We start from the raw sequence: 72,089 nt of genomic DNA on the forward strand, positions 1-72,089 counted from the left end.
AGCCAGGGAATTTATTTTAAAATGTTTGTCCAGATGAAATCACATATGGCCTCCAGGGTGCTCTGGGCCTGAAGCCTAAGCCTGCTGGCTGTGTAGAACCATAGAGCTTATCCAGAAGAAAATTCAACTGTCTCCTAAAAGCCAATAAAGATAAAAGAAACCTGCACTGGTCCAAAACAGCACAGCTCATGTGTGGGAATTGCACAAGAGTAAGGTTTGTCCTCTGCATTGGCCTCAGAAAGGCCAGGGAAGAGAAAGATAAGTAGATAGTTGCTGAGTTCCTCAGTTTTGTTGTGTTGCTTGCTTAGAAAAAAACCTTGGATTGGATAGTTAACTTGGTCTTGGTTAACTCCATTGGTGATAGGGGGCCTTGAGTGCATAACAGCAAACTCTGGTTCCCATGTGTACTTAGGTGATACATTAGCCACACTGCTGGGACAGAATCCTATGAAAGGTAAGACTTAAAAGAAAGGTAATTCTTTTCTGGGCCTTGGAAAGATCCAATCCCTCTTAATAGTCATTGAATAGGGTGGTATGTAGATGAAAGTTTCTTGGGCAGTCTGGAAAGCTGTGGACCCTTGTTATTCTGTAGCAAAATAGTTGATAAAATTGTCACTTGTACTGTCACAAGAAGGGAACCACATACCTGTTGACACCCTCAGAGGGAACTTGGAAAAAGAATATTGTGGTGGGTTGGCTGCTCTTTGTTGCTTTTAGCAAGATGCTGTGAAAGAGAAGCCCTCGGGCAGGGGGTGTACAGTTTCCACAGAAAGATGGAAGTGAATAGAGTTGTGTTAAGGGAGGTTAAGGGAAGGGCAGTGGTGGAAGAATGAGAAAAGACCACCAAGAGCGAAGATATTAGAGACTAAGGCTAAGATCATCCACACCCTCTTAGTAGCAATTACTTTGTATGGATGCAAAAGTTGGATGGTGAAGAAGACTGGTAGGAAAATATTGATTCATTTGAAATACGGTGGTGGAGGAGAGCTTCACGGATATCCTGAACTGTCAGAAAAATAAGTGGGTTCTAGAACAAATTAAGTCTGCAATATTGCTGGAGGCAAAAATGACAAAACTGAAACTGTCCTACTTTGGGCACATCTTAAGAAGGCAGGGTTCTTTGGAAAGGACAATAATGCTGGGAAAAACAGAAGGCTGCTGGTAAAAAGAAAGACCAAATATGAGGTAAACTGGCTGCATAATACAAGCCACAGGCAAGTGTCCACAGGAGCTGAGCAGGGCTGTTGAGGACAGGACACTGTGGCCATCACTCATCCATAGGAACATTGCTCATTCAGAGCTGAGTCAATGGCACATAACACACGAGGGAGCTTCTCTGAATGTGGTCTGCACTCTAAAGTTAATAAATGTGTACCCTTCCAGTGTTGGAAAAGACAATCGAGAGAAACATAAACACAAGAAGCAGTTGACCCCCACCACCAGGAAGGCAGAAACAGATCTCAGACGGTTGCAATGAACCCAGTCTGGAAAAGTCAACATGGTGTGGCCAAGGACCGGGCAAGGTCCTGCATCCATGGCCTCTCTCTCATCCAGAATGAACACAGGCATAGTGAAAGTCAACAAAACTATTGCTTTCTTGATGGAATCCACAATGTTGATGGTATGTGGATGATAATGATGAGAAAGTAAAAAAGTTATTCTTCGTATGAATGCTTATATTGATCTGTGATGCCTCTTGGCAAGAGTCTTCTAATCCTCATAGACTGTAACAGAAGAAAACCATGTATCTGTCATTATTTTTATTATATATGCACATATGCATATTATATTATTTGAGAAGATACATAAGAAGCTAGTCGCAATGCTTACTTCTGGCAAGGGGGGTTCGGTGGCTGTAGGGAGGGGGCATGAGGGAGACTTACTGACCCCTACTCACCTTTGGGCACATCATGAATTTGAACCATGTTTATACATCACCTACACACATACACACAGAGAGTAAAATAGAACATAGTTTCTAATAAAACTATAGGCGTGTATATCTTTTGACCTAGTTATTGTTCTCCTGGGAATGATTTCCTACAAATATAACCAAATGTGTGAAGTGATGAATGTTCAGTCACTGCAGCATTGCTTTGAATAGCAAATATCGAAAACAACTTAAATAAAGTAACTTAAATGGGCATCAATAGGGCACTGGTGAAATATATGAACAATTTAATACTGTACACCCACAAAAAAGAATGAACATTATGTATTCATAAAAAATGAGCTCCACAAGATTATTAACTAAAAAATGCCAGTGGTATTGCATGTTGTCATTTGAGTTTTAAAAAAGTGAAATATATGTATATATAATTATGTATATTTTTGTGAGAACATATATATTCATCACTTTTATAAAACATTTCTGAAAGCTACATAAAAATTGGTAACATTGGCTGTCTCAGGAAAGGAGAACTTGGTGGCAGAGGTTCAGGGGTGGGGTGGATACTTTTATTCCAAAAGAATTCCACAGATGTTTTCCACATTAGCAACATCATTTACATAGTGTATATACTTGTTCCACAGACAACACTCATTTGTGCGCCTAAATTAAGGCAGTCAAAAATATATATCACCATCCAACCTTATTTCCTATAGAAGTAGCATCCTTTACAATAAAAAGTCTGCAACTAAAAGTCATATCTGCATGTGCAGTTTAAAATTTATATGTACATGGCCTTTTCCCACCAATCCTGTGAAATATTATCTTCAGTTTTCAGGGATAATTAGCATTAACTTAGTCTGTTGTTAATTTCAGTTCTTTCTCATCAAGCACATTATGTGTGAAGAAGAAAACGCTGCCACCCTGTCCTCATTCAGCAATGAATGGAACAATTTTTTTGTTATGAAGATAAGATTTATTTTTTAATCAGAGATATTTTCAAAGAGCATAGAGGCTAGAGCATGACCAGAGAGAATGTTCTTCTATGACTAGAGTCACTCTTTCCAGCTAAAAGATATCCATCTCTTTTAAAATTTTTCTCCTCCTGCCCCTCTCCCCATCTTTCTTCTCTCCTGCTCTCCCTTCCTTTTTTCTTCCAGCACTAGTTTCCTAAAGAGACCATCTATTTAAAATCCTGACAGCAAAGAACACCCTGTGGTCAAAAACTTCAAATGACTATAATTAAGAAAGTTTTCATCTAAAAAGATCTGAAAACTAGTGATGGTTTTTGCTCTACTTAACATTCTTTCCAATACGTCAAATGGTGGGTTGGGCTGATGAGGGTTGGTACAAATCTTTGGCTCTGGATCCTCTAGTCTAGCACTTATCTGCATTCTGATCCGTTGGGAGACCAAACTTTTGCTTGAAGTAAGCTGAAAATAGTCATTAGTTTTATAGTGATAGATCATTAGAACTGAAAGGAGGGTTGAACAAAATCTAGGTCAGTTTTTTTTAACAGATGAAACTAAGGTTGAAGGACACTAAGTGATTTCCTAAAGGTCACATACCTCACTGTCAGAGTCAAATCTCCTGATTTTTTTTACCATAGCACCTTTCAGCAGAAAGAAACGCCCTCCAGGAAAGTGAACTTATTCCTTTGTCCCTTATCTATGATTGTCTCCTATTTGTAGTAACCAGTGTTTATGAATAAATCACCTTCTGCTGGTTACTAAGAATTTGAAAATGAAATTAAATTGTCTGCTTAAGAGTTAATTGTGATATTAACCAGCATTGGCCTCCTTAACTGCTGAAAATTTTTCTTGAGCTGTTGAAAAGCTTCTTTCACTTTGGTGGTCAAATTGTGTTCATGTGGGTTGTATTAATAGGCACATAAAATCACATGCTCATGTTGTGACATTGGCCAGTGACATCAATGTATCGAGAGAGATAAAAAGAATTTCAACAGAAGAGTTTGGACTACAAATATAAACAGGAGCAGGGGAGTCAATATAGAAGTTGGTCTGTAGCCAGCTCAGAGCAGGGGAGAAGAAGGCTTAGTCAAGATGTTGAGAAGTTCATTCCAATTGTCAAGGTTCTACCTTAGGGAAAAGGTGCTGGTTTTCTTCTGACCTCTCAGGACACTTTCATCTACTTGCTCCTTCCTGCTCTACCATCTGACTTCTAAATGAAAGATTTGCTGAGGCCTCACTCATTGTCTTCTCACTCAATACATGTCCCAAGGTGATCTCATTCCGCTGTTGAAATCCCGGATTCATTGGCCTACTCCAGATCTCTTTTCTGACTGAAATATTTATCATCCACCTGCCTATCTACGTATCTATCTATCATCTATCATCACGTATCTATCTGGTCTAAATTTCCAATTAGATGCCACAAGATTGACATAAATACATGTCTAAAATTATGTTCTTGCTCTCTTCACGGTAACCTTTTCCAATCTGCTCCTCCTTTAAGTTTCTCCAACTCAGAAAATGGCACCTCCACTGCCGAGTTGCTCAAATCAAATTTGGTTGTCATCCTTGAAACCTCCCCCTTCTTTTCCTTTCAATCTATCACCAAATTACATTTTTACTTCCTAAATATTTCATGAAGCCAACAGCTACTCTTTGTCTTAATTACCACAGGCTTGGTCTATGCCAACCGCCTTTTTACCTGGGAGATTATGATAGTCTCCCCCATGCATTCATTCTTTCACTACAATCTATGTAGCAAGTGAGCATTTAAAAATATCAATTGCATCATGCCACTACCCTGCTTAAAACATGTCAGTGACCCCCTGCTTCCCTCTTTAGCTTCAGCTTGTAGCCTTGTCCCTTCTCTAAGCACAATCCGGCCCCAATGGCTGCCTTTCCCCTATGGATTGAGGGTTTCCAGCCTGAGACTCTTCAGATATTTTATTCTTTCTACTTAGAATTATTTTCCCTCCACAACCCTTATTTCCTCATCTCTCCCAAATTCTGCTAATTCTTTAGTCTGTTTTTAAATGTCAGATCTCAGAAAGGCATCCTCAGAAAAGCATCTCCTTAAGTATAAAATCTAATTTAATAATTCCTTGATCTTCTCTTATATAACTTTCTATTTTTCTTTCAAATCACTAATTTCAACTTATAATTATAAATGAATTTGTGTGATTATTTCTGTCTTCCAACATAGCTATTTCACTTTTCTGTCCAACAATCATGACAGTTCCTGGCAAGTAATAGACAGTATTTGTTGAATGACAGTGAATGAGCTCTGTTAGCTGAAGAAATTTTTACAAACTAAATTTCTTTTTTTTTTTTTGACTCTATTCCAGCTAAGACACCCTTTTGGTTATTCTTTGTCTTCCTTCATAACTTGATAGCTTGATAACTAGGAGAGAATGCGTTGATCATTCAGGTGAAAGATATTTTTTAGTTTAAAAATTGATGTTTACAGCACCTTTTATTATTAAAACACACACACACACAACTATGAGTAGAAAGAAATTATCTCAACATAATAAAATCCATATATTAAAACCCCATAGCAAACATTATACTAAATGGTGAAAGACTGACAGCTCTTTCTCTAAGATCAGGAACAAGACAAGAATGCCTGCTTTTACCACTTCTATTCAACATAGTTCTGGAAATTCTAGCCAGATCAATTAGTCAAGAAAAAGAAATAAAATGCATCCAAATAGAAAGGAAGATGTAAAATTAGCTGCCTGCAGATTGTATAACCTTATATGTAGAAACCTTAAAGATTCCACACATGGAAAATTATGTGTTAGAACTAATACATGAATTCAGCAAAATAGCAGGATACAAAGTCAACACACAAAAACCAGTTGCAATTCTTGTACACTAACAATGAACAATCTGAAAAGAAAAATCACAAAAACAATTCTACTTAGAATAGCATGAAATACACTTAGAAATTAACTTAACCAAGGAGGTGAAAGATCTGTACAATGAAAATTGTAAAACAGCGCTGAAAAAATTAAAGATGACAAAAATATATCCCATGTTCATAGATTGGAAGAATGAAAAAAAAAGTAACATCCTATTTTAGTGAAATACATATACCAGCAAAATTTTTTAAAGTTTGATGTCAGGAAAGAAGATATTCTCTTTAATGATGCATTTTATAAGTTGTTTCCTTGATTTTATGTTACCTTCTTAATAGTTCTTCCTCCAAATATAAGCCTTCCAGCATATATAACATTATGGATATTGAAAATATGTATAGTGGGGAACAGCTGCAAATGATAGAGCTACCAGAGAATATATGTTGTTAGGTTTGTGGGACTCTGAAACAATATGTTTCAGAAAACACTTTAGTGTAGTAAGGAAAGCATATGCCACTATTTTTATTCAAAATACTCAACAGTTTTTAATGTTGTGTTCCATGAATCATGGAGTATAGAAAAAAATGTGAATACTGAGTACTGACTTTAGTTTTCAGGGCTCAGAATTAATGTTTATGTGAAACAAGCACATAATAATACTACTTACACTATAGAACTGTAATAGATAACATCAATATTTAATTAGTTCATATGTGAAAAACAAATTAGTAAAAGAAAATTATCTTCTGTAAGGAAAAAATCCAATTATTCTTTAAACATAGCTTAAGCATTTGATAAAGACTATTTTTATTCTTTTCATAGTATTTTCCTCCTTGAAAGACTTAGTTTCATTTGTAGATTTTCCATGTTTTTTTCTAGATTAAAATTACTATACTTTAAAAATCCATCATTACTTATTGGCAATATAAATAATTTTGTGCTTTTCTATGACACCGATGTCATGTTCCAGTCGCTTCATTTTTTCTTCCAGCTTCTGCTTGCGGGTTTTCTTTGGCATGGAATCGAAGACTGAGAGGGACTGGAACTCTTTATGCACCTCTTCCCAGTTCTTTTTCAGCCCCTGCAAATGGTAAAGAAAACTAAATACTAAAGGAAACTTCAAAAGGAAAGTAAATTGTAAATAGTAAAGAAAACTGTACTAGTAAGAAAAATGTAAACAGGTTAAAAAACGGACAAAGATGACTTTTAAAATGATATGTATTTATCAAGTACTTGGCCACAGTAACAACGAAGGCTGTACAGAGACCAAACCCCATCCTGATTGTGTGCTCATTTCCCATTGGGAATATTTATTTGCTCTGTTTTTAATGTTACTGTACTTGTTTTTACCATCAAATAGGCATATGCTGAGTTATGAGTAGTATGAAACCAAGCTCACAGCAAATGTTTTGGTAAAAACAATAACTTAGAATTGAGGTGGTCAGGCAAAAAAACATTTTTGAACACAAAATTATTTCTTTAAAAAAAATTTGTTATTATTATTTTTTTATCTTCACCTGAGGACATGCTTATTGATTTTACAGAGAGGGGAATGGAGGGAGAAAGAGACGGAGAGAAACATCAATGTGAGAGAGAAACATCAATTGGTTGCCACTCATACATGCCCCAACCAGGGACTGAACCCTCAGCCTAGGCATGTGCCTGCCTGGGATCCGAACCCTCAACTTTTTGGTCTGCAGGATGATGTCCAACCAACTGAGCCACACCAATTATGGCCAGAAAATTCTTTCTTTCTTTTTTTTTTTCAGAAAATTATTTCTTATAAAAATTAAAAATTTTCTTTTTAGGATTTTCTTTTCAAACCATTATCCCATTCTTCAACAGAGAAATCACATCAAAGACGTGATTCTGACTTGTGTGGCCATATTTTCTTAGACCTGACTAAATGGAATTGTACAAAACGCCAAATTCAATTTCACAAGAGATTATCTTTTATGTCTTTTTCAATATATTGGAATTCTTCCTCCATAGAGTCAAGGGATCTCTACTTCCCAGTAATGTATTCTAGAAATGACTGAAATGTCATTAAATGTAACACACATGCTAGTTTAATAATGTAGTTATTTTTTTATATTCTCAGTAACCAACAAATTCAACATTAGGGATCTCTTAGGAGAAATATAAGTTATTTCCATCTCTGCATAGTTACAATTTCTTATCACAGTGCACTAGAAACCCCGTTGACAAAATGATATTAAACCACTAATTGAATTCATGCAATGAAAATTTGTAAATTAACACTTTCTTTTATTCACTATGGATACTCAAATCACTTTTTTTACAAAGAAAATGTAAAACTGAAAGTACAATGAAAATATCGCATGGCAATATGGTCCTTGAAAATCATGGCTAAACATTTAGTTTTAGAAAAAGGTTAAAAGTGTCTTATGTATGGTAATAATGCCTTCATAATAAAGCCTCATAGTAAAAATTGGATGTTGTAGAAACTTTCCAGGGACAATAAAATTTCAGTGACTTATACTATGCTTACATAAAAGTAATTACAGGATAGGACATACTATATAGAATAGGTTGGTTGAAAAAAGAATAACAAATTTTGAACCCTTGAGTGAGAGTATATTGAGGCTTTGGGAAAGGAGAAAGACAGAAGGAAAGGTAGACAGGTTAAGTTTTTAAGAGTGGGATGGTTTAACATAGTTCTTAATAGAAAACAAGATACATTCCAAAAAGAAATTCTCATAGAAATTCTATGATTCCATCATCCTTCATTGTTTAATGGGAAATATGTCTCCACAGGGGTGCCTATTGCAAAAGAAAATTTATATACTTCAAATATCAAAGCTTTTTTATTTCTTGTTGGGTGATATCTTTTTTAATTTTTATAGTTTATTAATTTTTTTAGTTGTGTGATATTTCCATATTACTTGTGGTCACAGCAGCTACATTTTTTCTCTGTATTTCCTTTTAAAACATAGTTTGCTTTACCTTCCAGTGTGTACAATAGTGTTTGGATCAAAGTCAATAGCCAGGAATGGGAATTAAATGCACGTAGTGTTTCATATTATATTAAAATAACCTCTTTGCTGTTTTTTAAGATTTTTGTTATCTCAACTGAAAAAATCCCTTATCCATTGCAGCAATAGTGATTTTCCCTTAGTTTTATTTCTGAATTTTTCTCTTCTATTTTTATGCCAAAACAAGATTGTTAATTTTGGAAAAACTTCAAATGAGAAAAAGCAGTCATAAAATAGTGCCTTCATTCAGCTTCATGCTTCTTTTGTATCTGCCCCACCTCATCCATTCTTCACCTTCTTGTCCTTCACTGTGACTAGGGGTGAGGGGGGGTGGGTTGATTTTTGTGGACTACACTCCACCCCCCAGCACTTTTGTCCTCCGGCTTCTGCCTGAGTTCAGCCAAAGGCCCCACTGATGGGACAGAGAGGTTGAGGCCTTTCTTTCCCTTCTCTCTTGACATTACCTGATCCTAGTTCTAGCCTATCCATCTGTGACAATGCCTGGCAGGTGGCTGGTCTTTTAGGCTCCAGTTCTCACTGGGCTCTGGTGCCATGGTTTCTTGCCCTGCTCTTCCAAGCCTCATGTAGCTGCGGCTTCCCACTGCCATTAGTCCTGGGTTCCTCGGTGTTCCTTGTTGGTTTCCTTAGCCCTGCTTCATATCTGCAAACAGTTCCTTCAAAACTCTCTTCAGAGTCCCAGCTGGGTGTGCCTACTATTTCCTGCTTCAGCCCTGACTGATAGATCTTCCTTTGGTTACTTCCTATGCATGTGTATATAATGCAGTGGAAAATACTGGCCTGGGAATCAGCTGATGTGGGTTTCAGTCTCTCTTCAGCTAAGGACTGCATTTGTTTTGCTCACTATAGTGTCCCCTCCAGGCTGGGTACTGTGGCTGGAATACAGTAGATGTTTAATAAATGAATCCATGGATGAATGAAGAAATGAGCCCACTTAACATATTTGCATTTTATCTGAAAATGAGTTTGGAATCATTAGATCAGATGATCCCTTCCAAGTTAAAAGATGCTTATTTTGTGAAGCGTGAGCAGAAGAATGTGGCCTGCTCGGAGATATACAACCATATTGTTTTAGAACTATAGGCAACACTTAACCAGGAAGGGAAGCAGGGTTCAGGGCTCGTCGGGAGCGTGGCTAGTGGTCTTGTCAGCACAGCGGCTGCACTACTACACCACCTGGCTAACCAGGCATCGATGGAGGGTCTGCCAGTGTCACATCGAAGGGCATGCGAAGAAACTGTAGCGTGTAGATTGGAAAGGAAGGGCAGTTTATCTATTACAGCCAAAAAGGTGCAGGAGGGAAGAGCCTTTTCCTTCTGGGGTAAGTTCTTTTTTCCTTATTTCTCAGCATCTTTTAGACATAAAATTCTGGCTTTTACAAAAGCACATACTTTCTAAAAATGGTAGAATCCAAATGAGAGAGAATGAGAGAGAATAAGAATGGGCCAAAGAGTAGGGGTCTTCCTGAAAACGACATGAAAGTATCAAGTCCAGGTCTGCCAGTCACCTGCCAGCATGTCATCCTTTCTTCTCTCCAGGGTGCCATTATTGAACACCTATGTTTCTACTGGGCAGGGGGTTAGGCACTGGGGAAACTGCTGTCAGCAAAGAGACAGGACAGCCTCTGCCCTTGGGCCACTCCTTGGATCCCCTCGCACTCTGCAGTTTAAGGCCCCGCTAATGACCTAACTATATCCTTCCGGGATACTTAGGCCTTGGAACCTTGTAAAACTTAGGGTCTGTACAGACATGCAATTTAATTCATCATGAATTAAATTATAACATTCCTACAGCAGAAATTTTCTTATGCCCTTCTTAATATCCTTGGGACTTAGCAATGTACTTTATGTGAAACAGGAATTTAAAAAATGTTTATTGATGAATATTCTGGCACTGATAAATGTTAAGAATTTACAACATATAAATCAATTTTTCAACAGAAACTGATACAGTAAGAAAACAAGATTTTCTGTTTTAAAAAGGTCACTAGAAATGGCTTTGTAGAAAGCTTTCAAAAATAACAAATACAACTTTTATTTCTATAAGACATGGTATGACAGTAAAAGAGTACAAGTAGGTACTTAATAAATACAACCCTGCTTATATCCCCAATATTTTAAATGCTTCAGATAAAATTTTGCAGTAAACACTCAGTGAAAATATTGTCTTTAAGTTTATTTTATTCAAAATAAAGAAAATACATGTAAAATCGGACACCTGGTTACTTTAAAATTTGAACATTGGCTTACAGGAAAGAAAAAACAATGTTGGTCCAGGGACAGTTTCAATTATTCTAGAGCTCCATCTAGTGAAAAATATCTATTTTATGGGTATTATTTTTTTTAATGCAGGGACATGAGAATGAAAATAAAAATGCTTCTTTGGCTTTATTTATGCATATTTGTGGAAGGAGAAGGTGGGCTTCCTTACAACACTACTTCAGGAAAAAATAGAAGCTCACCAAATTGGAAACAAATAATAATCCCCACATTACAACTTTTGTTTCCCCCAAAGAGTCATCTGTGCTGCATGCAGTTGTCACCATAACCAAAAGAAAGTCATCAGGTTGCAGAGTCGAAGTGCTAGCTTTACTAATCACGGATGTCAGACCTTTCTTTCAGAGGTGTTCTAAAGAGTTTCACAGGATTAGAAATTACAGAGCACTTACCTCCAGCACCGCTTCCCTTTCTTCATCAGAGAGCCTTTTCATAGCTGCTTTCCTGAGGTTTTCCTGGATGTAGTTATCATATTCTTCCTGGGCGTTCTTTATTTCCTCATTTCGCTTACATATATATTCAGGTGTGACTCCATAATCCTTACAAGAATTTTTCAGAAAAAAAAAATCAATAACCTGAATGCACTGTAATACACATGTATATACCAACCATGAACTGGGAGAAAAAGAAATGGTACAGACTTAAAGCCTTTACTTAAAACACTTCAACTGACAAAATTCAGTGACTTTTTCCCCAATTGGGAACCAGTTGACGCTGTTTTAAAACCATTTGAGCTGTTATTTGTGGCAGGTTGTTTTCCCCGTGCTGAATGTTTCCAGTGCCTGCTCTTGGCTGATGACTCAGCCCTTACTTTACCTCTAAGAGCTGGCTTCTCTTTATTTCTGCTTCAGCTTTTACTTTGAAATATCTTAAATATCTTGAGGTCTCTTTTGCAAGGTCTTGTTAAATAAAAGAAGACACATACTTCCAAGGAATTATAAAAACAAACTCTCAAAAGATAGAAAGCACATCTGCTTTAAGAGAAAGTTGACTTGGGACCCTAAGTGTTCGGGGAAATGCAGAAATGATGCTTACAAGGACTGACGGTGAAGTGATCAGCTGTGATTCTTTCAGTTTAGTGAATGTGTGCAATAGATATCACTGTATTGAGACACAACTACTTATTTATTCTTCAAAAAATTATTTGTAGTTGGTGCTAGATATATTAGTGAATAAGAAAGACAGTTTCTCTCCTCATGGAATGTGAGAGAAACTCAACCAAAATAGGGTATAAAATAATATATATATATAATATTTTATATATATTCCATATATATGTATATATATTCCAAGGTAAAATAAAAGTCAATAAAGAAAGAGAAAGTAATAGGAGCTGTTTTAGATAAATAACAAGGTCAGGGAAGACCTCTCTCAGGAAGCAACTGTGGAGAGAGATGGTGGTCATCCAAAATATTCACAAGTATTCTGGTTCTTGAGCACCTGGTAGGAGAATACTGTCCTCTTACCCTTTAAGTAAGATGTAGCTATGTTACCCGACTTGCCCAATGTAAGTGGAAGTGACCTCTGTACCTTTTGGGTAGAAGCCTTAAGAATTAATGGATGAATTGCCATATTCGTTTCCTGTCTGGTATAGTGATGGAAGATGTTTTGGTTTGCCTGGGTCATAAAATGAAGGCAGGAAGTAGAGCTTCCAACAATCCTCAGTGGGCACGTGGCACAGGTAAACAATAAGACTTAGTTGCTTTTAGTTACTGAAATGTGGGAATTACTTGTTACCACAACATAATCTAACCCATTCTGCCTGAACAAGGGATAGAAATCCCAGCTGTGAATGTGTCCTGGAAAGTCACAAAGCACTCTCCCAATGAACACTAAGAGCTCAGTGTTCCAGTTAGTCAGTGCACTGGCCAGCAGTCCAGTCCATCCTAGGAAGCACTGAGGGCAACACCTCACTGCAGCTCAGTACAATTAGTTATGTTCATCATAATGATTTAGTGTCATCACAAAGGATTCAATTATATTTGGCAAACCCTGTTTAATAAAAAGAATGACAAGATACATTTTAGGAAAAAGAACAATTTCACAAATGGGTAAAAGCTTCAGTGATCTGAAATATTTGCAGGTGTTGGATCATCGAAGGCTAATGCATACTATTGACAATAATAATTGTATCTATTATGATATCTATTCTTTGAATTTTTTTGAATTTTTATTAGGTGCCAGGTATTATGCCAAGTGATTAATATATTTTATATCAATTAATTCTCACTCCAACCCTGTGATAAATCTAATAACTAAAGATCACAGAGTTAAGTAAATGGCAGAGTAGAATTTTAAATGATGTCATTACTGTTGCTATACACCTCAGGCAATCATCCACGCTTCAGTCTGTTTTCACAAATTGTTTCTCATGGCAATGGGAAACAAATGGGCATATAATATTTTATTTGGAACTAAAACATGAGGCTTACTCATTTCTTAAAAATGACATTGCCCTTAAAAAACTTATTATCTCACTCATTAATAATAGATTTTTTTAAAAACGTAACTCTGACAAGTGGAAAGTTGAATAAAGTCTTTCATGAGCTCTGATTGCTTAGCCAGCAACACCAAAGGGACAGTAATATTGTAGTGTTTGTATGCCTTGATAGACAAGCACAGGTACACATACTTAATATTTTCCTGTCTCTGTAATATATTTTTAGTTCAATTTTCTGTTTAAGGCAGAAAATGCATTGAAGTGGATAGCTTAGGCAGAAGGCAGCCAGAAGGAGGGGCAGACTGTGTGGCTATTGGTAGTTTGACTATCGAAGAAGATATTTTACATGACGGTGGATAAATAATAGACTGAAAATAGCTTTCAAGACCCAGGAGAGTGAAATTTCAGCTTTTCTACACCTATGGGACAAGAGCTATGAGCAGTCTCCAGGGGCCACAGAAGGAGGAAGTACCCAGAGAAGCCTGAAAGAAATTAATCAGCATGTGCTGCCAACTCCTGGACTTCTCCTAAAGTCTTCCCAAGGTGTTTCAGCCCACGGAATAAGCAGTGTTCTCTGACAACAGCCTTGAGGTTCCTGTTTTGATTTCTTACAGTAGATCACTGAACTACCTCAATGCAAGCCATTAATTAATACAACATTAATACAATTTATACATCATTAATACAATTTTATTTCTTTTTTTCTTCCTTTCTTCCTTTCTAATTTTGCCACACCTTATTATTATGTATTATTATTCTTTAAGGTTTTGTACTCATGTTTTACTATATGTGTTTCAAGTACTTTTATGTTCTACAAGTATACAAAGTAAAATTTTTTTTTTTATGAAGTGTTTTTTGGTAAGTTTAAAAAAAATTTAAAGATCTTCTATATTTAAACAATTAGACCTAAGCTTCTATAATTTTCACCAATGAAATGATATGTTTATATGATTAGTGCCTTTTCAAATAGAAATGAAAATCCCAAAAGGACTAGATTGTTGTTCAGCACTTTCAAGGCCTGCTTTACTTCAAACTAACAGCAACTGAATATACTCAAGTTGAAACAGCAATGTGAATTAGTTCTAGTACTCTGACAGGATGGATGGCTCTAAATTTATTTCTCTTATTCTGCTACCAAGACACTGAAACCTAGTCACTAAATCTGAAGATCTTCTGAAAGGTTATTCCTTTTAGATTTATAGTAACCACTGTGCTTTTAATGATTTGTCCACCTCTCCTAAAATTAATAGCTTTTAGAGAATGTTTGTTATAATTATTAAATATATTCAAAATTTCATTACATTCAATTTGCAACAAACATAAATTTCAGCAGAACAAGAATTAGCAATCTAGATAATTTTTCTAGTGAGAACACTAATAATGATAACATAGACAATCATTATGAATTATTTGAATTTCAGTTCCCAAATTAATATATCACAATATTACCTTTTTATGGATGTACTTTGGAACTAGTCCAGAAGTTTCAAGATCATGCTTGTCTCCAGTTCTTTTATCAACATAAATCGGCTTAGGCTTTTTAGCCACTCCCATAATGACATCAGCTGCATTTGAACTGACAAAATTTTTTTCACTCTGTACTCCCATGACTGGGTGATCAGTCCTCAATGGCACAGGAGGCTTTTTGGGCTCAGTTCGATCAAACTTTTTTTCTGTTAGGCATAGCATTTCCTTGTTAATAGTAAACCATAAACATTGCTACCCACTGCTATCTATAACATCCAAATATTTTACCACTAGAATATTGAAGTTTTAATTAAAAATATAGTCAAATGTTTAAGGTAAAAATCAGTAATCATAAGTGCAAAAAAATCAAGTGCAATATAGTCAATTGAAGAACGGTATAAAAATCTAAGGGAAGAAGATAAACACTCCAAATCATATGCTTGCTAACTAATACATTTTGACTAGCTATTGTGAAAGTATTTTCTTACAAAGATTTCAACAATAAAAGTTTAACTTTCCCATTGAAAAAATTTTTTTAAAAATTAAAACTTTTTTGAGTACTGTTAATATTACTAACAATTGCTTCTTCAGAAGAAAGTTACTGTAAAACCACATGTAAATTTTTAAAAAACTTGATGTGTAGAAAGTCCAAGAATTTATGGATTTTTTTGTTGAACTACTATTATAAGCCATAAAAATCATGTAATAACTATGTACCCGATATGCAGCTTAACAAATAAAACATTACCAATATAATTGAAGTGTCCAATATCACTCCACCCTGATTACATCTTACCTCCTAAAAATACTGCTCTCCACAATTATTTTATTTCTCTATAGCAAATTCTCTTCATTAGCAGCAGGAGAAAGTGGTCATTTTTATGTAGTCTGTTTAACTTGACCATTCCAATTAATCTACTTTGATAGAGCCAAATTAAATGGTTTGTAAAAATATTAAAATGTAAAAAAATTACAGTTTATTTCCAAGAGCCAAAGGCCACAGCTGTCTTGAAAAACATTACTTGAATCTTAATCCCATCATACTAGGAACTTTGACTTTATTTCTGCATTGTTGGAGCTTTTTATGAATTTACGTAACTTTTATTATAAAAAAATACAGAATCGGGTAAAAGTAGGTTTACAGTTGTAATACAAATAAATAATACTATAATTAATAAATAACAATACAGAATAAAGAGTTTTGCATACTTGCAATTGTAAACCTACTGTTGCCCCACCCTGTACATATTATTGCAAGTCTGTGGACTAGATTAACCTCTTGTTATGGGCTGAATTGTCTTCCCCCAATATTCATATGTTGAAGACCTAACCCTTACTACCTTAGAATGTGACTGTATTTGGACACAGGATCTTTAAAGAGGTATTTTAATTAAAATGAGGTCATTAGGGTGAGCCCTAACCCAAGACACACACAAAGGGAAGACCATGTGAAGAGAGAGGAAAAAAGACTGCCGTCTACAAGGGAAAAGAGGCCTTAGAACAAACCAACCCTGAAAACACCTTGATCTTGGATCTAGCCCTCAGAATTATGACAAAATAAATTTCTGTTTAAGCGACCCTGTCTGTGATACTTTGTTGTAGGAGCCCCAGCAAACCAATATATATTGGTTTAGTTATTAGTTCTATCTATATGCCCAGGAACATTATAATGGAGTTTTGAACATTTATTTATTCATTAATTCATGAAATATACTTTTGTTGAACAATTACTGTGTCCCAAATAATGCTTTTACATAGGAACTGCATTTACAGCAGTGAAAAGAAACAAAGCTCCCATGCTCATGGAGTTTACATTATGGTGGGGGAAGGAAAAATAAAATTTAATATGTAGACTATAATGTATATGTTTGGTTGAACTATATGTGAAATTTGACCTACAAAAATCATATCTTCTTCCTGCTTAACGTATCACTGAGGTGTTATGAGCACTGTTAGAAACTGAATTACGGATTTTCTTTTTTTTTTATTGTTCAATTACAGTTGTCCCTATTTTCCCCCTATTACTCTTTCCTTGCTTATCCACTGCTACCTGCCACATTCAATCCTCCCCCCTCCACAGTTGTGTTTGTCCATGGGTCCTTTATAAATGTTTCTTGATGATGCTTTGCCTTCTTTCCCCTGTTATTCCCCCTCCCCCACCCCTCTGGCTAGTCAGTTTGTTCTTTATACCTTGTCTCTGATTCTATTTTGCTCACTTGTTTGTTTTATTGATTAGGTTCCACTTATAGGTGGATCATATGGTATTTGTCTTTCACCACCTGGCTTATTTCACTTATTACAATACTCTCCACTCCCATCCATGCTGTCACAAAAGGCAGGAGTTCCTTCTTTCTTTCTGCGGCGTAGTATTCCATTGTGTATATGTACAAAATTTTTTGATCCACTGATTTACTGATGGGTACTTAGGCTGTTTCCAGCATTTAGCTACTGTAAATGACACTGCTATGAACATTGGGGTGCATAGGTTCTTTTGAATTGATGTTTCAGGATTCCTAGGGTTTAATCCCAGCAGTGGTATTGCTGGGTCAAAAGGCAGTTCCATTTTTAATTTTTTGAGGAAATTCCATACTCTTTTCTGCAGTGGCTACACCAGTCTGCATTTCCACCAACAGTGTTCTAAGGTTCCCTTTCCTCCACACTCTTACCAGAACTTGTTGTTTATTGATTTGTTTATGATGGCCATTCTGATCAGTATGAAGTGGTTTCTCAATGTGGTTTTAATTTACATCTCTCTGATGGATAGTGATGCTGAGCTTCTTTTCATATGTCTCTGGGCTCTCTGTATGTCCTCCTTGGAGAAGTGTCTGTTCAGGTCCTTTGCCCACTTTTTAATTGGATTGTTTGTCTTCTTGATGTGGGGTTGTGTGAGTTCTTTATATGTTTTGGAGATCAAACCCTTGTCCTAGGTATCATTGGCAAATATATGTTCCCATACAGTTGGTTCCCTTTTCATTATGCTGATGTTTCCTTTAGCCGTAAAATAGCTTTTTAATTTGATGAAACCCCACTTGTTTATTCTTTCCTTTATGTTCCTTGCTCTAGGGGAAATATTGGTGAAAATATTGCTGCAGGGAATATCTGAGATTTTCCTGCCTATGTTCTCCTCTAGGACTTTTATGGTGTCATGACTTATACTTAAGTCTTTTATCCATCTTGAGTTTATTTTTGTGTATGGTGTAAGTTGGTTGTTGAATTTCATTTTTTGCATGTAGCTGTCCAGATCTCCCAACATCATTTGTTGAAGACACTATTTTTACTTCATTTTATGCTCCTGCCTCCTTTGTCAAATATTAATTGACCGTAAAGACTTGGGTTCATTTCTGGGCTCTCTGTTCTGTTCCATTGGTCTATGTGCCTGTTTTTATGGCAAGCCCAGGCTGTTTTGATTACAGTGACCTTGGAATACTCTTTCATATCAGGTATTGTGATCCCTCCTGTTTTGTTCTTCTTTCTCAAAATTGCTGCAGCTATTCGGGGTCATTTATGGTTCCATATGAATTTCTGAAATGTTTGTTCTATATTTGTGAAATGTGTTATGGGTACTTTAATAGGGATTGCATTGACTCTATAAATCGCTTTGGGTAGTATGACCATTTTGATGATGTTAATTCTTCCAATCTATGAGCATGGTACATGCTTCCATTTGTTTGTGTGTTCCTTAATTTCTTTCTTCAGTCTTGTGTAGTTTTCTGAGTACAGGTCTTTTATCTCCTTGGTTAGGTTTATCCCTAGGTACTTTATTTTACATAGTTCCTATAGGAAATGGGATCTTTTCCCCCTGACTTCTGTTTCTGATATTTCTTTGTTGGTGTACAAAAATGCCTTCAATTTCTAAATATTGACTTTGTATCCCACTGCTTTGCCAAATTCACTTATTAGGTTGAGTAGTTTTTTGGTGGAGCCTATAGGGTTTTCTTTTTTTTTTTTTTTTTAAATATATTTATTGATTATGCTATTACAGTTGTCCCATTTCCACCCCCACTCCACTCCATCCTGCCCACCCCCCTCCCTCCCACATTCCCCCCCCATAGTTCATGTCCATGGGTCATACTTATAAGTTCTTTGGCTTCTACATTTCCTACACTATTTTTACCCTCCCCCTGTCTATTTTCCACCTATCATCTATGCTACTTATTCTCTGTAGCTTTACCCCCCTCTCCCCCTCCCACTCCCTTATTGACAACCCTCATGTTCTAGTTGTTTGCCTAGTTTGCTCTTGTTTTTGTTTTATGTGTGGTCGTTAATAACTGTGAGTTTGCTGTCATTTTTACTGTTCCTATTTTTGATCTTTTTCTTAGGTAACTCCCTTTAACATTTCATATAATAAGGGCTTGGTGATGATGAGCCTCTTCAACTTGACCTTATCTGAGAAGCACTTTATCCTCCCTTCCATTCTAAATGATAGCTTTGCTGGATACAGTAATCTTGGACGTAGGTCCTTGCGTTTAATCTTGGGTAATGTAATTATGATGTGCCTTGGTGTGTTCCTCCTTGGGTCCAGCTTCTTTGGGACTCTCTGAGCTTCCTGGACTTCCCGGAAGTCTATTTCCTTTGCCAGATCGGGGAAGTTCTCCATTATTTGTTCAAATAAGTTTTCAATTTTTTGTTCTTCCTCTTCTCCTTCTGGCACCCCTATAATTCGGATGTTGGAACGTTTCAAGGTGTCCTGGAGGTTCCTAAGCCTCTCCTCATTTTTCCAAGTTCTTGTTTCTTCATTCTTTTCTGGTTGAATGTTTGTTTCTTCCTTCTGGTCCATACCATTGATTTGAGTCCCAGTTTCCTTCTCATCACTATTGGTTCCCTGAACATTTTCCTTTGTTTCTCTTAGCATAGGCTTCATTTTTTCATCTGTTTTTCGAATAGATTCAACCAAGTCTGTGAGCATATTGATAACCAGTGCTTTGAACTGTGCATCCGATAGGTTGGCTATCTCTTCATCGCTTAGTTGTATTTTTTCTGGAGCTTTGAAGTGTTCTGTCATTTGGGCCATTTTTTTTGTTTGTCTTGGCGCTTCTGTTACTTTAAGGGGCGGAGCCTTAGGTGTTCACCGGGGCTGGGTAATGCTGGTCGCTGCGCTGTGATGCTGTACGTGGGGGCGGGGCCGAGAGGGAGCAATGGCGCCCGCTTCACTCTCCTCCGGATTTCAGTCTTTCACTCCGCTACCCACAATCAAACTGGGCCCCTCTGGTGCTGGTTCCAAGGTAAGTGGGCCTGTGCACACTCTAGGCCCCTGTGGGTCTCTCCAACAACCTCTCCTGTGAGGCTGGGAGTCTCTCCTGCCGCCCCAACCCCCAGGGGCGCTTTCAATCAGAGGTTTGAGGCTTTATTTCCCCGAGCTGGAGCCCTGGGTTGCGCAGCGGTCTGCTTCTCTGCCCGCCGTTTGTCCGGTTTATCTGTGGGCGAATGTGGTGCCGCAATGTGCTATCCGCCACTCTGCCTGCCCCACTCTCCGCCACTCTGAGTCCGGCCCTCTGGGTTTATCTGTGCAAATGTGGGACCGCAGGGTCTGCTAGTGCTCGGACTGCCTGCGCCATTTGTCCCACACTCCGCCAGTCTCAGTCCCGCCACAGCCACGCGAGTCCTCTCCACCCCAGTGCCGTCTCCGCCCCTCCTACCAGTCTGGATGAATGATTATTTTCTGTTTCCTTGGTGTTGGTCCCCCTTGCTGTTCGATTCTCTGTCGGTTCTGGTTGTGCGAGGAGGCGCAGTGTGTCTACCTATGCCGCCATCTTGGTTCTCGCCTATAGGGTTTTCTATGTACACTATCATGTCATCTGCAAACAATGACAGCTTTACTTCCTCCTTTCCAATTTGGATGCCTTTTATTTCTTTTTCTTGTCTGATCACTGTGGCTAGAACTTCCAGGACTGTGTCAAATAAGAGTGGTGAAAGCACATACTCTTGTCTTGTTCCTGATCGTAGTGAGAAAGCTTTTAGTTTTTGCTCATTGAGGATGATATTGGCTGTAGGTCTCTCATGTATGGCCTTTATTATGTTGAGATATGCTTCCTCTACTCTCAATTTTCTGAGTGTTTTTATCATAAATGGGTGCTGTACCTTATCATATGCTGTTTTCACATCTATGGATATGATCATGTGATTTTTGTCTTTCCTATTGTTTATGTCATCTATTATGTTTATTGATTTGCAAATATTGTGCCATCCTTACAACCCTGGGAAGAATCCCACTTGATCATGGTGTGTGATCTTTTTAATGTATTACTGGATGCAGTTTGACAATATTTTGTTGAGTATTTTAGTATCTATGTCCATCAGCAATATTGTCCTATAGTTTTCTTTCTTTGTTGCGTCTTTATCTGGTTTTGGAATTAGGATGACACTGGCCTCATAAAAAGAGCTCGGGAGTCTTCCCTCTTCTTGGACTTTTTGGAATAGTTTGAGAAGGATAGGGGTTAGTTCTTCCATAAATGTTTTGTAAAATTCTGCTATGAAACTGTCCAGTCCAGGGCTTTTGTGTGCCAGGAGTTTATTGATTACTGCTTAAATTTCAGTATTTGTTATCAGTCTGTTCAGGTTTTCTGCCTCTTCTTGTTTCAGTTTTGGAAGCTTATATTTTTCTAGAAATTTGTCTGTTTCACCCAGGTTTTCAAATTTTTTGGCATGTAGTTGTTCATAGTAATTTCTTACAATCCTTTGTATTTCTGTGGTGTCAGTTATAATCTCTCCTCTTTCATTTCTGATTTTGTTTATTTGGGTTCTCTCTCTCTCTCTCTCTCTCTCTCTTTTATTGATGAGTCTGGTTAAAGGCTTGTCAATCCTGTTTATCTTTTCAAAGAACCAGCTCCTGGATTTATTGATCCTTTGAATTGTTCTGTTAGTCTCTACATCATTTAATTCTGCTCTGATCTTAGTTATTTCCTTCCTCCTACTTACTCTGGGATTTGCTTGCTGTTGTACCTCCAGTTCTTGTAAATGTAGATTTAGGCTGTTTATTTGAAATGTTTCTATCTTTTGTATGTTGGCTGTATTACTATGAACTTCCCTCTTAGGGGTGCCTTCACTGTGTCCCATAAGTTTGGACTGTTGTGTATTCATTTTCATTTGTTTCCAGAAACTTTTTGATATCTTCCTTGATCTCATTATTAATGCATTGTTTAATAGCATGCTATTCAATCTCCATGAATTGAATTTAATTGTTTTTTTATTTTTTTTCCTTGAAGTTTGTTTCTATTTTCAAGCCCTTGTATTCTGAGAAAATGGTTGATGTAATTTCAATTTTCTTGAATTTATTGAGGCTTGTTGTGTGCCCTATCATGGGGTCTATCTTTGAAAATATTCCATTTGCATTTGAAAATAACGTGTATTTTGCTTCTTTGGGATGAAAGGTTCTATATATATCAGTTAAGTCCATTTGATCTGGGCATTGTTCAATGCTGCAATATTCTTGCTGATATTTTATTTGGAAGATCCATCTATTGTTGACAGTGTGGTGTTAAAATCCCCTACTATAAGTGTGTTGCTGTCTATATCTTTCTTAAAGTCCTCCAAGATTTTTCTTATATATTTGGGTGCTCCTATATTGGGTGCATATATGTTTACAATGTTTGTGTCCTCTTAATGGATTCTTCCTTTGAGTATTATGAAGTGTCCTTCTGGGTGTCTTTTTATGGCTTTTGTTTTGAAGTCTATTTTGTTTGATTTAAGTATTGCTACCCCAGATTTTTTCCCTGTCCATTTGTTTGGAATATCTTTTTTCTAACCATTCACTTTCAGCCTGTGTAGGTCTTTTGTTCTGAGGTGGGTCTCTTGCAGGCAGCATATATGTGGGTCATGTTTTCTTATCCATTTAGCTACCCTATATCTTTTGATTGGAGTATTTAATCCATTTATATTTGTTTATTATTAATAGATACTTATTCATTGCTATTTTTCCCCTTTGTACCTGTGTTCCTCTCTCTCTCACTCTTTTTCTTCACCTTCTTAAAGCAGTCCCATTAGCATATCTTGCAAAGCTGGTTTGGAGGAGGTGCCTTCTTTTAGTCTCCTTTTGTCTGGGAAACTCCTTATTTCACCTTCCATTTTAATTGAGAGCCTTGCTGCATAGAGTAGTCTTGTTTGCAGGCCTTTGCTTTTCATTACTTGGAATATCTCTTACCATTCCCTTCTGGCTTGTAGTGTTTCTGTTGAGAAGTAAGCTACTAGCCTTATTGGAGCTCCCTTGTATGTTACTATCTGTTTCTCTCTTGCTTTTAAGATTCTGTCTTTCTCTTTGAATGTTGGCATTTTAATTATGATGTGTCTTGGAGTAGGTCTCTTTAGGTTCATCTTGATTGGAATCCTGTGTGCTTCCTGATCTTGCATGGATTTTCCCCTCTTCAGATCAGGGAAGTTTTCTGTCATTATTTTTTCAAACACGTTTTCTATCCCTTGCTCCTTTTCTTCTCCTTATGGTACTCCTATGATTCAAATGTTCTTTCATTTCACGTTGTCCTGAAGTTCCCTTAAGCTATCCTCATACTTCTTGAGTCTTTTTTCATGCCTCTGCTCTACCTGGGTATTTCTTTGTACCTTGTCTTCCAGCTCACTAATTCGGCCCTCTGATTCATCCAGCCTGCTTGTGATTCCTTCTAGTGTATTTTTTATTTCACATATTGTATTCTTCATTTCTTCCTTGTTATTGTTTATAGTTCCTATTTCTTTTTTCACGCTGTTGTAGTTCCCACTCAGTTCCTTATAGCTGTCACTGAGTTCCTTGAGCATCCTTATAACCGTTCTCTTGAATTATATGTCTGATAGTTTGCTTGCCTCCATTTCATTTAGCTCTTTTACTGGGGATTCTTCCATTCCTTTTGATTGCAGGTTCTTTGTTTGTCTCCCCATTTTAGGTGACTTATATTATGGAGATTTTATAAAGGTTGGAGCACAGAATAAGACCTTATTGTGGAACCCAAGTAGTTTTCTTCTACCACATACACCTAAACAAATAAGGTCTGAATGATTTGTTTGACTACAAAATCAGGGGTACTCATTTTTCAGATGTTCATATGGATAAATTTGCCTTTTAAATACTTAGTCAGAATACTTATTCAGAAACCAAATTTAACTATGAATTGAAAATACATGAAATGACTCCTATAAGAGAATCTATATCTTTATTAATATATTGTGTAAGAAGTAAAACTGAATTCTCAGAAAATGAGGAAACTGTGTATGAAGACTAATAATTCATTCTTGGGTGAGTAAGCAGAGTAAATTATAACTCATGGTTGTTTGTGGTTACCCATCTGATGGTGCCTTAATCCTACCCCCACCTTTCCCTTATGTTATACTTATCTAAATATCATCTTGTCTCTCTTCCCAGGAGTAGGGGTTGACTATGTGGTGAGGCTTGAAAAAGGGGGTGTTAACATTTCTTCACAAATTATTTGCTGGTGGTGATAATAAATCTGTAAGCCAAATGGTTTGGTTTTATCAGGCTATGTGAAAATGGCAATGCCAACATACCCTTGTTGTCATGCAGATGTTTTATTGGCTGAATTTAGAGAAATGTTCACGTATATATTTTTTCAGTGTATGTAGCAAATTACTGTCTTCAAGATTATGTTCAAAATGGCAGAATATTCAAAAAGAAATTGGCAGCAGCCTTGGGCTATATTATTTTTAACTTTGTCTCACTGTGTTTGTGTCACTGAATAATTGAACTTCTTAATTATTCTTAAGGACCATGAAATTTTATGTTGATTTACCTTATAATGTTTATAAGAAGATACATAGGATTCTTCCCTTTTTCTTTATTTTATACTTAGGATCTACACAGTTTTGTAGTTGTGTTATATAATATGCTTAACTCTAGAGAAAGATATATCAGGACCCAAGTAATATCATTGGCCCTAAGGCATTGAAAAAATCTAGTTCCATTTTAACGTTATCTTGTGTTCTCAAGTGGTTGTAGGTCACAAAACACCAAGACTCTATTTGAGGTAGATTCAAAATAAATTTTTGAATACACGAATTTAAGCATGAATGTTGTATTTTCAGGCTTGCTTCTTCCATCTTTCCTGATAATGCCTCTTATCTTTTGTTATGGCATATGGGTTATAAGAAAGGATTGTGGGACTTAAAATATGGACATAAGGAGAAGTAGTTTCACTTTTATCAAAAGGTACACCCTAGCTGGGCTTGAGATGTTGCATTATTTCCTTGATGCCATTAGGCACAAAAAGGTTAACTTTTGAAAAGAGATAGTCTCCTTTCCTTCTCATCTTTCTTGTCCTAAATCAGTAATGAAGACGTACCAAGGGTAGGAAGAAGTTGCCCTTTTCATTCACTCTCCATTTTTCTGATAGCTTTCTTTCCTGATATCTATATACTCTGTGGCCATGATGAATTACACAAATTGTGAGACTCAGTACAAAGTAAAAACGTGGTGTTCCTTCATTAAAAATTATCAAAAATTTCAAGATGGCAAAAGCAGAGCATTAAACCTAGCATGGGGTCTTCCTAAGCACAAGGCCCTGTGTGACTACACATGTAACATGTCCGAGAACTGACTCTGGCATCCAAATTATTGTCTTAATGGTCTTAGAGATCTTGGAGATTTAAACCCATATTCAAGCCTACAGTCATTGCTTTAACAACTGATAATAATGCTTGTAGTTTTCATCTCTTGGAGAAAAGACTCTTGCCCATTGGGGTTTAGAACTCTTCTTATAATTGTCAATGAAATCATATGGCTAGTGACTAGGACAGAGGGGCATGTGGTGCTGGAGGTGGGGCTTTATTGGATGGTCTAAGAGGTAGTTCAAGGTGCTTGACTACCAAAAAGAAAGTCTATTTTGGGAGCAAATTAACATTTCTCTTCTGTCTGTGTCTATACATTCTCTTCTTCTACTTTACTTTAGCCTCTGAAATTCTGTTTACTATGAGGTAATGTTGCTATTATTTGTGAATAATTTTTATAGACAATAAAATAATTTTAGTTAAATTACTTGTTAACATTATTAATATTACAAAGAGTAATAAAACCTACTGGGTGGTAGAGTTTTTTCCTTTGAATGTTTCTTCAAGAAATCCTTTGGAGAAGGTACTTCAACTTTTGGTGGTCCCATAGTTTTCATTGCAGTTTTAGATTTTTGCATGTCCTCCTTTATAGATGTCTTGAAAATTGATATATACCTAGAATTTTAAAAAGTTGCAGCATTTATATTTCTAGTAAAATTATTTAAAGTTCACATTAAGATATACATTTCTAATTTATGAAAATCTGAATTCATTTGGAGACAGCCATAAAGCATAATTATCTGAGCCCTGTCCTCAGATTTAGGCTAAATTTAGGATGTTTTGCCCTAAGAAAGAGGCGCCCAGGTAAAGATGTTCACAGTATTTCCTTATTATTCTTTCAATATCTGAAGCACCAACAGAGATTTCACCTATCTCTCTCTCTTTCTTCCTCCACCTGCCTTTTTCTCTAATCAGTCTGACTAGAGGTTTATTAAGCCATAGGGCTCTCCTGAAAGAACCAGCTTTCAATTGATTTTCTCCAATGTTCTCCATTTCAATTTCTGCACTAATTTTTACTATTTCTCCTCATTTTGGGTTTAGTTTGCTTTTCTTCTTTAAGTTCTTAAGATGCAAGTTTAGATATCTGGCTTTAAATATTTATACTTCCCTATTAGAAGTATTTAAAGCTATAAAATTTCCTCTATGCATTGTTTGATAGCTGCATCCCACAAATTTTGATACACAATGCTTTCATTTTTATTAAGTTCAAAATACCTTTTTAATTTCTTTCTGATATCGTCTTTGACTTAGTAGCTTATTTATATGTTTTGTTTGGTTCCCAAATATTCTGAGATTTTTCAGCTGTGTTTTTGATTTCTAATTATTTTCTATTGTGGTTAGAGAATACCCTTTGTATGATTTCAACCCTTTTAAATTTTTTCAAACTTTTTTAATGGCAAAAAGTATGGTCTGTCTTGGTAAATGTCCTATATACATTCAAAAAAAGATAGTGTACTTTGCTGTTGTTGGCTGGAGTGTTCTGTAAATGACAATTAAATCAAACTGGTCAGTAGTGCGGTTTTTTTTTCGTCAGTAGTGTTTTTAAGTGCGCTATTGACTACTGAAATCTCTGATTGCATTTGTAGATTTCTGTTTCTTCTTTTAGTTCTATCAGTTTTTGCTGTATATATTTTTGATATTGTTAGTAGTACATAGTATTTGGGATTACTATATCTTCTTAAAAGCCTGACTACTTCATCATTATCAGATAATGATTTTTAAACCTATAAAAGTTTTGTATTCGAAAATCTTCTCTGTCTGATATGAATACAACCACTCCAGCATTCCTTTGACTTTTGGTAACATAGTATTTTTTCATTCTTCAACATTTTACTTATTCGTGTCATTTTAAAAGGTTTTTCTTTTTTTGAGAGCAAAGAATTTTTATCCTTTCTGACAATCTCTTTTACTTGGCATGTGTAGAGCATTCACATTTAATGTGATTTTTTAAATGTTCACATTTAAATTTTCCACCTTGCCCTTTATTTTCTATATAAAATCCTGTCTTATTTTTAGTTTTGTTCTAAGTTTGTAAATTTTAATTTGTGTTATTTCTAAGGTTTACATGTTTAACTTATCAGCCTATATTCAAATAATATTATACCACTGTACATATAAGAAACTTACGAAGAATACTTGCATTTATTCCTCCCCCAATCTTTGTTCTAAAGTTGTAAGGTATCTTATTTCTATATGTGTTATAAAACTCATAATCATTGTGATTATTTTCCCTTTATAAAGCTGAGTAATCATATTTTAAATAAAATTTAAAAGAAAAATAATGTTGGCACATATATTTCCCATTTTCATTGTATTATTTCATTGTTTTCATTCTGTTATTTCATTGTGTAAATCCAAATTTCTAACTTACACTCTACCCTTTCTTGTGCATTAAGAACATTTCAGTCCATAAGTATGCCTTCCTTCCTCACACAAATATAGCAAAAAAGACAACTAGACCACAAAACAAATATCCACTAGAATTGTCAGAAAATCGAGCTATGTGGAAGTCCAGCAACCAAAGATTTAAAGAAGGCAGATTCATCCAGACAGGTAGGAGGGGTGGAGACATGGAGAGGCGTGGAGAGGAAAAGAGGCACAGAGAGGGCTGGAGATGCGGGTTGGCATGTAGAGGCATGGAGATGGGAAAGAGTGGCCCCACACCCAAGCATGGTGGATAAAAATCAGGAGGGATAACTAGGGACAACAGTAATAGCATAATCAATAAAATATATTTTAAAAAGTAAAATAAAAATAAAACAAAATAGCATCCCGCAACACCCCACCCAAAAAGAACATTTTAACTTCTGACTTCTGTTATTTCTGATGAAATAATACTATCCTTCTTTCTTCCTCAGTATGCAGTGGGTTTTCCTCCCCTTGGCTATGTTTAAGCATTTTTTGTTTGTTTGTTTATTACTGGTTTTAAGAAATTTGATTGTAATGTCCATTGGTATGGTAGTGTATTTCTTCATTTCCTTCTCTTCCTCCTTCTTCTTCACTGTGATTCTTGGATTTATGAATTTAAGGGTTTCATTAAATTTGTCAAAATTTTGGCCATTATTCAAATATTTCCTCTGTTACCCATCTCTCTCCTCTCCTTGGATTCTAATTACCCTTATGTTAGTCTGCCTTATGCTCTTTACTGCTCACTGATTCTGTTTTCCTTTTCTGTTTTTTCTTTGTTTCATTTTGTATTGTTCTATTACTATGTCTTCAAATTCAACAATATTTTCTTCTCTAATGTCTTGCTTGGATGATCTTAATCACATCCCTATTTTCATTTTAGACATGATATTCTTTATCTCTATAAATTAGATTTAGGTATCCCTGTTTAGGTGGCTCAGATGGTTAGAGCATCATCCTATGTGTCAAAAGCTTGCAGGTTCAATTCCCAGCCAGGGCACATACCTAGTGTGTGGGTTCAATCCCTGGTCAGGGTGCCTAAGGAAGGCAACCAATCAATGTTTCACTTTCACATTGAAGTCTCTCTTTCTCTGTCTCTCTGCTCTCTCTCTCTTCCCCTCTTCTTTCTCTCTAAAATCAATAATAAAAAAAATCCTAGGGGATCCAGATGGTGCTGGAGTAGGTGGAAGCTACACTAATGACTTAGCAAGATAAAACTGGAATAACTAAATTATAGAAAAAACTTAAGACTACCTGGAGAGAAGCCTTATAACCAAGGACTTATGGAAGAAACTACACCACCACCTCAAGATTGGCAGGAGGTATAGAGGTGCCAGAGCACTGGCTGGGCTTCCACTAATGGCAGCTGAAATTCTAGAGGGATATTTCAGCAATCAAGGAGGAGGTTTCCTCTGAGAAGTATGGGGTTCTAGACACCAAGCCAGGTACCCCAGCCTGGAGTACCAGAACCAGAAAAGGTGCCCACATAACATCTGGCTGTGAAAAGCAGCAGTGTGTTTTTCTACTCCAGGGAGAGATAGCTAGAGACACAGCCACCTTCTTAAAAGGCCAATGCAGAAAATTTTGCTTGTTGGCACTTACCCAGGGCTCCAGAAAAGTGAGGGCAGGGTAGACTAGAACCATGTGAGGAGAATCTGGGGTTGGTGGCTCTGGGGAGAGAGCTGAAGGGTCAGCCACCAGGATCCCTGTGCTCAGTCATTTCCCATACTGCAGATGCCATCTTTTTCAGGCAGACCACTCCCCTCCATGTGGCAATAGCCTAGGAAAAGCAGTAGCCCCACCCCTAGGAATCCCTCTTACCTCATCCTGTGGTGATAAAACCCTGTGGAAGAGCATAGCTAAAGCCTCTTTGAATGACTAAGCCTAACAGACATGCTACAGGCAAAGGTGGATATCTGGGTGCTTTGAGACTTTAGCTGACACTCCCAGGCCCAGTGATGATGAAGGCCAGCCTAGGTGTGCAGGTTTTAGCATGCACCCAGGCCTAGCAGAGGTAGCCACAAGCTACAAATAACTGACAGATCCAAATAGGTTGCCTAGGGTCAGTCACAAGCAGCGTTGGACAAACATCTGAACCATTGTCTTTGCAGGTCTACTTACTACATAGAAACAAACAAAAAGCAGTAGCCAAAATGGGAAGACAAAGAAACAGGTACCAAATGAAAGAACAAGAGAATTCTTCAGAAAAGTTAAATGAAATGAATACAAGTGATTTATCACATAGAGAGTTCAAAGTAATGATTATAAGGATGCTCAACAGCATGAAAAAACACATTGAAAGCATAAAAAAGTATAGTCAGAAATAAAGAGTGCAATATGTGAAATAAATAATACACTGGAAGGAATAAATCATAGGTTAGATGAAACAGAGAATTGAATCAGTGATTTGGAAGACAAGGTAGAACAAAAAACCCTACCCAGTCAGAGCAGCAAACAAAAAAATTTTTTAAATGAAGATAGTTTAAGGGACTTTTGGGACAACATGAAGTGTAATAACATCCACATTATATGGATACCAGAAGAAGGGAGAGAACAAGGGATAGAGAACCTATTTGAAGAAATAATGACTGAAAAATTCCATAACATTGTAAAAGAAAAAGACACACAAGTTCAGGAAGCACATTCCAAACAAGAAGGACCTGAAAAGGCCCACACCAAGACATAATTAAAATGGCAAAGCTTAAAGACAAGGAGAGAATTAAAAGCTGCAAGAGAAAAGCAGGTAGTTAGCTCCAAGGGACCTTCCATAAGAATGTCATCTGATTTCTCAACAGAAACATTTCAGGACAGAAGGGAATATTATGAAATGTTCAAAGTGATGAAAAGCAAGGACCTACAACTAAGGCTATTTTACCCAGCAAGGTTATCATTTAAAATTGAAGGAAAATTAAAGAGCTACCCAGATATGAAAAAGCTAAAGGAGTTTATTACCACCAAACCAGTATTGCAACAAATGTTAAAGGGCTTGCTTGAAGAAAGAGATGAAGGAGGAGGAGGAGGAAGAGGAAAAATAGTTTAAAAATAAAATAGCAATAAATATGAATCTATCAATAATCACTTTAAATGTAAATGGCTTAAATGTGCCAATCAAAACATATAGGGTAGCAGAATAGAATAGATAAGAAAATAAGACTTTGTCTTCAAGAGACCCACCTCAGAATAAATGATACATACAGACTAAAAGTAAAGGGATGAAAAAAGACATTTCATGCAAATGGAAAGAAAAATAAAGTTGGGGTAGCAGTACTCGTGATAAACAAAATAGACTTTAAAATCAATGGTACAGTAAAAGACAAAGAAGAACACTACATAATGACAAAGGGAAGGATCCAACAAGAGGATATAAACCTTATAAACATGAATAAAATCAACATAGAAGCACCTGCATTTTTATGGCAAATCTTGATAGACATAAAGGGAAAGATCATCGGTAATGGAGTCATAGTAGTAGTGTATATTAACACACCACTGACATCAATGGACTGATCTCTCAGACAAAAAAATCAACAAAGAACAGCAGCCTTAATGACACACTAGATCACATGGATTTAATTGATATTTTCAGAGCATTTCACCCCAAAGTAGCAGAATATACATACCTTTCAAGCACACATGGGGTGTTTTCTAGGATGGACCACATGTTAGGATATAAAAGAAGTCTCAAGAAATTTAAGAAGATTGAAATCATATCAAGCATCATTTCTGATCTAATGCTATAAAACTAGAAATCAATCACAAGAGGAAAAAGGAAAAATACAGAAAGACGTAGACAATCGCTAAATAACATGTTACTAAACAACTAATGGATGAACAATGAGATCAAGAAATCAAAAGATACCTTTAAACAAATGAAAATGAGACACAACAACTCAACATCTGCAGAACATAGGGAAAGTAGTCTTAAGAGGGAAATTCATAGCACTACAAGCCTATCTCAAGAAACAAGAAAAAGCTCAAATAAACAATCTAAATTTATGCTTAAAAGAACTAGAAGAAGAACAACAAAGCCCAAAGTAAGTAGAAGAGAGGAAATAATATAGATCAGAGTTGAAAAAAAATAAAATAGTGTAAAAAACAGTATAGAAGGTCAATGAGCCCCAAAGCTGATTATTTGGAAAGATAAACAAGATTGACAAATCTTTAACCAGACTCATCAAGAAAATAAGAGTGAGGACCCAAATAAATAGAACCAGAAATGAAAGAGAAGTAATAACTGACACCAAAGAAATATAAAAGATTGTAAGAAAATATTATGAACAATTATATGCTAACAAATGGGACAACCTGGACAAAAAAATGGATAAATTCCTGGAAACATAAAATCTACCAAAACTAAATCAGAAAGAATAAGATATTCTTAATAGAGAAATTACAACTAGTGAAATTGAAGCAGTAATCAAAAAACTCCCAACAAAATAAATGTCCCTTACAGAAAAGCTACACTGGTGAATTTTACCAAAAATTCCAAGACCACCTCTCCTTCTCAAACTATTCCAAAAATTTCAAGAAGTGGGAAGATGTCCAACCTATTTCACGAGGCAGGCATTATCCTAATTCCAAAACCAGATGAAGACTCTATAAAGAGAGAAAATTATAGGCCAAATTTCAGATGAACATAGATGTTAAAATCCTCAACAAAAGATTAACAAGCTGAATACATCAAAACATCAAAAATATAATATACCATGATCAAGTGGAATTTATTTTGGGAATGCAAGGTTGGTATAATATTTGCAAATCAATAAATGTGATATACTACATAAACAAAATGAAGGATGCAAACCACATAATCATATCTATAGATGCAGAGAAAACATGTGATAAAATCTAGCACCCATTTATGATAAAAACTGTCAGCAAATTGAGAATAAAGGGACCAGTCCTGGCTGGTGTGGCTCAGTGGATCGAGCACCAGCCTGCAAACCCAAGGGTTGCCAGTTTGACTCCCAGTCAGGGCACATGTCTGGGCCTCAGGGCACATGTCTGGGCTGCAAGCCAGGTCAGGTCCCCTGTGGGGGGTGCATGAGAGGCAACCACACATTGATGTTTCTCTTCCTCTCTTTCTCCCTCCCTTTCCCTCTGTCTAAAATAAATAAATTAAATCTAAAAAAAAAGAATAGAGGGAACATAACTCAACATAATAAAGGCCATATATGACAAACCCACTGCCAGCATTATAGTCAATAGGCAAAAACTACAAGCATTCCCCTTAAGATCATAAACTAGACAAGGATGTTCACTTTCACCTCTCTTATTCAACATAGTACTGGAAGTCCTAGACACAGCAATCAAACAAGAAGAAATAAAAGGCATCCAAATTGGAAAAGAAGATATAAAACTGTCTTTATTTGCAGATGACATGATACTGTACAGAGAGAACCCCAAAGATTACATTAAGAAACTACCAGAACTGGTAAGTGAATTCAGCAAACTAGGATAACACAAAATTAATATCCAGAAATCAGAGGCATTTTTATATGCCAGGGAAATTAAGAATACAATCCCATTCACAATTGCTTCAAAAATAATAAAATATCTAGGAATTAATTTAACTAGGGAGGTAAAAGACCAGTATTTGGACAAGTATCAGATACTGAAGAAAGAAATTGAAGAAGATACAAATAAGTGGAAGCACATACCATATTCATAGATAGGAAGAATTAACATCATTAAAATGTCCATACTACCCAAACCATTACAGACTCAATGCAATTCCTGTCAAGATACCATGACATATTTCATAGAACTAGAACAAATATTCCAAAAGCTTACATGGAACCACAAACAACCCTGAATAGCAACAGTGATCTTGAGAGAGAATGAAGTTGGAGAAATCATGCTACCTAATATCAAACTATACTACAAGGCCATAGAAATCAAAACAGCCTGGTACTGGCATAAAAACAGACACATAGATCAAAGGCACAGAACAGAGAGCCCAGAAGTAAGCACACGCCTTTATAGTCAATAAGAGGAGGCAAAAACATACAATGGGCTAAAAATAGTTCATTCAATAAATGATGTTGGGAAAATTGGACAGATATGTGCAGAAAAATGAAACTAGACCACTTTCTTACACCACACACAAGAATAAATTCAAAATGGATCAAAGACTTAAATGTTAGGCCCAAAACCATAAAAATCATAGAATAAAGCATAGGCAGTAAAATCTCGGACATTGCTCATAGCAATAGTTTTCTGATACATCTCCTCAGGCAAGAGAAACAAAAGAAAAAACAAATGGGACTTCATCAAACTAAAATGTTTTTGCACGGCAAAGGAAACCATCAACAAAATGAAAGGACAACCCACAGGATGGGAGAACATATTCACCGATACATCTGATAAGAGGTTAATATCCACAATTCCAACCACCTTATACAACTCAACACCATAAAAACAAACAACTGAATTAAAAAATGGGCAAAGGACCTGAATAGACACTTCTCCAAAGAGGACATAGAGATGGCCAATTGACATATGATAAGATGCTCAACATTACTAATTAACAGAATTGCAAATTAAAACCACAGTGGGATATCAACTCACACCTTTCTGAATGTCTATCATGAATAAATCAACAAACATCAAGTGCTGGTAAGGATTTGGAGAAAGAGGAACCCTTTTGCACTATTGGTGGGAATGCAGATTCATGCAGCCACTGTGGAAAACTGTATAGAGTTTCCTCAAAAACTTAAAAATGGCACTTCTGGTCAAGAGGTGGCATAGGCAGATATGGCTCGCCTCTTCACACAACCACATCAAAATTACAACTAAAATATAGAACAACCATCACTCAGAGCCATCAAAAGGAGAGTTGAATGGAAGTCTGACAACTATGGAATTAAAGAAACCACATCAATCAAGACACAGTATGGTCTTACCCACTTCCAGTGGATAAAAATTTGGGAGAGATATCTTGGGACCGAGGAGTCCCAACCCCACACCAGACCCCCCCAGCCCAGGGTTGTAGTGCCAGAAAGATAAATCCCCACAACTTCTGGCTGCAATACCAGCAGGGATTGAATTTGTGGAAGAAACTTCTGGAGCCCCAAGCAGTTCCTCTTAAAGAACCCACACATGGACTCACCTACTCAGACTCATTTCCTCTGAGCTCCAGCAGTGGAGTAGCAGCTTTAAAGGCACCAGTGGCATAAAGGGAGGAACTGAAGTGTCTGGTATCCAGGCGAGCAGAGGCCATTGTCCCTTTTCTGCACGACCTCCACCCCACCCCCCGCCAAAACCAAGAAGCTGGTACCATATTTGTAACTCCGTCAACCTGGCTAACACTGTTTGACCCGCCGTAGAGATCCCCAAAGACTCTGCCCCACATAACTTACTGGCCCACCCAAGCTGCTTTTCCATAGGAATGGAGGGTCTTGGCTTATTCTTCACAACTTCTTAAATCCTATCAAACAAGCAACAGATGGCCTCAGTGAGCCTCAGGCCCAGCACTAGCAGCAGCCAGCCTAGATTCATAGCTAGGCTTCGCCTGGGAATCTCCAACCCCAGTACAAGTAGCAGCCATCTCAGATTGCTTTATAGCTCAGGCAGTGTGGTCCCAGGCAAAATGCGGGTGGTGGCTGACCTTGGCCTCTACTACTCAGGAAACCCCAGGTCCAGGGCACTGAACAGACAGCTACAGACCACACGTCAGAGTACCACCACCTTGCCTCTGCACAGCTGATCCTCCACGGAGGGGAGGTTGGTGGTAAGTAGTCACAGCCAATCCTTGCAGCTGACTAGCCTGGATAAATCCCTCCCACTAATCTGCCAGCAACAATCAAAGCTCAAGGAGAAGAGAAGGGTGTACTTGGCCCACATGAAGGGTGCACCTCAAGTACCCAGCTTGGGTGATATGGGAGGCTGTGCCACTGGACCCTACAGGACACCTAGTACATTAGCTCATACTACCAAGACACGAAGTCAAAGCAGCTCTATCTAATACATAGAAACAAACACAAAGCCATGAAAAGCAGGGACCTACAGTCAAAATTGCTCTGCCCAGCAAAGCTATCATTTAGAATCCAAGGTCAGATAAAGAGCTTCCAAGAGAAGAAAAAACAAAAGGAGTTCATCATCACCAAACCATTATTATATGAAATGTTAAAGGTACTTAAGAAAAAGATCAAAACTATGAACAATAAAATGACCAAAAATACATATCAATCAACAATCGAATTTAAAAACAAACTAAGCAAACAAGAACAGAGACAGAATCATGAATACAGAGAGCGTTTTGATGGTTGCCAGATGGGAGTCAGTTATAGGGGAATGGGTGATGAGGTAAGGGGATTAATAAGTACAAATAGGTAGTTACGGAATAGCCATGGGGATTAAAGTGCAGTTTAGGAAATGGCATAGCTAAAGAACTTGTATGAATGACCCATGGGAAGGAACAATGGTGGAGAGATTGCCCGAGGGGGGCGCTGAGTGGAGAGTGGCAAATGGGGAAAAATCAAGATAACTGTAATAGCATAATCAATAAGATATAATTAAAAAATTAAAAATGGAACTGCCTTATGACCCAGTGATTCCCATTCTGGGAATTTATGTGAAGAAACCCAAAACACTAATTTGAAAGAATATATGCACTCTTATATTCATTGCAGCACTATTTACAATCACCAATATTTGGAAGCAGCCAAAGTGTCCATCAGTAGGTGACTGGATAAAACAGGTATTGTACATTTACACATGGAATACTGCTCAGCTATAAAAAAGAAGAAATTTTACCCTTTGCAACAGCATGGATGGACCTGGAGAACATTATGCTAAGTGAAATAAGCCAATCAGAGAAAGACAAATATCATATGATTATAATCATATGTGGAATCAAAGGAAGAAACTGAACTGAAAAGCAAAATAAAGACAAATTTATAGGTAGAGAGAAGGCTGACAACTCTAGGGGAGGGGAGAAGTTTGGGGGGTGGAAGGACTGAGCAAAAAATAAGAAGAACTCATGGACACAACAGTGTGGTCATTGGGGGATAGGAGGGTGGGTGGTGGTGACAGAAGTTATGGGGGGAATAAATGGTAATGGAAAAATACAATAAAAAATAAACTATTTAAAAAATATTCTGCCCTGGCTGGTGTGGCTCAGTTGGTTGGAGGTCATAGGTATGATTCCTGGTCAGAGTACATACCCAGGTTGTGGGTTCCATCCCCTGCTGTGATGCATATGAGAAGGCAACCAATTGGAGTCTCTCTCACATTGATGTTTTTTTCTCTCTCTCCCTTTCTCCCTTCCTCTCACTCTAAAAGCAATGAAAAATGTCCTCAGGTGAAGGTGAGGATTAATTTTTTTAAAAAAGTCATAAATACATATATATATATATGAGTTGTCTGGAAAAAGTGCAGCCATTGTTAATATAACAAGAATGGCTTGCATGACATTGATGTAGCCTGGCAGCCAAGAAGAATACACTGGAATATGCATGTGTGAACAATGATGACTTCACTCTACTAGTCAGTGGGGCCTATAGATACCACTGAGTGAGCATGTGTACTGTGTGGCCATTCCTTTCAAAATGACTGAGTGAGTAGAGCAATGAAACTGCATCCAATTTTGCATTAAGCTTGAACACTCCCCCTCAGAAACTATTCAGATGATTCAGAAGGCCACAGGTATGGGCAACTGGAGACTGGCAGCTTCATCACAACAACCTGCCCACTCATGCATCATGCCTGCTACAAAGTTTTTTGGCAAAACATCAAATCACCCAGGTGACCCTGCCCCCTGTAGCCCAGATTTGGTGCCCTATGACTTCTTGCTTTTCCAAAAACTAAAATCACCTTTGAAAGGAAAGAGTTTTCAGACCATCAATGAGATTCAGGAAAATATGACAGAGCAGCTGATGATGATTAGAACAACTGTGTGAGGTTCCAAGGTGCCTACTTTGAAGGGGACTGAGGTGTCATTGTTCTATGCACAATGTTTCTTGTATATTCTTCAACAAATGTCTCTATTTTTCATATTACATGGCTGGATACTTTCTTGACAGACCTCATATATATCCTTGGGTGAGGATTAAAAAATAAAAAATTAAATTTGGGTCTTTCTAAAAATTCTTCTATTTCTCTCTGTATTTTGCTCATTTTCCTCCTGGACCTTTTTGAATACATGAATATTTAAAGTGGTGGTTTTCATATCCTTGTCTATTAATTCTCTCATTGATGTCAATTCTTTGTCTGTATTGACTGATTTTTCTCTCCATTATGTACTGTATTTCTGGGTCCAGAAGAGCCTTAGTCTAGTTCTAATTTGGTTCCACTACTGAAGCAATATACTTCTTAGTACACTACTCAGTGCCCTGTGTCTTAGGTGTTTCCACCTTGGCTGGTGGGAATATGAACTTTATTTGGCTCTGCTGCCTTCCATTGGTTAATTTTCTGGCTTCAATAATTTCATCACAGACATGTACTGTTAACCAAAGACTTCAGGGAAATCCTCTTGCGTATTTCCACTGCCCCCCACACCCCCCCCCCCACCTCTGCAGTTCTCACCTCTCCTGTGATGTGTGCTGTGAACTCTACATGCCTTGTCTTGACCTTCCTGAACTCTAAACTCTGTCTCTTTAATGCAAGAAAACTGCTAGGTTTTATTTAAATTCCTCTTCTTTGGGCTTTGGCCTATAAATTACCTCCAGAGAGTATGTGGAGGCAATTGTAGGGCTTGTTTCCCTTCTCTTAGGGATGACTTCTCTGTGCTGCCTATTGCCCAGTGTCTGAAAACCATTGTTTTACATATATTTTTTTGTGGTGTTTTAGTTGTTTAAGGTGAAAGGTTAAATTCCATCCTTGATTGGATGCAGAAGTTCAGCTAAACCACTCTTAACAACTTGTATTTTCCTCATACTTATGTGGATAAATTTGTTTGAAGAAACATGAAATTGTTTCTTGCTTTTAAGGGCCTTTCATCAATCTTGAGCTCAATGGCCTAGGGATCAATAATGGTCCACATTGAACGAACTCATTAGGTACCATCAGGAAATAAGGTTCAATCCAAACCAATGCCTTAAAACTCCCTGGAAAGTTGGAATTGGCAGATATGATCTTTTGATTAATAAAATATTTCTTTGGGATAAAAAAGAAATATGTACACTTTCACCACCTTTTAATTTGCAATCTTGTGATTCAATACATTATTTTGTGTGAGCTCAAAGCTAACCCATATGTAATAAAAACCAAGATATTCTATTCTATATGAATGAAAAATTATTTTTCTAATTATAAAAAATAAAATATAAATGAAACTAATACAATATTAATGATATCTCAGTTTTAAAAAATGAATAAAAATCTAGGTTCCTTTTGTCTTCTCATTTCCCAAAATTAATTTTGTTTTCTGTATTTCTATTTATGTATGAATTATAAATTAATTTTTAAAACAATATAATGTGTTATTTTTCCATATACTAATACTTTCTTTCCAATAACTACATTTTATTCCATTTTCTGGATGGTGTGGCTTTATTACAAAGATCTAGGAAATGACTTCATTAGACAACTGGCCATACAGTCTACTTTTAATTAGATGTTAGCTCTGGATTCATGATTTTAAAACTAAAACGGTCATCTTCAATAAACATACCATACTTGCATTTATTTTATTGCCAATAATCACCATATAGTAAGTCATATCAAGTCTCTAGATACACATTTTAAAGCAATTTTCTTAAAGGGCACACAGAAAAATAATTGACCCAAAGTTGCTACAGTTTGATGATGCTTGATTGAGATTTTCTCCCCTAATGAGTTAGATGAGCATCTGGTTAACTACTAAAAAAAAAAAAATCAGGTCAATAGTATTGTGTGTTTATTGTGTAGAACTTTGGGCCCTAGACTACATTATCAAGTCCTCTAAATTATTTCTTGAAGAACATTCTGTCTATAAACATGGATACACCTTAAGCCTACCTAAAGACATTGAAGTGACAGTCTTCAGTTCAGCTTCAGGACTGCATTAAGTAATTCAATTTCCACAAGTGGATGCCAGTTACTCTCCCAGCTTGGCTGGTTGTCAAAACTATGCTCTGCACTTGGCTGACAACACAAGTCTGCGTCAATGGGTATAATTCTGATCTTACTGCTGCTCAATACTTAGTGAAAGCTGTTGAGAGAAATAATAAATACGGTAGAGTATCAAGACAATATATAGTTAACGTATTCACTTAGATTGTGCTGTTCAATACAGTAGTTACCAACCACATGTGGATATTGAACACTTGAAATGTGGCCGTGCTATATGCTTAAATCATAGTATTTTAGGTATATGGGTTAAATAAAATATATAATTAAAATTAATTTTACATGTTTTTCTCTACCTTTTAAATGTGGCTATTAGCAAATTGAAAATTATATATATGGCTCACATTTCATTGGACAGTGCTTCCTAGAAATCAGAAAAATCAATCTTTGAATTAAATAATATAATCATATAGGTGCATACCCAGATCACATCATAGCCATGCCTCTAAAGTGCTTTCACTAAGTTATGGCTGGACATGAGGCCACTGGTCTATAATGAGAGCAGTATTAGACCAATGGAACTTAGTGTACTTAATGGAAAAGTATGGTTAAAAATCTTTATTCACTATATTACACACATTGTCTCTCTTCTCTATGATCTATGAAGGAAGTGCAGTTCTGGCTTCATACTGAGAATACTTCTCAGCTGTTGCTTTGCTATTGTCTTATGGAAAACGTGATACAGAGTATAAGTGATCTTTAGAGAATCAGGGTAAGAATCTTCCTTCGTGGGTTGCCCAGTTTCTAGTTAGCACTGAGTCAAATTTGTATCAGAGTTTAAGCAAACATATATATTTTAAAGCATACATTTCAAGTACAAGAAATTTCATGCTCATTTGTGGTATAATCTTATTTTTCTATCTTTATTTTTATTTGCTTTGATATCTTTATTTTAAAAATCTTATCACATTATAATGTGATAATGTATAAATACTAAACAGTAGCTGATACATGCTAAATTATGTGAAGACTAAAATACATATGCCATTGAAGCAAAATGTACTCTTAAGGTGTGTTTTAATTAGTTACTCAGGTTAAAAGGCAGTGTGCAAACTGGTTAAAGTTATGTGCTTTGGTGTCAGACTTATAATTCGATCTTAGCTCTTGTTCATCCTAGCTGCCTCAATGTTCTGGGCCTGAGTTGCCCTCCCATAAAACTGGGCTAATACTACTCATCTCACAGGGGTTTTGTGAAAATTAAATAAAATAATGATTGTGTAAAACATAGATCAGTTCCTGGCACATTGTAAACACTAATACATTGAACATATTATCATTATTTTTATTAGTATTGTTATGGTTATTATTATTGGATACTCGTCTTGCTTACATTAAAAAGAACTATTTGACCTTTTAGTTTATTTTACTTGTATGCTAGCAGAAGAGTCTTATTCTCTAAAAATGTTGCATCATGGTATATAATTGGTTATCACAAGAGACAGACATAGACAGACATAATTTCCTGACTTGTAATAAACAGATTCTCATACCACAATATATATGTACTATGCTTAAGATATTGAACCTTGTTCTGGAACAGAATAATCTTCTAAAAAAATGAATCTAACACTCACAAAAGTTCACTTATTCACAAATTTCCCGGGCAATTAATTTTAAGAAATATTTTTGGCCTATTTTCTCTTCAACATTTAAAGGTATATGTGAAATGCCAGAGAGATGTGTTAATATATCATGTTACATATAACCTATAGAAATCTAAATGAGAAGTAATAACCCACAATAAACAAACATTGTCTGTAAATATGGAATGGAAGCTGCAGTTCTCCTTTCTGACAAAAATCCTGTTTGTGAATGCCCTTACCTTCACCCACATGTCTGAAGAAAAAAAGTGCCTTTTCTCATTATCCCTTCCATTACTAGTTCCCCAGACCTTCGGTTTTTCTGCACTTTTTTAGGTGAATATATTAATTATAGCACATCTTAAGTTGTATGTTTGCTTTTTCTGGTGATTTAAAAATCTATATGAACTGTGAGGTTTATGTCTAGAATGAAAATATATAAGCATGAGAAGAGAACTTGGGTAAAAATTACTCAAGAGATGAAGAGAAGTGTTATTATCACATAGATCTGTGGAGACTGGGTAGCCAGATGAAAAATCTGAATAATGACCTCCAGCACTAAGGTAAAACTGTCCAAGGCCACGTATTGGAGCAATGGGAATTTTAGCATGAAATTCCATTATGCTAAAAACAAAGATGGAGTATTCTCAACTTTGGATAAAGTTCATTTAAAAGTGCTACTACTTTTCCCAATTGAATTATTTGGTATAATTAGTCAGTAAAATAGATAAGAACCTCAGGAGAAAATTACTATGTCAGATAAGATTTCATAATAATCAAAATCTCAGCTATATAACCAGACTTTAAACAAGAAGATGTTACAATCATTCAGAAAATATATATGTATGTATATGTATATATATTAATATATATAAATATATATATTATAATGAAGAGTAGTGCAAGAAGAATGAGAAGCTCTGAAAATGAAATTCTGACTACATGTCAAAATTATCCCAAAGAAAACCCTAAAGGCATAAAATGGAAATGACTACTGAGTGCTCATGATATTAAATATCCCATTTTCAAAAAGCATGCATCCAAAAACTCTACGCAGGTGAGCCTGATGTCAATTTCAAAGAACATCTTAAAATTTATGGAGCAGCAATGATTGCATGAGCTATTTGGAATTTTAGGTCACTGAAATGAAGATCATTTTTTAAAAATATAAGATAATTGGATTCATAAATCAGGAAAATACCTTAGACATAATAATACACATCTTGATGTTAGTAAAGCCTCTTACTAAATCCTTGATTTATGAGGCAGAGAAATATAAACTGATTTATGGATGCTGTCCATTATTACTGGCTACCTAGAAAAAAATATCTAGTAGCCTACTAAAGTACAAGGTATTGTACTTGCCTTGTTCGATGATTGATGGAAATATAAAAGACATCGGATTTACAAATGACACAAAGCTGAGAGGGATGATTAAGAGAGTATGTGAAAGATTAAAAATTCAAAACTTTCTTCATAGATTAATGATGAGTTTAGATAAAAAAGAATCAGCTACACAATTTTAGGATGGGAGGGACTAAACAGTCATAATTCGTGTGGAAATTTCAATGTGAGACAATGGTAGAGGATGACTGTCAAAATGCTAATGGGTGCATCAATATAAGTATTGTGTATCAAGGAAAGTAGATCACCATCCTTTGGCTATTCAGACCAAACGTGGAATATTACCTTAAACAAAAGGGAAAGAGAGAATGATCGGAGATGTCAAGTTACTGGAGTTATCAATAGAAGGGTCACAAATTTGGCAAAGATCTTGGAAACCATCTCACACATCATGAGTAACTGAAATTTTGAAACTGATTTCGTTTCACATTGACTTTAACATTTTATATCTTAAGTCCCAGTTTTGGTTCAACTGGAAAAGGTTGTCCTTCTCCTTACTTTGGTTACGTAGTATCTATTTGGTAACACATATTTCTCATTTAGTATCTACATCTCTCATTAGGGTTTTCAATAATATATGGTTTTATTGTTAATCAATGTTTTAATGTTTTTATTTTTGTTCCTCAAGGAAACTAATCTCTGAGGTATGGGATATCACAATGGAGCTAATTTTTGATTTCTTAAAAAAATCCAACTCTTTATGAAAGCTGGACAATCATTTTGCCAGCCTTGTAAAGAGCTGCACTGAGCTTTTTTCAAAAATTTGATTTGGGAAAGAGAGAAGAGAGGGGGAGAAGGAAACATCAATTTGTTGTTCCACTTATTTATGCATTCATTGGTTGATTCTTATATGTGCCTTGACTAGAGATTAAACCTGCAACCTTGGTGTATCAGGATGATGTTCTAATCAACTGATCTATCCAGCCAGGGCTGGTTGTGAGCTTTCCTGAAGCTGGGTTTATAACTCAGTAATACAAGTAAGCCTTGAATCTTAATACATTTCTTACGACTAATTCTTACTATCAGTAAGGGGATTGAGTCAGGATAAATTTGTGTTAGTGTGGTGAGAAGGAATTGGTTAAATGTATAATTAGGTTCTGTTTTTCTAAATTAGTGGTTGTGGGCTGACTCATTGAGAGAGAGTTCTGTAGCACCTTATTCCTTCAGAGCAAACTAAGGAGTTCACTCACTCCAATATTCCCCAAGGGCAATATTACACACATAATAGGGGCTCAGTTAATGCTTGCCAAATGAAAAAGATTGTTCCTATAAAACTTCTTGAAAAAATCACCTAGATGCATAGTAAAGCGTTTTTAATTTACCAGTGACAGAACACCTATCTAACAAAATATCTTACCATTCAAATTCAGTACTCTAGAGAAAAGACAATCTACCAGTGCATTAGAGAGAGAAGCTTTACCTTGTACAATATACAGGAATTTTGGACCAAAAGTCCATTGAGTTTATGAGCAGTGTTCATAAACTCTGCAACTGTAGCATATCTGCTTTACATTCCCCTTTCCAGTATCTACTAGATTTTGAGAAGTGAATGGAAAACAATGCAGGTACTGCTCTAGTTAAAACTAAGATACTCAGGATTAAAAGCAAAGGATGTGCCCACTTATTGAAGATGTTACCCACACCAGGTAATTATCAGTAAAAACAACTGACCATTAGATATGAAAGGGGCCATAAAGATTATTTAGGTTTACAGATCAGAAAACAAATGAAAATTAATTCATAATCCCCAAACCAATTAGTTGCAGCCCCTGTTTGTTTTTTTTTTTTCTAGGCTAATGCTTTTAATGTGGTTTTGACTTGAATCAGGAAAAGGTGAAAGGTAAATGACAGCAAAGTCCTTGGAGGAATGAGATTTTCTCCACTATTTACCGTCTTTTCCCCTTATAGACTTAAATAAGTCCTAAGTCCCTACACAGGAGGGTAAATGAATTGTATTTTGAGATGATCTTTTTAGAATTTGGAGAATTTAAAAGGTCCTATCTCCTATGTAAACATTTTAAATCAATTACATATTTTTGGTTCTCTATCTATCCACTTTTCCTTCCACATAACTATTAGACCCATAAGAGAACTTAGAAACTATCTTGTGTGTTTTTTTAGTTTGTTTCACTGAGCAAAAAAACTGAGGCTCTGCTCAGGCTGGGTAGCTCAGTTGGTTCCAGCATCCACTGGATATGACAAGGTTTTGGGTTCAATCCCTGGTGGAGGCACACACAAGAATCGACCAATGAATGCATCAGTAAGTGGAACAACTAATTGATGTTTCTCTGTCTTTCTAAAGATATTAATAAATAATAAGTAGTAAAAAATTGAGGCTCAGAAGCAAACTAATTTACAGTTGACAATAGTAGGGGGAAAATGAGTACTAGCCCTTTAGGAAGAAAGCAGTCAGGAATAAAACAACAAACTCCTGAAACCAAATTTACCCTATTACAGGATAAAATTCTGATTTTTTTCAACAGGAAATTTCACATATATCATGTACCACATAAATTTCAAATGTTATTTACCACATCATGTGCGAACAAATCACAGATAAATTACCAAAAAATTACATACCATATTACAGAAGACTAACATAAAACGGCCCTCTAACAGCATTGGATTGCCCTCTCCGAATTCTGAGATGCTAAATTACTAGATTTTGCAGACTTTTCTTTAAGACGTTATTATCCAAGGCTGCTTCATTTAGACAAATCTATTTTTAATTTCTTTTTAAAAGTCGTATGTTGCTTTGTTAACCCTGAAATAGAATAATCATTAGCCATTCTTGTCTCAAGCGATAATCCTGTGTTACCTACATACCTAGGAGGCTGGGGAGGCTCCTTCCAGTCACTGGGTATGAGGTTATAAATGCTCTCAGAAGAGCATGTTGAATCCATGGCCACCAAATAACTCCTCAAAATTGCTCAACTTTTTTCTCAAAAAAACAATATATCCGTCACTTTCTTCACCGCTTCCCCTTTCCTTTCCTACTTTTCAAAGAACTAAGGTTTCTCTTTTTCACATAATTCCCCTTTGAACTCTTCTTAGCGGTCCTCTATTGGGAAGACACCCTATCTATTCCTCTCGGAGTTGCTTAGCGTTGTTGACCGTGAGCTCGCCTTGGAAACAGTTGCTAGGCGACGAGGAAGCGGGAGGAAGCACTGCAAAGTTTCCTCTTTTCCGTCTCATTCTTCTGCCTGGAAAGCTCAATATGGAGACCACCGTTTATATGTGCCTCTGGGAGTAATGGAGTGAAAAAGGGCGTCCTCTTAAGAATGTTGCTCTTTTCTGTCTCTACATTTGGAAAGGAAAAAGAACTCAAATGCAAGAGAAACTGGCGGGCACGTAACATCACAATAAGGCTCTTGAGCGCAAGTCCCGACAACGGCGGGGGCGGAGCAAGCGGGAGAGGCCACGCCGACGCACGGCCGACGTCGAGGGAGGGACGAGGAAGGGGAGGGACCCGAGGGGTAGGGAGGATTCGTAGATTGATCGCCCAACTGGAGCCACGTGCTAGGCCGAGCTGTTCTGGGCGTGGGTGTGGCGCGTGGACGCGCAGGTCCGCACCGGCGCAGGCCCAGGGGCGGCAGGGCAGGTTTGGAGCTGGCCTAGCGAGTACCTGGGCCTGTGCTGCGGTCGTTCGTGGGGAGGGCCATAGGTGTGGGGTTCGATACCGAGGCGACACTGGCAGCGCCCGGGTACTCCCTCCCATTTCCTTTTCTTATCCCCGTCTTCTCAGTGTGATTTTTCTTGGTGAGTTATTTGAGGAAAAATAAAGGGAGGTTATAGACACCAGTCCGTTCCCATCGCATGCCTTACCCCCTTCGTTCCTTCCCCTTTCTGCTCCCTTGTTATCTCAGCTCATTTCTCTGCTGTTTCTAGGCTGGCCTAGGCTGGCCTCCCTGTGCGCCCACCTCGCACCATCCACCTGTCGTCCTGGCTTCTCCCATTGCTCCTGCACCTTAACAGTTCCTGTTTTCCGTCCTGTTTCCCTCTTGATCCGGCCCCTACTCTTAGGTCTTTCTCCACATATGTGTGGACTTTGTTTTTTTTTTAAACAAGTAGCCTAAACCAGAAGAAGTCTTTTAAATCGGTCCTTTAGTTTTTGCTCACGTGTGTGTGTGTGTGTGTGTGTGTGTGTGTGTGTGTGTTGTTTTTGAAAATTTGTCTTTGGGAGAGGCAGTTTTATTCCGTTCTCAACCCATTTGGTCTTAACATAAACTTATTTATACACGTATGATGGCTGAGAAAAACTTTAAAAGCTTTGACTTAGGAATATCTGAAAGACAGTTTGGCAATGTAATTCAGGAAGGAAGATAGATGGTTCTGAACTGACCTTACAAGTGTCAGGGCAAAGACAGGATGCTCGAAGATGGGGGAGAACACCGGGTTTGGTCGTCTCACTGCCGGTCTACTCAGTGAGGGGGTTAAAAGCATATAGTGCCTTGATTAACTTTTTAGTTCCTACTTACAAGGTTTTGCTGGTTGTGTGGGTTCTTAACGTTTGGGGATCATAACTTCATTAGATAGGTACTAATAGAGTATTTTCTTTGCCAGTTAATTTTTATCCCAGGCGTTTAACAAATATTTTATTTCAGGCCGGTGACACCTTGGGAATGATTCCCCTGTTTTCCACATCAGATTTTCTATTTTTCAAAACATGTATATGCCACTTTGACCTTTTTGCTTCCCCTTTGGGCATTTTTCGTTTAGCGTATATAAGAGAGAAATTCTTTTCTCTATACATACTAAGATTTGAACTAAGGACTAAGAATGGTAATACCATTAGCTAAATGGATAATCATTGGCAAAAGCTTATAAATTTTCTAATTAGAAGGAACACTTTAAGACTGTTTATGTTCATCACTTCATTTAGAAGCCAATAAGGGCAAAGAAAAACATTTTAAGTACCGACTGGCCTTAGTTAGTCTTAACTTCCCGGTGTTTCTGAATTCAGTATTTTCAGTATGACTGATGTCATATTTATTGTGGTCTTAAAATTACTAAACAGAATTTGATCTCACTATAAAGTACTTAGTTTACAGTTATTATGGAAGTTGTTAAATCATTTTGAAAGGAACTTTTTTCCTTAGATACTTGGTCTGTAATTCTGTTTATTTTTTGAAAACATGTTTGCAAAGAATATATTTCTAATTTCTATAACTCCCTCAAAGTGTCAGTGCTGTTCAAGGAAATGCCTATGTCCAATATGTCCACAGGATCCATTAAAGGTCATATACTTATTCTGTAAAGGGCTAATTAATAAATATTTAGGCCTTTGTAGGCCAGGTGGTTTCTGTTGCAACTACTCAACGGTACCATTGTAGCTCATCAGCAGCCAAACACAGTACTAAATGAACAAATGAAAGCAAAGTTGTGTTCCCTGAAACTTAATTTAAATTTACAAATGAGCTGTAGGCCAGATTTGGGTTGTAGTTGACACAGGTCCCTGATATAAGTGGTTGTGCATACAAAGTAGGGTCGGTTTGTTTGTTTTGCTAATGATTATTTTAATCTAGTTAGATGAATAAAATGGGTGTAGCTGTGAATACAAATGAGACCATTGGGAGGAAAATAAACCCTTTATAAGGACAGGTATACTTTAAAATATTTTTCTAAGTTATAAATTGGAAAAAGTATACTTAAAAAGTATTAAATATTCAAGACCATTAAGGGGATGTCTAACAGCACAAAGAAACAACAGGAAATGCTTAGTCACCTTTGATACTAAGTAAAGGCAACAGTGAGTGGTGAACCTGTAAAAATATGCTTTTGATTGTAAGATCCCTATGATTACAACGTGGCTTCGGAGTGTGTGGTGCTTTCACTCTCTCCACCTCACAATTTCTATGGAAGTAGGAGCATGTTTAGAGGATTTTTGCTGAGTAGTGAGAAGCAGCAGAGCTTTACCTGCCCCTGCCCCCGCATTAGTTTATGTCATTAGTAGAGTCTCATTTGTTCTTAATGACTTCTGGGAAAACAATGCTGTAAAGATGCAGTAATTTTTAAAAACCTCAGCATCTTTCCTCACAGTGGACTAGGTTTAGTCATTCATCTGAGAAATTTAAATAGAAATTGCATTAATATAGGATGACAAACATAATCATGGCATAAAAATGTCCAAAAGTTCATTGAACTATAGCCATTTCTCATCATGAAATAATTTTTGAAGTGCTGTGTCTTATTTTGGAGGAGTATATAATAACATGTTTTAAATGGGTGAAAAATGCTGAATCATTTTGACTAGGATTTGGACGATTTCCCAGAGGAATTGAAAGCTAGGTAATTTTATAATGGAATTGGAAAATTCCCGTGGACCATTTTGAAACTAAAAATTGATAACAGGTTGAGTCTGATCTTGGCTGATTATCATTCATCTAGTGGTAAACTTAGGGAAGCGTCACTGTAAATAGATTGCTGAAAGTTAGCCTGTATTTCTGGTTTAAAATGTAACTTTATTGGCATTCTTAAATAATTTAAAAGCAATTTGAAAAGTGATTACTGTACTTTTTCCCCTTGAATTCTTAATTCAGTTTTGATCAGTTTATCACAGTAAAATTGTTAAATTTCGGGCCTTAAAGTCACTCAGTACTTGAATTAATATGTACATATAGACATTCCTTTTTTGTTTTTTAAAGTTATTTCTGCGATCCTGACACATCACTGCCTTTTCGTTTATCTGCTTGAATGACCTCTCTTTATGTCTAAAAAGTATCCATTAGAATTTGGGTCAAAGCCCCACTACAACCTGTCTAAACCTATTTAAAATTATTAATTTATAATGGAGTTGTGTAGATCTTCCATCCTCCGAGCAGTTAATAACTAAAATATTTTTGTGTAGAACTTGGTTGGCTCTCCAAAAAGTATTTGAGAACAAAGTATTTGAAAAGTAATGAAGAACATTAATGATATAATAAAGGCCAAGTACTTTATGGCCAAGAGATTTGGTCTGTAAGGTACTGTTTTTATTTACTGACTCCTACATGATTGACTTTCATTTAATTTGATATACTTTTGTCCTTTGGCTAAGGAAAATTGCCTATTTGTGGCCTTTATACTGAAAAACATACTAACATAAATAAATAAAGAATGTCTAATAGCATAGCTTTGAATCATATATGAAAATGATATGCAGTTGTTCCTCATTTTCAGAGCTTCCATATTTGTGAATTCTGGCTAAAATTTATTCATAACCTCTGTTAAATCATCAAAATTTTAAGTGTCATGTGAGAGGCTTTATATTTTTTATTATTTGATTATATTGTCTTTTATATTGCTTGATGACAGAAAATTTTCACTACTGTTTAGTAAGATTCTTTTCTATGATAAGACACACGTGTTGAAAAAAAGCAGTATCTTAATCTTTTAATAACAAACTTGGGGAAATAATTCATTACTTTCCTGCACTTTAAGTATTTCAGATGGACATTTTAATAGTACTGTATGCAGCTATGATTAACTTGAATTTTTTTTTCCATTGTAGACTTCACTTTTGCAAAGATTGACTTTGCCTCAGCTTCAGCAAACTCATCATCTAAGATTGGTGCATGTGTATCATATGTGTACAAGTCACTGGGAGCTAAGCACAGCACATACAAGCTGGAAAGCCAAATAAGGAAATGTATTCCTTCTCAGTTGTAATTTAACTTGTAAGTTAAATTCAGGGTCAGCTTAAAATGGTTTAAATGGTTAATTACAGGACATAGTTTGAATAAAATTGATTAGTGTAGTAGTAAATGGTTGAACATACTTAAATGTACCACCTAACATTCAATATAGCTTAGTTGCATTTTGGTTCTACCACAGAACATTTGAAAAGCCCCGCTGTGTGGCAGTAAAGTTACCGTAGTCAATTTAAATAAATTTGGCAGAAGTTATTAACTTGCATCTACATGTGACTAAAACTTTGACTTGTCTGACATACATTTGTGTTATAATGGTGAGTATACTTCCAAAAACAGGGATTTGACCCGTGTGAGGCATTGCAGCTCTGCTTTGGATGCCAGAACAATTTTTTCCTCTTATCATTGGTAACATTCTTGAGGTTTTTTTGCTATCACTCTGGAGTCTGGAATTTTAATTAAGTCTCTCCGCTGATGATGTTTACAGTACAGAGACCTAAGTGATGGTTCCGTGCGCATAAGGTTATATATATGTAGCCTTTGACCTTGCCGCTGATCATCACTTTTCCTTAACTAATTGTATGTTATACCTTTCATTTTAGCTTTTTGTTAAGGTTTTCAATATGAAAAAATATAAGAATATTCTTAACAGTATGCATAAAAAAATCACGTAAGCAAGAAAATGTCATACCTCAGCCCTATACTTTGGAAAGTTATTTAAGCATTTTATAAACAATTTTTTTTCTGGTTTCCTATTGTGAATACTATATCTAAGAAATTTATAAGTAACATGGTAGACTGCCAACATGTTCATATAAGTAGAGAGAAATTAAATATAAAGAGTATTAATCAGCATTTGTGAACTGCAAGTAAATAGCATTCCAACTCCAAATAATCATATGGGTTATAGACCATAAAACAATTTTCATTATAGTAAAAGAAATACTAATTTGATTTAGCATATATATTTTAAAAGTATCTATTATACAGCATTTTTTGAATAAAGCTTTTGCTTAATAGTTACAAATCATTAAAGTTTTGATTATTCAATGGCTTGAAATTTGAGAAGATTTTTAAAATTATACATCATATGGGAATTTGGGTTCAAATACTTTTTAAATGTCTTGTAAATATGGAAGATGTTAAAATAGTTTATGTACTGTGGGCATGGTTATATTCATTCCTGTCAGGATTTTAAGTCTGTTGAAATTAGTAACCAATCTTTTTTTGTTTGTTTTTATATTTTGAAAAAGGCTAAAGCCAGTTTTTACGTTGGCTTGGGCAGAAAAGTGAAAAGAGAATGCTCCACTTTAATCGATGTCAGCATCTGAAACAAATAACTGAGAAATGTTTTTCTGTTATACATGTTAACACGGATAAACATGCACAGCTCTTTCTTTCAAGAACCTTTGTGCTTGCAGAATTAAGGAAGTCATGGCACTCAACCCGCTCTCTTGTTGGAGACAAAAATATTATCCTGATGGGACCGCCTGGAGCTGGGAAAACAACAGTAGGCAGAATAATAGGTCAGAAACTAGGTTGTTGTGTCATAGATGTGGATGATGATATCCTTGAAAAAACCTGGAATATGAGTGTGTCTGAAAAATTACAGGATGTTGGTAATGAACAATTTTTAGAAGAGGAAGGAAAAGCTGTGTTAAACTTCTCTGCATCTGGAAGTGTAATTTCCCTTACTGGGTCCAATCCAATGCATGATGCTAGCATGTGGCATTTGAAGAAAAATGGAATAATTGTATACTTGGATGTACCTCTAACAGATATAGTTAGCCGTCTAAAATTAATAAAAATAGATAGGATTGTAGGTCAGAATTTTGGAACATCTATGATAGAGTTACTTAAATTAAGAAGACAGTATTATAAGAAGTGGTACGATACCCGTGTTTTTTGTGAAAGTGGGGCTTCCCCAGAGAAGGTAGCTGACAAAGTGCTTAATGCAGTTAAAAGACACCAAGATGTGGACTCAGAAACATTCATTTCAACAAGACACATTTGGCCTAAAGACTGTGAACAGAAGATTTCAACAAAATTCTTTAGCGAAGCCGTGATTGAGGGGTTAGCTTCTGATGGTGGACTCTTTGTTCCTGAGAAGGAATTTCCAAAATTAAACTCTGGGGAATGGAAAAGTCTAGTAGGAGCAACCTATGTAGAAAGAGCACAGATACTGTTAGAAAAGTGTATACATCCTGCTGACATACCTGCTGCCAGACTGGGAGAAATGATTGAAAATGCTTATGGGGAAAACTTCACCTGCTCAAAAATTGCCCCTGTCAGGCACCTTTCTGGCAACCAGTTCATCTTGGAGTTGTTTTATGGACCAACAGGATCATTTAAAGATTTATCTTTACAGCTTATGCCTCATTTTTTTGCATACTGTATCCCACCAAGTTGTAATTATATGATACTTGTAGCAACTTCAGGAGACACAGGGAGTGCTGTCTTAAATGGTTTTAGTCATCTTAATGAGAATGACAAGCAAAGAATAGCTGTGGCCACATTTTTTCCTGAGAAGGGAGTAAGTAATTTTCAAAAAGCACAAATAATTGGTAGTCAGAAAGAAAATGGATGGGCAGTGGGTGTCAACTCAGATTTTGACTTTTGCCAGACAGCGATAAAAAGAATTTTTAAAGATTCCAATTTTACTGGCTTTCTTACTATGGAATATGGAACAGTCTTAAGTTCAGCTAATTCCATAAACTGGGGCCGACTGCTTCCCCAAGTAGTTTATCATGCTTCTGCATATCTTGATCTTGTTAGCCAAGGATTTATTTCTTTTGGAAGCCCAGTGGATGTCTGTATTCCCACAGGAAATTTTGGTAACATTTTAGCTGCAGTGTATGCCAAAATGATGGGGATTCCTATTCGGAAATTTATTTGTGCCTCTAATCAGAACCACGTTTTGACTGATTTTATAAAAACAGGACATTATGATCTAAGGGAAAGAAAATTAGCACAAACCTTTTCACCAGCAATAGATATTCTCAAATCTTCAAACCTGGAACGATACTTACACTTGATGGCTAATAAAGATGGACAATTAATGACAGAATTATTTAATCAATTAGAAGAGCAGCATCACTTCCAGATAGGAAAGATTCTAGTTGAGAAACTTCAACAGGATTTTGTAGCTGATTGGTGCTCTGAGGGAGAGTGCCTTGCAGCTATTCACTCTACCTACAATACTTCAGGGTATATTTTGGACCCACACACTGCTGTTGCAAAAGTGGTTGCAGACAGAATGCAAGACAAGACTTGCCCAGTGATCATCTCATCTACAGCTCATTACTCAAAGTTTGCACCTGCTATCATGCAGGCTTTAAAGATTCAAGACATCAACCAAACTTCATCAAGTCAGCTTTATTTATTGAGTTCGTACAATGCCTTACCTCCACCACATGAGACTTTACTAGAGAGAACAAAACAGCAAGAGAAGATGGAGTGCCAGGTCTGTGCAGCTGATGTGAATGTCCTGAAGAGTCATGTAGAAAAACTAATACAAAGTCAATTCATATAAAAGTGTTCTGAGTAAAATATTTTTTCTGGTAATAGGCATGCAGTAATAAATCACAAAGGTTGATTTGGAGTACAATCGCGTTTTTAATTTAAATATCTATGTCTATATTGTTATCTTTTGGAAGTTCAATAGCCTCATCTCTACAGCTGAACTTCGCACCTGCACGTGCTCCTTGGATCATTAGTCTGAAAGTGACAAAAAGGAAGCATTGTGCAAGGACCCTTGTGCTGTTGTGCTGCGCTTGTGTATATTGGTTTCCCTTCCTTACCCCCACTTTTAGGTGGACCAAAATGTCTGGTATTCAATTTGGCAATTAAAATATTTAAGCACAGTTGCTAACTACTACATCTGTAATCATTACTGGTTCTCTGTTGACAAGAAAGATGATTTACCACTCAAATGGCTAACTTGTATGGACGAAATAGTAAACTCATCTGTTAAAATTGAGTCACTGTTTTTAACTTGATTTAGAATCCATTTGGGTTCAAATAATTGTGTGTATGCTACACCATCCAAATTAGATAAGTACTCTGTCCTTCACTCCCATTTGGATGTTTATAGTTACGGTAATGTAGTTTGAAAATCAAGATTCAGAAATAAAATTACCTATTTCAAGATAAAAATGTTTCAAAATTCAGTGTGTGTGAATAGTTTTAATAGAAGTATGTTTATAGGTAGCAGTTTCCCTGTATATTAATTGTCTCTCTTTACAATAAACATTGTCTTTTCACAACTAAAACCATGCACAACTGATGCATAATATTTAATTCCTTCTTTGTAGTAACAATACATTTGTGAATTTACTGGACATTTTTTTTTTCTGAATTAAAGATTGTCACTGAGCCCTGGCTGAGTTGGTTAGAGTGTTGACCAGATACTTCAAGGTTGCGGGTTTGATCCCTGGTCAGGGCACATGCAATTATCAACCAATGAATGCATAAATAAATGGGTCAACAAATCAGTTCTCTCTCTCTCTCTCTCTCTCTCTCTGAATAATAATAATAATAAAAGATTGTCATTGAAAGGACCTGTTACTGTAATGGACCACTCAACCACAAGATGGCATTCCTAACATGATTTGTCATTGCTGATAACATTTTACCTCATTTTCCAGAACTTCCTCCATGAAAAAACATTAAAAGTTACTTAGAAAATCAGTAGTTTAATGAACGTGAGTACTTTGTTTAAAAATTAAAAAATGCAAACCAATTATGTATTAACCTTGGCTCTCTGTCTTCTAAAAAGTAAGTTCTAAAACCAAAAATTGAAAACCAGGAGCAGTTGTAAGAAAATAATAGAGGTTTCAAAGTTCACTCTTAGTTATTTTATCATTTGCTTTTAAGGATATTTGTTTCAGAAGATGACATTTAGAAAACACATCGAAATGTTCAATGTGTATATGAGAATACGCTTTCTGAAAGAGGGAGGGACTTACACAAAAGACAGTTTCTGCCCTCAAGAACTGTGGTTAGGGAGACAACACATAAAAATCAAATCACGTACAACACAGTTACTGCAAGACAGTCTGTAAGTGAGACAGTGATACAGTCTATTGTAATATTTAAAGAACATATTACTATAGAATACTCAGGTTTCAGAGGAAAGAACATGAGGTGAGTCTTGAAGCATGCAAAAACTTTCTGAGAGGAAGAGGAAATATATTGTAGACAGACAAGGGAAATAGATAAGGTGAAATGTCTGAGAAAGCACCTGCATTTATGCGTAGTCAGTTTGTTCTCTTACACACTTCCACTTTTTCTCAAAACCAGCTCTGGTCCCTCCCTCTCAGCTAATGATTATGCCTCATTCAGGAGGAGTAACAAGCCATCAGATATGACATACCTTGGTTTCCCATCACCAAATGTAATAAGTCTGGCACACCTGTTTCTATCCTTTCCTATTCTAGTTTGAAATTGGGTTGAATTCCTCTTCCTTTCAGAGGCAGACCTCTTCAGGAGGGCCTTGGACTCTGTCCTTCATAGTACTCAAGTAACTTGTTTCATCAGTTGTCTCCTTTCCTGTTTCTTCAACTTCTTCCCTCTCATGGAACCTTTTTTTCTACGCCATTCAGATGCCATCTTTTCCTATCTGAAAAAGCATGAGAGCAAACCAAAATCTAAATGTCCACATAGTTTCCCCATAGAGTCTTCAAAAAAAGTCTGCATACAGGTCTCTACTATTCCCTCTCATTTTCTCCAGATTATGTACAAAGTATATGTTTAAGGATCAATAATAAATACACATGTGTTCATGGCCTCTTTAAGAATGCAACATTATAACTTTGATACCTACTGTGGCCCCTCTTCTACTACATTCTCTTCTCTCCCATAAAGGTACTGCTATCCTAGATTTTCTTATCATTCCCTTGTTTGTATTTACAGTTTTCCACTGCTTAGTTTGCCTCTTTGAATTTTATGTAAATGGAATCATTGTATGTGTGCTTCTATCACCTTTTGATGAAAAAACTTTAATTCATTCATGCAAATGAATGAAGCCACAGTTCATTAATTTTTATTACTATATATTTTATTGTGTGAGGACAACCTATCAATTTACAAGTTAATGGATATTTAGATTGTCTAATTTTTATCTTTTCTTGTATCCAATACATACACTGTTTTATAAAATTTGTGTTGAAGCCTAATGAATATGGGCTTACAAACATTTGTTTTTCTAAGGATAGGTAAAAATAGATTTCGTATCTTGGCATTAAGATAGAAAGGTATGGTTTATGAAATTAAAATTATCAATTTGCAGGATATGGTTATAATTTCTGGCTCTATATTTGAAATTATTTTATAATGTCATAAACAGTAAATTTGTAAGATTTTTGAAGAAATTAGTTTTAATAACAGTGGCAATTATAAAATATGTTTCCATCAAAAGAGTTTTGAAGGCAGTAATTTGCTTTGTATGAATTTTTTGTTACATTTTAATAGTAATTCACTTTCAAAAATAGTCATTTATGGAAAATACTGTTTCAATCCATTAAATAATTTATAAATACTTTATAATTCAGACTACTTAATGTTTGTAAAAAAAAAAGCTATGAACCTCAACCCATAGAAACAAATAATACAGTTTTTGTCCCAAATCAAGGAACATGTATTACATCTATGAAATTGTTATTTGTGTGGGCCCCATCTGTGTACTGCACAATCACAAAAATCATTAGTTTTATCTCTTTGAAGCTTTGAAAACAAATAGCCTCCTTCAAAATCAAAGTTAGAATAAACTCCTCTGATTCAAAAAAAAACAAAGCCAAGGAAGTTGACCCTGTCCTGGGAAAGCTACCTGTCAAAGACAAGAAGTCAGGCCCTACCCAGGTAGCTCAGTTGGTTGAGCACTGTCTTGGTATGCCAAGGTGGTGGGTTGATCCCTGGCCAGGGTACCTACAAGAATCAACAACCAATGAGTGCATAAATAAGTGGAACAAGTCAGTGTTTCCCCCGCTCTCCCTTCTCTCTCTAAAATTAAAAAAAAAGAAGAAGAAGCTTCATAAATTGACAGTATTTTGACTTGAAGCCTTCCACACAAAATTTGAGTTTGTTTCCTAGAGAATGCTGCAGTGGTCAATTTAGCTATTTTTTCTTTTCAAACTTCCTGGTTTCCTGAGACTTTCTTCACCTAACTGGCAATTCCAATTGTCTTGAGATGTGACTGCACTGAAATTACTGTGCAGATGCAACACTTTTTCACTTATCATCGTAGACTTCATTGAGATTTTTTTTATAATTTTAATTTTTTATTGTTATTCAATTACAGTTTTGTGTCTTTTCTCCCCATCCCTCCACCCCACCCCAGCTGAACCCCCCCTCCCTCCCCCACCTCAACCTTCCCCCTTGATTTTGTCCATGTGTCCTTTATAGTAGTTCCTGTAATCCCCTCTCCTCACTGTACCCTCCCCACTTCCCCTTGACCATTGTTAGATTGTTCTTAACTTCAATGTCTCTGGTTATATTTTGTTTCCTTTTTTCTTCTATTTATTATGCTCCAGTTAAAGGTGAGATCATATGGTATTTGTCCCTCACCATCTGGCTTATTTCACTTAGCATAATGCTCTCCAGTTCCATCCATGCTGTTGCAAAGGGTATAAGCTCCTTCTTTCTCTCTGATGCATAGAATTCCATTGTGTAAATATACCATAGTTTTTGGATCCACTCATTTGCTGATGGGCACTTAGGTTGCTTCCAGTACTTGGCTATTGTAAATTGTGCTGCTATGAACATTGGGGTGCACAGGTTCTTTTGGATTGGTGTTTCAGGGTTCTTAGGATATAATCCCAGCAGCGGAATTGCTGGGTGACTTCATTGAGATTTTTAGTGGTCTACAAAGTGCAGAGTTGCTAATGGCTGGTTAAATTTCATTTATAAATATTAAGGGAATTTATAATTTTAAATTAATTAATTGACAATGAACTTTTAAATAAATTCTCATATTTGGTGAATGAGTCCTAAAATTATCAATTTAATATCATCTAATTTAATGGCATCTTTGTGGGGGGGTTTTATAAACAATTGCTTTATTACTGTTCCTATGAATGTGACTGCTCTAATATCTCATATTAGTGGAATCGTACAGTATGTCTTTTTGTGACTGGCTTATTTCACTGGCACAATGTCCTCAAGTTTCCATTCATGTCATACTGCATTTTGTTTATCTCTTCACCCCTTGATAGTCATTTGGGTTGTCTCTACATTTTAGCTATTGTAGATAATGTTGCTACAAACTTGGGTGTACAAATATCTCCTCAAGACCCCGCTTTCAATTCTGAATATATACCCAGAAGTGGAGATACAGGATCATATAATTTTTAAATTTTTGAAGTACTGCTGTATTTGGGCACTCCAGTAACACCTCTGTGTGGGCTGTGTATACTAGTTTGTGATAGTTGGGCCTTGATTGCTGTTGGTATCGCTGGGAGGGATTGACCCCCAGGCCTATAGACTGTGACTGCAGCAAAGGAGCTGCTATGTAGAAGTCAATCCTCTAGACCAGGATTTGCTTTAGTGGGATATTGGTGTGCATCAAGTCTGCCCCTTGAATGTGTCACTTGTGGAGATGATAGAGTTGTAATCTGGTGTGGTCTGTAGCTGTCCACTGGGTGAACTGGCTCTGGGGCCTCCTGGGAGGGGCAGGGTCAGCCACTGCCTATGCCCTGCCTGGGACCATTGGCGGGAGCTACAGAGTGATCTGAAGACAGTTGCTACTTGTGCTGGACTTGGAGGTCTCAGGAGAGGCCAAGATGAGAACAAAGACCAGCTGCAGCTAGTGCCAGGCCTGGTGCAATTAATGAAAGGTATGGGGCATGCCAAGGCCAGATGCTGCTTGTTTGCAATTTGTAAATCTTTTAGAGATTTTAGGGAAGTCTGCAGCAGAATGTAAGATAAGCAGTTTGTATGGAAAAGCCACTGGAAACGACTTGGGTAGGCCTCTAAGTTGGGTGGGGTGAACATTGTAAGCCAGGTTGGTGAATACTCAGATATGGCACCTGCCTGCCAGCTCTATGCGGGGAGGATCTCAGAAAAGAACCAATGGCCTCTGCCAGCACTTCTGTCTGGTCGAAAGCTGTCCCCCCAGCTCTTGCCCTGATGCCAGATAATTCAGCTCCTTCCCATATGTTGTTCCTGGTGCCTTTCAAGCTGCTACCCCAGCACCAGAGTTCAGAGGGAGTGAATCCAAGTAAGTCTGTGTGGGCCCTTTAAGAAGAACTGTCTGGTACTTTAGCAGCCTTTGTCTCATTCCGCTACACTCCCTGCTGGTTTTTATAGTCAGAAGTTATGGGACTTCTCTTCCTGGCTCTGGAACCCTGTGCTGGGGGTCCTGGTATGGGGTTGGGGCCCCTCACTCCTAAGGGGGTATCTTTGTAGCTGAGATATCTCTCTTGATTTTTAACAGCCACATGTGGGTGAGACCATTCCATTCTGTATCTCCACCTCTTCTCCCAGTCTTGATGTGGTTTCTTCTTTAAATCCATGGTTGTAGGACTTCCATTCAGCTAGATTTCAGGCAGTTCTGAATGATGATTGTTCTGTAGTTTAGTTGTAATTTTGTTGTGGATGTGGGAGAATTCGAGTACCATATTTACCTATGCTTCCATCTTGATCGGAAGTCCTATTGATACATTTCTTAAGTGTTTGGTGACCCTTCTCTCTCATTCATGTTTAATTTTCAAGTACTAAGAAGCTGATTAGAAAGTATTTCTAATGAAATACTTAAAATTTGTCAAATATTGGATGTCACACACACTAAGATGATCCGACTGGGTTATTGTAATGGATATTCTTAAACTCTAGCTACAGGGCTTTTTCTTTTGGCCTGGTTACAATTCCTTAAAAGGAATCCTAGAGGGAAGTATAAATGGAGTATAAAGAGAGAGGCTATAATTTTTTTTCAAAAAGTAGATTTTTCATTATGGAACCTCTCCATGTTTTCAGTGTCATACTTCTGCCATCACCTGTATTGGTATGCCAGCATCTGACATCTCTCCCTAGAATAAATCAACTACTTTGCTACATGGTATGGGGGATAGTTTTGAAGACCAAATTGCTTTTTATACACATTTTCAATGAATTATATTGTTTTTAGCTACATATTCCTCCCCTAAAACCTACCCCCAGTTTCAGAGGTAAATGGTGTTTTCAACTCTTTAACTATTTGGGGGTCCTTATATGCTAATCAGCCTGTTTTGAGAATCCTAGAAATACATATTTAATATTCCCTAATCTGTTAAAGTATTAATTAGTCACTCACTTGCTTTCTGGCTTCCAAACTATGCTACTGCTGGTGGTCTTTTAACCTGCTCTTTTGTCAGTTTGTGACTTTTTCTACTGGTGCCAAAAAGCAACCCACTGTTGTGACCTGGGTCTTGTTTCTGGTGCTAGCCTCTAGTTGATTCTCTGGCTTTTCTGGAGATTTTTTGGTCTCTTTTTCTTTTAATAAATGCATTTTAAGCTTAAATTCATTTAGATTGACTTCTATTATTTTCAATTAACAACCCTGTCTAATATAGTACTAAATGATAAGTATAGGTAGAATTTGTGATATTGACACCAAGTGCTATAGAGTAGTTACTATCTAAATCGTCCTGCGAAACCTAATATTTCAGCAAAGAAAAGAAAAGTGGTCAAATAGTTTTAAGAAATATCACATTCAATGTCTCCTTTTTATAGATTTACAATATATATTAGCATATTAATACTGCTTTAAGGAAATCTGTTCAACTTTGTTTAATCATATCTTCCCTAACTTATTTGTTAATTGAAATAAAACTTAAAATATTTTGCTGGATACAATTAAAAAATGTTGGACTAGGTAAAAATAGGCTGCGGAATGTGGAGAGGTTGATTGAGTCCAAAAATAGTGCCTCTACATCATTTTTTTCTAATAATCAAGAAATAATTAAGTCCAACCTATTTGAGAGTCAAACTAGACAATAATGAGTGTATTACATACAATTTGTATATATGCAGCTACAGTGAAACTTAGAAGTGTAAGGTCTAAAATATATTTAATATGTGTGTATATATGTATATTTATATGTCTGTATTTATCTATACTCATATATGCATACATACATATGAAAATAAATGAAAAATTAAAGAAGCTACAAAAAGAACTAATAACCCCCACCAAATTTTTTAAAATTGGGGAAAATATCAACAAACATTCATGACTGAATTACATTCCTTCATCAATCATAACTATAGGTTGGCCATGCATGTAAGAGGCAAAAATTAATGCATTCTGTGAAAATCAATTGGTTATATAAAATTTCAGGAAAGAGTATTATAATTTTATTATTATTTATAATTTTGTTATGTATTATTTAATCTGCAAAAGCCATAATAAACCTATGGCTACACATAATCTTTTTTCAGAGAGCCATTTGCTACTACTGCATTGAATATGTGAAGTCTGTCCAGAAAAAATCCAGCCATTATTAACATAGCGAGAATGGTTTGCATGACATTGATGTAACCTGGCAGCCAAGGAGAGTGGACTAGAATGCTCACCTGTGAACAATGATGACTTCACTGTACTAGTCAGTGGAGGCCATAGATGCCATTGAGTGAGCATGTGTACTATGTGGCCATCACATTCAAAATGACTGAGTAGAACAAGGAATCTGCATCAAATTTTGCATTAAACTTAAACATGCCTCCACAGAAATTATTCAGATGATTCAGAAGGCCACAGCTATGGGCAACTGGTGATTGGCAGCTTCATCATGACAAAATGTCTGCTCATGCATCATGTCTCATGCAGACTTTTTTGGCAAACCATCAAATCACCCCGTGGCTCAGCCCACTGTAGCCCAAATTTGGCATCCTGTGACTTCTTGCTTTTCCCAAGACTCAAATCACCTATGAAAGGGAAGAGATTTCAGATCATTGAGATTCAGGAAAATATGACGGTGTAGATGATGGTGATTGGGAGAATTGTGTGAGGTCCCAAGGTGCCTGCTTTGAAGCAACTGAGGCATCATTTTCCTATGCACAATGTTTCTTGTATCTTGTATCTTCTTCAATAAATGTCTATATTTTTCATATTACATGGCTGGATACCTTCTGGACAGACCTCATATGGCAATACCTGGTATTACCTTTCTAAAATTTGAAAATTTTTGAATTCCAAAACACATTTACCCCATGAGTCAAGTAGCATGATTCAATATCCCAGCTTCACAAAATTTAAGATTATTTATATTTGCTTTGAATTTTACAAGTCTTGAGGCAAGTTGCAGACGAAAATAATTTTACTTGCCCTTGATATTATCTTTTTTCTGAGCTTTCTGTTCAATCTGCTTGATTTTTAAATATAATTGGTTGATGTCATATTTAAACAACTGCCAAATCACCCTGGGTCATTCTTGAAAAATACATCATTTCTTGTAAATGCTACATCTGTGTATGGTTCTTCTCTGTTAAAGCAATGTACTTAATCCTAAAAGATCTTAATAGCATTTTTTCATAGTATTTTGTGTATTTTCCAGAAAAATAGTCATCAGGTCAAAGGCGCCCCTGTTCCCCTTCAGTGCTGAAGCCTACCATGAAGAGAAACATCTTTCTCTGGAGGAAAGTTGAGAATAACAATATTTTACTGGCAGCAGAGAGAAGGAAAATATTAGTTTAAATCAGGTCAAGACCATAAAATACTAGCCAAAAGTAGTACCAAAATGAAATGAAATTTTAGAGAGAAAATCAAAGCTAAAACATTCTTTGAAATATGTAGGTAAGTCTTGTCAAAGAGGAAAATATATGTGTAAGAGCTTTATAATTTTGAAAATGATAACATTTATGTTATTTTGTTTTATTTTCCCAAGACCTCAGAAGGGGTAATAAGTGCCTTTACCAGAGTGAGAAGTCCAAATATTAAATTTTGTTCATGTACACATAGTTGATCAGATTTAGAGATCCTATCTCTTGCTAATCACACTTATAAACTAGAATGTAAATGTATTGACTTATAATAGTTCATATATTTTTCCAGTGTTTATAGATTTGGTCTTTTCCATGTAAGACTCTTTATCCAGCCCTTACATAAAAATATCTAACAAATTAGCAAACAGTAGTATTCTCTGAAAACATGAAGTCAAACCAAAGAGAGAAGGATAGTTTTAAAGGATATTTCATTCACAATTATCTGCACGTATTCCACCATAAAGAATGCCTCTTTAGTTAACAGTATGTTCTTATCCATTTGACTCGAGTCGTTCCTTCTCTAGACAGTGCTACATATACCCTGCAAATCTTGAACTTTGAGTGTCAGTTCATTATACTTCAAGGTCACACATTTTGGGTGAATGCATCCCTTTTTCAGATTTGTTACAAAAGAAAAAGATCATAGTCTCAGTCCTTGGGAAACTTATAGAAAATTTAGACAAGTAATTTGACTTATTACAAGATCATCTGATAAATAATTGGGACCATACAGAAACATGATGCGCCTTTGAGAAAGATAATTAGATACTTGATTCCCCTTTAAACTGACGTTCTTTAGAATTTGTTCCATTGTTGGGGGGGTGGGGGGAGAGACCAGAGTTTTACAAAGACCACCACACCTAAGTACAGTGCAGGGAAGAATGGAGAAGGACCTTTATTGGCAAAAGATACCCTCTCTGTGATGCCCTAAGCAGCTCAGCTGTTACTCCGAACTTGTGTGCCCTAACTAGCAAAACAGAAACACAAAAGCTAACCAAACTCACCCTCTTTGGAAGGCAGTTTAAAAATCATTTACTGCTCTTCAAGCATGTTCTTGGCTCTTCTCAACTGATTCCTAGAAGCTCGTCAAAATAGTCCTTCTAACCAGGTGTAGTATTTGATAAACACATTTTTTTCTCTCTGCAATGTTCCTAATAATGTATGTCTTGTTAAAAATTGGTGTCCTGGACAATTGCCTGGCTGGCTCTTCCCTAATCCACTTCAGACCATGATTATGTTTTAGACCTGGAACAAATAGATGGGAGCCAAGAAGAAAGACATAGAAATCAGGCTGAGGGATTAAAGAAGGCATTCTAGAGGAGATGATTGCATCTGAGCCAAGTTTAAAAGTCAAGTGACAATTACATAGGTAAGTTGGTTAGCAGAAGGAACAACATGGCATGGAGCATGGTATGTATTATTTGGTTTGCCTGGAAAAAAGTGTGTATGTTTGGGGCCATCGAGATGAAGCTAGAAAATCAGGTAGGATCCCTGAGTTTAAACTTTTCTGAAAGCTATGAGGTGTCACTGAAGGATTTTAAGTAGAATATCATAATCAACATTTTATTTTAGAGAGATCATCATGGCAACTGGGTGGAAGTAAAAATATTAGACTCATGGACCCAAGACCTTTGAGGAGGCCACAACATGGACTGAAGGGATGGAACCAGAAGAGTGGGCAGTTACAACAAATATTTAAAAAGTTGCTGTATGGGATTTGATGACAGATTAGATAATAAGGGTGTGGAGAGGGATTCTGGTTTAGAAGCAGGATGGATGGTTTTACCATTCACAGTGATCATGAATATAGAAGGATGCACAGATTTGGTGATGAATAAAATGGAGAGGAGATGGCGATTGTTTTGGATTGTTTTGGAAGCCTACCTCTTCGAACATTTAATTTTCACTTTAATTTGCCATCACATTTTAAAATAAAAACTTTCCAAACGTTCTTCAAACAAGAGAAAGTAAAATGATTCAATTACTTGTGAAAGTGTCTGGGGATTTGGAGAACAAAATTACCTCTAAAGAAATTCATTTCTATTTGTTTCCTAATTTCCTGTCTTGCTCTTCTTTCCTCCTACCTTTCCTTATCATGTCCTCCAAAAATAATTTCTTCAGTCCTGCCCATCTGTTTGTCAACATTATCAAGTAGTAATCAGGATTTACTTCATTTCATTGATCTCTGAGAAAACACATTTCCTATTCATTTTAGCTTTAGTGTTTATATACTTTATAAACTCTCCTATAGTTAACTAAAATCCTGATTTTCTTAAAAACATTATAATTTTCAAAACTTAGTTATAAATATCCCTAGAAGTTCAAATCCTTTGATACCTGAAAATGTATCAGTATTTTATTGTCTAAAGGATAAATTCTTAATTGTTTCTTGGTATACTTCAATGTGACAATTGGCAATAATATAGATCCCACAATAAATTATTGAATTTTAAGCTTGTTGGGCAGCCTTCTTTATGTAATAGAACATTTTAACTTACAGTCACTTTCTAAGGTACAGAATATTATAAATTATTTTTTCTGTTATTGTTATTTTTCAATGTGATTTATAATATTTCTTTATTTTTAATCATTTTTATTTTTCTATTATAGTTGACATATAATATTATATCAGTTTTAGGTGTAAAACCCAGGGATTAGACATTATATAACTTACTAAGTGATCATCCCAATAAATCTCACACCCATCTGACACCACACATAATATTATTGACTATATTCCCTATGCTGTACTTTACATCCCTGTGACTATTCTGTAACAGCCAATTGGTACTTCTTAATATCTTGTCTTTTCACCAATCCCCGCCAACTCCTCCCATCTGACAGCCATCAAAATGTTCTCTGTATCTATGAGTCTATTTCTGTTCTGCCTTTTCATTTATTTTGTTTTTAAAATTAAGTTCTTGAGATGTATTAATTGCCATTTTCTTGTCTATATTTTTAATCTCTTTTTCTTCTTCTTGTTTTTAAAGAAGACCCCTCAACATTTCATGTAATGCTACTCTGGTGGTAATGAATTCCTTTAGCTTTTCCTTTCTGAGAAGTTCTTTGCACAGGGTGGGTAAAAAATAGGTTTACAGTTATTTGTATGGAAAATAATACAATAAATAATAAATAATAATACAAGAACAAACTCTATTTTGCATACTCACAACTGTAAGCCTAATTTTGCCTCATCCTGTATGTCCTTCAACTCTAAACAATAGCTTTGCTGGGTAGAATAATGTTGGTTATAGGTCCTTGCTTTATATCACTTTGAATATTTCTTGTCCCTCCCTTCTGGCCCACAAAGTTTTTGTTGAGAAATCAGCAGACAGTCTTATGGGATCTCTTGAAGATAACTAATTGCTTTTAAGATTCTTTCTTTGTCTTGAACTTTTGCATTTTAACTATGATGTGTCTCAGTGTGGACCTCTTTGGGTTCATCTTGTTTTGGGCTCTGCACTTCCTGGACTTGTATGTCTATTTTTGTTACCTGATTAGGGAAGCCTTCTGTCATTATTTCTTCAAATAGGTTTTTGATATCTCGCTCTCTCTCTTCTCCTTCCAGGATTCCCATGATGCAAATATTGGTATGATTGAAGTTGTCCCAAAAGCTCCTTATACTCTCCTCATTTTTTAATATATTTTTTCTTTTTGCTGTTCTGATTGGGTGTTTTCTGCTTCCTTATCTTCCAAATTGCTGATTTGGTCCTCTGTGTTTTATCTACTCCACTGCTGATTCCTTGTAATGTATTCTTCATTTCAGTTCATATATTCTTCATTTCTGACTGGCTCTTTTTTATGTTTTCTATCTCTTTGTTGAAATTCTCACTGAAATCACTGAGGATCCTTATATAGCATTTTGAACTCTGCATCTGATGTATTGCTTGTCTCCATTTTGTTCAGTTATTTTCTGGTGTTTTGTTCTGTTCTTCCATTTGGTACATGTTTCTTTGTCTCCACATTTTGGCAGCCTCCCCATGTCAGGTTCTATGTATTAGCTGGAGCTGCTATGTCTACTGGGCTTGGTGGAGTGGGCCTATGTAGTAAATGTCCTGTTGGGTACAGTTGCACATCCTCCCCAGTCATCCAAGCTGGATGCTCCAGGTATGTCCCCACCCATGTGGGATGTGTACACCCTTCTGTTGTAGTCGAACATTGCTTGATATTGGCATATCAATGGGAGAGATTTACCCCCCAGGCCGATTGGCTGTGAGGACTGGCCGCAACAACCATGGAGGATCAGCTGTGGGAGGAACTCCATCCAGTAGCATGCTCCTCCCAGCTGCCTCAGATGGTAAATAAATCATCCCAGACACAATTTTGCTGTTTCGGCAGGGGAAAAGGGTGGCAATTCCCTGTAGTAGAGAACGCCCTGAGCCCTTCTCCCAAATGGCTTTTATTGGGAATGGTCTGTGTAAGTGTATACATGCATAGCTCATCAATGTCGAAAGGCTATAGTCATACAAAAACAGGTATTATCTATAGACAACAATTGAAGGAATACAAAGATTTGTCATAGGTCAGGGTCTGTTAGTCATGCTGATGCCAGAGGGTCTTTAAGACGTATTTCATGAGATAAGGAGTTTACTCCTTATACCTTGAATTTAAACATCCAGTTTATATTACCAGGGCTATACAAAACAAAGCAGAGCGAGCTTCAAAGGATACAATGTATTTATTGGGCCTGGATCGCATGGGAACCCTTGGTGTTAGAGTCAAGTCATGCTTGCCACTTGCGTTTTTACCTGGTTTTCCAGGGAGACTTATTAGACCCTTTCAGGGCTTGCTCTCGTGGGGCTGCAATCTTGGAAACCACACAGAGTGGTCCCCAACAACCAACTGTGAAGGGGCCAACCCCACAGAGAGGGACTTACTTCAGCAGGGCTTTGGTGCCCTCTGAGTCCACCCTTTGATTGTGCTGCTTGCGGAGGTGGTTGGGTGGTCCTTCGATGTGGTCTGAAACTGTACACTGGGTGCACTGGCTCTGGGACCTCCCAGGAGGTGCATGCCATGGTCAGCCACTGCCTGTGTTCTTCCCAGGCCTCCTGACATGAGCTACAAAGAGATCTGCAGAGGGCTGACACTTGTGCTGGGCGTAGGGGTGCCTAGGTGAAGCCAAGCTGTGAATGAAGGCCAGCTGCAGCTAATTCCAGCACTGGGCCCATTTAGCAAAAGCTGTGGAGCTTGCTGAGACCAGATGATGTTTGAGAGATTTTTAGAAAAGTCTGAAGCATGAGCCAAGACAGGCCATTTATGTGGAAAAGCCACTGGAAATAGCTTGGGAGGGCACACAAGTTGGGTGGGGTGGGGTCTCAGGAAGTCACCAGAGCAGGGTGAACAGTGTGAGCCAGACTGATGGAGACTCAGATATGGTGTCTGCCTGCTGGCTTAGTGAGGGCAGGGGCATCACAGAAAAGGAACAATGACCTCTGCCAGCACTTCTGTCTTTAAGAAAGCTCTCACCCAGCTCTCACTTTGATGCCAGACAATTCAGTTACTTATTCAATGTCCCTGGTTCCTTTCAAGCTGCTGCCCTAGCAATGGAGCTCGGAGGGACTGAATTGAATAAGTTTGTATGCTGGCCCTTTAAGAAGAACTGCCTGGAGTCCAGCCGCCTCTATCTCCCTCAGCCACAATCCCTGCTGATTTTTACAGCCAGAACTTATGGGGACTTCTCTTTCCTAGCTCTGGAACTCTGGGATGGGAGGCCTAAGGACTGAATCTGGAACCCCTCATTCCTTAGGGGGGCCTTCACAGCCTAGATATTCCTTCTATTTTTATGTGCCACATGCGGGTGTAGGACCAGGTCATTTCATTTCTCCACTGCTCCTACCATCTTAATGTGGCTTCTTCTTTTTATTTTAAATATATTTTATTGATTATATTATTACAGTTGTCCCATTTTTTTCTCCCCTTTATTCCCCTCTGCCTTGTACCTCCCCTCCCACCAACATTCACCCACTTAGTTCATGTCTATGGGTCATACATATAAGTTCTTTGGCTTCTACCTTTCCTATACTATTCCTAACTTCCCTCTGTCGATTTTGTACCTACCATTCATGCTTCTTAGTTCCTTTTTCCTCCACTCTCCTCTCTCCCCCTCCCCACTGATAACCCTCTGTGTGGTCTTTACTTCTGTGAATCTAGTTGTTTGCCTTGTTTGTATGTTTGTTTTTGTTTTTTAGGTTCGGCTATTGATAGTTGTGAGTTTGTTGTCATTTTACTGTTCATAGTTTTGGTCTTCTTCATTTTCTTAGATAAGTCCCTTTAACATTTCATATAATAAGGGCTTGGTGATGATGAACTCCTTTAACTTGACCTTATCTGGGTAGCACTTTATCTGCCTTTCCATTCTAAATGATAGCGTTGCTGGATAGAGTATCTTGGATGTAGGTCCTTGCCTTTCAGGACTTCAAATACTTCTTTCCAGCCCCTTCTTGCCTATAAGGTGGGGGGTTTTTTGGTGGGTTTTTTTAGAAATCAGTTGATAGTTTTATGGGAACTGCTTTGTAGGTAACTGTCTCCTTTTCTCTTGCTGTTTTTAAGATTCTCTCCTCACCATTAATCTTGGCTGATATCATTATGATGTACCTTGGTGTGTGCTTCCTTGGGTCCAACTTCTTTAGGACTCTCTGGACTTCCTGGAAGTCTATTTCCTTTGCTAGATTGGGGAAGTTCTCCTTCATTATGTTTTCAAATAAGTTTCTAATTTCTTGCTCTTCCAATTCTCCTTCTGGCACCCCTATGATTCAGATGCTGGAATGTTTAAAGTTGTCCCGGAAGTTCCTAAGCCTCTCCTCATTTTTTTGAATTCTTTTTTCTTCATTCTGTTCTAGTCAAATGTTTATTTCTTTCTTCTGCTCCAAACTATTGATTTGAGTCCTGGTTTCCTTCCCATCACTGTTGGTCCCCTGTACATTTTCCGTTATTTCACTTTTCATAGCCTTCACTTTTTCCTCTATTTTCTGACCATACTCAACCATTTCTGTGAGCATCCTGATTACCAGTGTTTTGAACTGTGCATCTGATAGGTTGACTATCTCTTCATCACTTAGTTGTATTTTTTCTGGAGCCTTGATCTGTTCTTTCATTTGGACTATATATATATATATATATTTGTCTCAGCATGCCTATTACATAGTAAGGGGTTGAACCTTAGGTATTCGCCAGGGCAGGGCAACACACATTGCTGCATTCTGGGGCTGTATGTGGGGAAGGGGTCTGGGAGGAAGCAATGCTGTTTGCTTAGCTCTCCACTGGCTTTCAGTCACTTCCTCCACGACCCACAAGTAAATTGGGCCCTTCTGGTGCTGAGTCCTGTATGGGTTTTGTGTATATTCCTGGGCCCTGTGGGTCTCTCCAATGAACTCTCTTATGAGGCTGGGAGTTTCTCCTGCCGCCACAATCCCCACCAGTTTTTTCAGTCCGAGGTTTTGAAGCTTTATTTCCCTGTGCTGGAACCCTGGGTTGTTCAGTCTGTCTCACTCCCCAGTTGTTCCTCCTAGTTTATAAGCATGCAAATGTGTGTCCACCTGTTCTGCCAGATGATGCCTTTCCTGGACCTCCAGCCACTGCCTTGCTGTGAGTCCTCTCCATCCTGGCTGCCTGTCTCTGCCCTTCCTATTTGTCTGGATGAATGTTTCTTCTTTAACTCCTTGGTTTTTGGACTTCCATACAGTTGATTTACTGACAGTTCTGATTATTTTTTATTTTATATTTGTTGTTGTCCTTTTGGTTTTGTGAGGAGGCAAAGTGTATCTACTTATACCTCCATTTGGCCAGAAGTATCAGGAATAGGTTCTTAAAAGCTTTCTAGACTGACTCATTTTTTTCCTGGCTTCTTCCTTATATCCTTAGTTGGAGGCCTTCCATTTGGATAGATTTCAGATGGATCTGAATGATGGTTGTTCCTTAGTTCAGTTGTAATTTTGGTGTGGACTTGAGTACCACATTTACCTATACCACCATCTTCACCAGAAGTCTATTAAGGATGTCTTAGATTCTGGGTACCATTTTTGTTCAATATCTACTCCAATTTTTTATAGGTTAAGGTATCATAGAAAATAATGGTTTCCCTTAAGAAAGAGCTATTGTTTTACTTTTTTGGTATTCAGGAAAAATGAAAGAAATCTGACATTTATCTGTAAGATTCTTTCAAAATTTAGGCTTTAATAGATATGGACCAGTGTTATATCCACAATCCCCTGTTTTCCAGTGCTGACTGGGCCTTCATGTTGTGATCTCCATTTATAATAATACACAAATCAGGCATTAGACATTTGCTTAACTCTTAGGAAACTTGGGTTCACAATGTGAAAAACACTGTTATTATAGTGACAGTGAGTACTCTTCTCAACTATATAAGCCTCTTGCTTTTTAATCTATGAAATGGATATATACCTATTATGATAATCAAATAAAATAATGTTTGAGTGACTTTAAAAAGAGTGTGCATCATATTATGCTTAGGGGTGCTTACTTTTCCTGTCTTAAATTTTGAGGGAACTTATTTTAGAACAACAGTGGTCTCTTTAGTAGTAGTTTCCTTTTTGGAGAGTGATTTTAACGTATTCAAGAAGAATCTCTATAATCTTATGTTAGGTTGATTTCTGAAATGAATGCCAGTTATTGACACTGGAATAGAATTAGGAGAATACAATAAATGCACACTTTTGTTTCAAATTATTTTTTTTTTGTAGTTACTAAATGGTATCTGTTTCTTATAACGTCAACTATGTGGAATGACCTGGACCTACATTACTTCTACAGGACTTGAGATAAGAAAGATTCAATAGTTGTCAAAAGTACTATGAATTATTTAGA

The 72,089-nt window shown here is 36.7% G+C and overlaps 2 protein-coding genes across 3 annotated transcripts; one reads left to right on the plus strand and one right to left on the minus strand.

Moving 5' to 3' along the window:
- Positions 1-2,897: 2,897 nt before the first annotated feature.
- On the minus strand, positions 2,898-46,256 carry ENKUR (enkurin, TRPC channel interacting protein). The gene is made up of 5 exons (XM_024575933.4): positions 45,727-46,256; positions 25,929-26,074; positions 14,900-15,123; positions 11,403-11,549; positions 2,898-6,801 (listed from the first exon to the last, which is right to left on the minus strand). The coding sequence occupies exons 1-5, from the start codon at positions 45,801-45,803 to the stop codon at positions 6,631-6,633; spliced, it is 765 nt and encodes a 254-aa protein (XP_024431701.2). The 5' UTR covers positions 45,804-46,256; the 3' UTR covers positions 2,898-6,630.
- A 125-nt stretch (positions 46,257-46,381) lies between these two features.
- Positions 46,382-54,127, plus strand: THNSL1 (threonine synthase like 1). 2 transcript variants are annotated; one of them, XM_053923040.1, is made up of 3 exons: positions 46,382-46,465; positions 50,390-50,555; positions 51,782-54,127. In XM_053923040.1, the coding sequence occupies exon 3, from the start codon at positions 51,829-51,831 to the stop codon at positions 54,058-54,060; it is 2,232 nt and encodes a 743-aa protein (XP_053779015.1). In that variant the 5' UTR covers positions 46,382-46,465; positions 50,390-50,555; positions 51,782-51,828; the 3' UTR covers positions 54,061-54,127. The 2 variants fall into 2 exon arrangements, with proteins under 2 accessions (XP_053779015.1, XP_024432319.1); XM_024576551.3 differs by having other exon boundaries at positions 46,388-46,659.
- Positions 54,128-72,089: the final 17,962 nt, after the last annotated feature.

Source organism: Desmodus rotundus, chromosome 4 (assembly GCF_022682495.2).
Source record: "Desmodus rotundus isolate HL8 chromosome 4, HLdesRot8A.1, whole genome shotgun sequence".
Taxonomy (NCBI): Eukaryota; Metazoa; Chordata; class Mammalia; order Chiroptera; family Phyllostomidae; genus Desmodus; species Desmodus rotundus.

Excerpts from the sequence above, each read along its gene's own strand:
- ENKUR (XM_024575933.4), bottom strand. The coding sequence starts at position 45,803 with ATGGATTCAACATGCTCTTCTGAGAGCATTTATAACCTCATACCCAGT. Across the intron at positions 26,075-45,726 it reads GAGCCTCCCCAGCCTCCTAG|GTATATATCAATTTTCAAGA; the intron begins GTATGTAGGTAA and ends TTAAAATTCTAG. Across the intron at positions 11,550-14,899 it reads CAAAGTACATCCATAAAAAG|GATTATGGAGTCACACCTGA; the intron begins GTAATATTGTGA and ends AATTCTTGTAAG.
- THNSL1 (XM_053923040.1), top strand. The coding sequence starts at position 51,829 with ATGCTCCACTTTAATCGATGTCAGCATCTGAAACAAATAACTGAGAAA.